The following is a 72,089-nucleotide window of genomic DNA, read 5'->3' as shown; positions in this document are numbered from 1 at the left end:
ATCATATCAGTGTTTCAGTACAATTATATTTGTAAAATTAGTAGTTTGGGTGTTGACTCCAGTCCACACATGTGTCTATATTTTGGCTCTAAAGGAAAATAATACTGTACTGTTCCATCTTTGGTGTGTTGTTTGTAAAAATGTATGTCAAGATGGATGCCTTCTCTACAGCAAATCAAATATACCCATGGGTACAAATAAAGTAACCTGAACCCAGACCTGAACCTCGGGAGGCTACCAGAGCGCCATTTATAAAGGTTTCGTGCCAGGGAAGATTTTTGTAGTACAGAATTCTACAACTGTCTGGAGGGAGGGAAACCTCTGATCGGACTAGTCATTCTTATACATTTCTCAATGGGCTGACTTCTAGCCAGTGAAATAATAGTGAAATTAAACTGTTGCTCATGGACCCCATGATGTCCCCAGATCCTACTTTGAGAACCCCTGGAACAGATAACATAAGGGAAAGGCACTCAGAAGAACCTAAGTACAATGAGATGATACCTATGACTTGGCTGCAAAATGTTTTGCATCAGCTAAATTCTGTAATTATATGGCTAAATTAGCAGGCCAAGAGAACAGGGTCAAAATGTATTAATTAACCCAGTTTTATATAAGATGAAACTGGAGTCACTAAATGACTGCTACTCATTCAGTTGGAATAATAGGCCAAGATCATGACATTACAGACTTTAAATTATAAACTAGCATTACTGTAGCTGACAGACGGTGTAATATAATAATAGTATAACTGTATAATGCAGTAATTGTCTAGCTAAAGTTAAGCAGTGCAAGCATCATGGATAACAAAAATAAATGCACTTTTAACCAAGCAGTATTTTACAGTAGGCTATATGATGCGTGTTTACATAAGGACATAACAATGGCTTCAAAGGTTATTATTTCAACAGACAACAATAATGGCACTTAATAAAGTCAAAGTACAGTAGAGGCTCATGTCTGTCAAAACCTAGCTGCTGCCATTAGCTAACAGCTGTGGGGAGGCCCAAGCCAGCGTTGCCAGCTTTTGAGAGAGAGACAAGCAACCAGGTCTATGAAAACAAGCCCAAGCCCGCCCGTTGGCTATTTGAAAATAGCCAATCTACAAGCTCACAACGCGTAGCAATGCGACGCGTTGTGAGCTTGTAGATCTGCCATTTTCTTGTATGGGGGCACTAGCGTAAAATGTTTTCAGATGGGGGTCCGCAGACAAATACATATTAATTTGGGGGTTCTTACCTTGGAAGTGTTACAGAAACACTGGTTTAAACAACATTAGGAGGCGCAAATTATGCAACTAAACGTTTAGAAACAAGCCCAAATAACCGCAACAACAACCAATATTTACAAGCAACTTTACAGAAAAACAAGCCCAAAGTCGCTTATAATAAGCGGACATGGCAACGCTGGCCCAAGCCTGAATAAACTAAACCCGACCGGCAAAAAAAAAAAATCACAAATTACATAAGGTAAATATTTACTTGACGAACACGTGTCACAAATTTTCAATCATTAAATCATTATTTGGTTTTATTATTATCTATTTATTGTATAAATAGATACATACTAATAACAATAATAATATATATAATATAATAATAAATATAAGAAACGTTCCCAGACCTCCATCGGTTGACTCCCACGTTGGCGGAGCCAGCGAACCACGGGTCCAGGATATAAACACAGCGCACGGTGTCCGCGCCGTTCAGCGCCTCTTGAAGGGCCGGATTATCGTGCAGCCGGAGCCCCTTGCGAAACCAATGCACCGAGTTCACCACCATGATTGATTACTTCTTCAAGCCCATCGTTGGGAGTGACGGTTAGAAAAGAGAGTCGAAATTCAGACAAAACATGCAGTCATTTGAAGCTCGAAAGAAGCTACACGGCGCTCAGCCCTTCAACAAACTTCACTGTTCCACTGTCAACAATTAAACAGCTGTGGGCGTGAGCGGGTCTGCTCCAATGTGACATAACAGGCGTCCTCTGATTGGCTGGAGGGTGAAACGTGTGCGGGAATTACGATGACGGTGACTGCTGATTGGTCGAACGGCACATGTTGGCAGGAGGGAATCACACGTTTCTGGGGCAACATTCTCCCCTGTAGTCATGATGGGTTTGTCATGTGGGTGGAGAATGATTGATGATGGATGCCACTGCTAGTCTGGATCAGGGTCATGCATGGTATTTGGTATTGGTATCCTACTGTAATAATATAATATAATATAATATAATATAATATAATATAATATAATATAATATAATATAATATAATACAAAAATGTTGTAAATATAATACAAAATGTTTACAAATGTTGTAAATATAATACATTAAGAAAATATAATACAATACATATATATTTATTTATATGTGTGTGTGTGTGTGTGTGTGTGTGTGTGTGTGTGTGTGTGTGTGTGTGTGTGTGTGTGTGTGTGTGTGTGTGTGTGTGTGGTCGTACTCATACATACATGCGTTAATGTGTAATAAAGCAGTGGTTCTCAACCTGTGGGTTGGGACCCCCAGGGGGATGATTTTGGGGGGGTCCCCAGATGACAATGAAGTCACAATTCAAGGACCTTTAAGACCTTTTTAATACCTAGGGGGGGAAAAGAAAAGAAAAAAGGCCATTACTGCATCAAAAGTAATCAACAAAGTACTATAATAACTGGTCAAACATTGGCCAAATTGTCAAATGATATAAGAAAGAGGCAAAAAAAAAAAAAATAGCCGATCTACAAGCTCACAACACCTCGCAGCGCAATTCTTATCTGTGGAACCAAATTAGACAAAATGTAATGCCTCAACTCCTATATTTGTGTGCTTATCAGGGTGGGGGGTCCCCAGGTCACATATATTTTATTTTTGGGGGTCACGGCCTGAAAAGGTTAAGAACCACTGTACAATATATTTATATATGAAAAGCATATCTAATCCAATATACAATATATAATCTTTACATAAAACTTGATAATAATGGACCAGTTTGTTAGAGGTCCATCCATACACAGGATGCTGTGATGGATTACACCAGATAAATACTATGTCAAGGTTACGACAGTGACATGACATCCAATGGAAAGGCCAACAGAGCAATAACTCAAGGCTCAACCCCCAACCTGAAAGGGTAGGCCTACACTGCACGCACACACACACACACACAGACAGACAGACAGACAGACAGACAGACAGACAGACACAGACAGACAGACAGACAGACAGACAGACAGACAGACAGACAGACAGACAGACAGACAGACAGACAGACAGACAGACAGACAGACAGACAGACAGACACACACAGACAGACAGACAGACAGACAGACAGACAGACAGACAGACAGACAGACAGACAGACAGACAGACAGACAGACAGACAGACAGACAGACAGACAGACAGACAGACAGACAGACACACACACACACACACACACACACACAGACAGACAGACAGACAGACAGACAGACAGACAGACAGACAGACAGACAGACAGACAGACAGACAGACAGACAGACAGACGCACGCACGCACGCACGCACGCTCGCACGCACGCACGCACGCACGCACGCACGCACGCACACACACACACACACACACACACACACACACACACACACACACACACACACACGCTCACACGCACAGAGAGAGAGAGAGAGAGAGAGAGAGAGAGAGAGAGAGAGAATAGAGTACGTGATTGATTGGCTCATCCATCTCTAAATGACTGATCATTGTGATCAATAACAACAATGTCTGATGAAAAGAGGTCACTTCAGGTCACTACAGAATTAGCTATTTTTTTCTCAATGTTGTGAATTTAGTAGACCTCGGCTCGTCCTTCCTCTAACTAAGGGTTGTGTGATGCACTTAAGTGGCAAGCGCGCAAGAACAAGATGACACCACCATGGAACTCCATATGGGCATAAAATGGACCCAGACAGTCTAGTCTTGGGTGCCCATGTGTTGTTTTTTGTGTGTACTGAAATTTAGCCTCACTTTCAGCCTCCTTTTTTTTTTAGGAAGCATGAATCTATGTTTTAATTTTTAGATGCATTAACCAGATAGTCACCCCCGAAGTTGTCTGTTGTTTCTGATTCTGGTACAAATATGTTTTAGACGTATCGTGCACTGCCCCAGAGTGAACTATACAGTATAGCCAGCAGGCTGTGCTGTTCTCTTATTTAAGATGTTGCTTTTTACCATGTATTCTTTCTGGGTAAATGACTAAATGTAATGGAGTTATAAGAAGTGTAAATAGTGTAAATGTAAATAAAAGGAGGAAGATCAGCAATGTATCTATAGATTTTGGATTCATAGTTCAACTGGTCTATTCTCATGTGAATAGAGATTTTTTTATTTTTCTTTATCTTTTAAAATAAAATATAAGGACACAGGATACCTCAACTGCATGTGATTTTTAGCCTTCATGTGACATTGACATGACAGGGACAGAGAGCAGATGCTGTGTTTTGCCAAATGGAACCTGGTTAAATCTCAGATTGACAGACATAAAAGCTGACCTGCAATATGTGTTTCTACTTGTCTTGCCTTTATTGTCAGTATTCCTTCTGTATTGTAGGCTACAGACAGAAAACTAGAGAAAAGCCTTTATCTACAGAAGATAGTTCGATCAGGCACCATGTAGCAGTTATAACATAATAAAAAGATGTACAAAATATTATAAAGCACACTCACCAGTTAACTACCAACATGGGGGTTGTGTAGCTAGCAGGGCTGCCAGTGGAAATCACAAAAGCTAGACTGTTCTAATCAGTGGTTCTGGCAGAACTAAGCCTCTCTGATGGGATGGAGGATCACAGTTAATGTGCTGGTGGCTGAGATGAGAGTACCTGGCACAGCACTCAGCACTGCCATCAGCTAACTTTAAATCAAATCAATACGTAGGGTAGATTTACTTTAGCATTTAGTCTTTGAAAAGATTTTGGGGTGAGGTTATTGATCTAGTTGGGGAAGTCAACACCAGGTTTAAACATTTCCAAATATTTAATATCATTGAACCAGAACATCTTAGCTCAGTGCTGCTGTGTGACAAAGGAATATGATGAATGGTTTTAGAAATCTATTCAGATTAATTGAGATTTCCCTTTTCCAGCCGGCAGGTCGAGCTATCCGCCAAGGTTCGGCCCAAGACCAGCCTTTTACCATTGGAAAAGGCTTATGTCATGCCGACTATGCAAGCACCCGCCACGTTCCAGCGGCTATAGATTCTGGCCAGGGTCCATCAGAATTACTTGTGTTGTTTACCTCAACGACTTCCCATGTGGGAAACAATACATCTATCACTCACCCAAAGGGTAATTCCCCTTGACCAGGGGAGATATTAGTCTTATGAGCTGCCGGGACTACTCCATTACGTTCACCCCCCCTTTTTTTTCCCCCTCAGGCAGGGCTACTCTTGACCTCCCTCCACTGGGAAACACGGTCTGGCTTACACCGGCTGACACATAAGGGACAGGCTTTCCTTTAGAACGAGGAGTGCCACCTTTCCTGGCATATCCAAACCTGAATACACCGACGTCAGTGACGAGGGCCTGGGCACAGTGCTGTCTCAGGAGGGGGAGAGCGGGGCAAGAGTGGTTGCATACTACAGCTGTTGCCTGAACCGGGCTGAGAGGAACCACTGCGTGACCCGACGAGAGCTGTTGCCGGTATGGACACAAGTTCCTGCTCTGGACCAATCACGCATCACTGACCTGGCTCCTAATTTGAAAGAGCCAGAAGGACAGCTGGCCCGGTGGCTCAAAACACTGCAGAGTTATGATCTCAAGCATCCCATTGAGTTGTCCGTCTCCATGGCAACACCTAGGGGCTGTCCATGTACGGCCAAGCTGTCAGACGTGGTCTGCAGAGTGCAGCTGGGTGGGGGCCATGAGGTGGTCATACATCGGGACCGGCTGTCACCTTTTCAGCCCCTTGCCAGCACAGAGGAGGACCAGGTGGAGGTAGAGAGCCTCTCCGCACCAGATGTCCCTCCCCCCGGGGACACTAGAGCCCTGGAAAACGCAGGTGTCCATGGCCTTGGCACCTCTGGGGATGTGCTGTTCTGAGAGGCTTCCAAGCATGCCTCGGGAGGCGCTTATATATTCGTTGTTATCTCAGCCAGGCCGGAACGGCCGGGGGCAGAGGTTATGTTTTCACCACTGTCTGTCTGTCTGTCTGTCTGTCTGTCTCTCTATCTCTCTGCCGGCCTCTCTGTCTGTCTGTATCCGAAGCTAATCTTGCAAACTTGTTGTGCTATTGTCGTGTTATTGTGTTATAATTTGCCATTGGGAATGTGTTGGAGGGATTCAAGTGTTGTTACTGGATGTGATTTTATGTGATATCCTGTTCTTGGGGAAACCATAAGAGATAGGGGTAGCTGTGTGAGTCAACCCCTCCCCCTTTCTTGTTATGAGTGAGGTTGGTTTGGTGTTTGTGTGCTTGACACTCACAATATAAAGAGTATTCCTATAGAAAGAGTTTGCCAGTGTGCTTCATTTCCATCGGTCATTATAATACTGTGTTCACAGGACCACAGCAGTTTCAGTCCATATCTCATATAGAACATTATTCATCATTAAAACCGCATTTCTCTCTCCCTCTCTCCCTCTCTCCCTCTCTCCCTCTCTCTCTCCCTCTCTCTCTCTCTCTCCCCCCCTCTCTCTCTCTCTCTCTCTCTCTCTCTCTCTCTCTCTCTCTCTCTCTCTCTCTCTCTCTCTCTCTCTCTCTCTCTCTCTCTCTCTCTCTCTCTCTCTCTCTCTCTCTCTCTCTCTCTAAACTTGAATAGATTGTTGTTAGACCCTGCAGGATCTTTTACACTCCAAATCCAATTAACCTGGGTATGGAGTAGTAGATTAAACTGTATTGGTTAATTACCCAGGAGTGTAACTGTGTGTGTGTGTGTGTGTGTGTGTGTGTGTGTGTGTGTGTGTGTGTGTGTGTGTGTGTGTGTGTGTGTGTGTGTGTGTGTGTGTGTGTGTGTTCGTTTGTGCGTGCGCGAGTGCGTGTGTGTGTATAGGGACATAAACATTGCCGCTTTTTTATTTATTTTAAATAGAAGTGGGAACACTTCCTAATAGAGATAAGTTATGGAGTGTGGGTTGCAGCGATGCAAGCTCAGGTACATTTGAAGGTTATATAGTGATGACAAAAACGAAGCCAATGTTTAGAGAGAAAAAGTTTTCTTTGTTTATGTCTTGTGTTTGAAAGGAAGTGAGAGCAGGTTTTGTCTCCTTTCCGGGTAAATTGTACAACACCATTTATCCAATATGAAGTTGTACATGATCAACATCTGTTTCTTAACATAGGGTTGATGGGCGCATCGGCGAGATGCCCTCTCTAGTTTGGACAAAGTTTCAGCTCAATCCAACCTCCTTTGACTTCCAGTATAAGTTTTACTTCCTTGGACCCCATTCAAGTTTTATTTTAGTCCATATATCACAAAGCATGTCCCAAAGGGCTGTACATAAAAACAAGCAATAATAAAACAATAATAAAACAAAGTACTGTACTGCAATGCATTGCATACAGTACATACACACACATGCATACCAATCACACACATAAAAACAATGTAGGCAATTTAAGAAATGGTGTGTTTTTAGTTCATTCTTGAATATGTTGACTGAGCTAAACTCTCGGATGTGGATAGGGAGATGATTCCAGAGACGAGGGGCTTGATTGGAGAAAGCTCTGCCACCTACTGTCGTTTTATACATTTTTGGGATGGTTAATAGACCGGACAGTAAGGATCTAACTGTAGTATACAGTAGGGAGTGACTAGGGGTGATAGGCAGGGTGGTGCTGGTTGTGTAATATTTTGTAGGTTATAAGAGTCAAATCTGGCGTGTATAGGGAGCCTGTGTAGAGAGATGAGTACAGGGGTGATGTGATCAAATGTTCTTGTCCTGGTTAATATCCTGGCAGTGTATAATCTAGGACTACTGTAACACCCCCTTCTCTCTGGACTACCTAAATCGACCACCAACAAATTACAACTCATTCAAAAACACTGCTGCCACTGGCAGGGAAACACAGACACACAGATTCATAGACAGACCCTCTTCACATTTTGCCGCACAACGGTGTCGCTCACCAAAAATAACTGACTTAATTTTTTTTATCAATATCTATATTTTGTTATTGCAGAGCACATACAGTGAATAATATTATGTTATACTATTATTATATTTTAGAGCTATAAAATGCAGATATTGAATTATCCATAATCAATATCTGAACCTCAGAATTATACATCATTCAGGGTTTCTATGTGCACCGTCATTTAATTTGCAATGGATTTCATTTAAACTGCAAGGATAAAACCTTAAACCAGGAATTCAATAGCAGTCGAAAGAGTGATATTTATAGTGAAATCCTCTGATAGATGTGAAGAGGGTCATAGCAGGAACGATGAGGTGTAGAAGTGAGTTTTTGAATTCATACACAGTAAAATCCTCCGTTTTAATTTAGCCATTTGTGTACAAATACAAAAATAAGTACAAATACTTACCCTTACTTGTGAAAGTATATTTGTACACTCTCAAAGTTTAACACTGAGGATTTTACAGTGTACTTAAACCTGATTAATCTTTTCAGATATGTATTATTGACTGAACTGGAACTGAGGCATTTTGTGGATAAAACCTTCCACCTACTTATAGAAGAAGCCTGTCAATGCAAGCTGGACATTGGGAGGGAGAGTGAGGCTTGTTGGGTGCAGTAGTATGTGCCCTGCCCACAGAGTTTTCATATCTGTGCAGTTCAGCAGTTCACCATCGATTCGGTTAAAGTGAGGTTGGCTGGAGTGTGAGGCACAGACTAACAAAAATGTACTATACTGCATATGGTTTAGGGAGGTCTCTAATGTAAAGTTGGAGTTTCACCACTGAAGTGCCTTAGAACAACTTTAAATTCACTAACTTCAGCTTGTCCACTATACAATACAGAGAGCACAGAGAAGAGAAGACAGACAGACAGACAGACAGACAGACAGACAGACAGACAGACAGACAGACAGACAGACAGACAGACAGACAGACAGACAGACAGACAGACAGACAGACAGACAGACAGACAGACAGATAGATAGATAGATAGATAGATAGATAGATAGATAGATAGATAGATAGATAGATAGATAGATAGATAGATAGATAATATTGATACTAATGACTGGTTGGTTGCTTATTTGCAGAGAGCAGCTCACAAAAGGGTAGGCACAAAAACTCACATGAAGGGAAGAATGAATGACATAAAACAACATGGCACATTAATCCCCATAACACAGTCCCCAAAACACATTCCCAGTGCAAATAGCAACACAAATAAGTGACAATAAATCAATAACAGAACCGAATGTGCCACAGCTACTGGGAAATCTCCCCAGCCACTAATGGCCCGGGACGCTACAATATATCTAAAATTAGCAACAGTATATAAATAGCGCAGTCACATAAGTGGCTACAGTGGTGGCCGTAAGTGAACTGGTAGCAGAAAAAATGAACATTCTAAAGTTCAGAACAACAAATGCTGGTGCGGGAAGTGTTTGTACCTCAAGGTGCATCATTTCGTATATCTTTGAAAAGCATACACACACACACACACACACACACACACACACACACACACACACACACACACACACACACACACACACACACACACACACACACACACACACACACACACACACACACACACACACACACACACACTTGGTTAACTTGACCTTGAAGTTGATATGGTCTTTTCAGCAATAAATACCGGTAAGTTCTGTTCCCCACTATGGCTCATAAAACTCAATGGAAATAATGTTACAGTGAAAAGCAATGTTGTAAAATGATACAACAAAACTTTTTACTGAGTGTGGCTGTTATACTTTTCAGTTTGTGTGTGTGTGCGTGCATGCGTGTGTGTGTGCGTGCATGCGTGCGTGCGTGCGTGCATGCATGTGTGTAGGATAAGCTATATAAACATATGAGTGCCATATGCATGCGTATGTGCTTACTGTATGCATATGTGTGCTTGCATCATGCATGCTTGACTGTGCAGGTTAATTGGGACCACTGCCTATATGTTGAATGTTTAATGGTCTGTGAGATGAGTGTGTACCTACATGAAAATTGTCTTTCCATATTCATGTCGCCTCTGTACCTGCCATTCCGTACATGAAGGTAATTTATTATTCACCGAACTAGCACAGAGGGAATATGGCATATTTGGGAGAGTAGAGGAGAGGAGAGGATAGGAGAGATTTGTCTTGGTGCATTTCCTGATACCCATGAGTCAGACAGCCTTGCTGACTTAAACAGACAAGTTCAATTCATTTCTTTCCAACCTTCTTTTGATCCACTGCCTTTGTATCCATTAGTCACACAGTCGGAAATACAATGGACCTGGGCGTTTCTCAACCTCACTCCATCACTAACCTGCCTGATACCCCTGTTTGTTCAAGCTTCTCCCCATCACTTTACTCACTTTACTTCAATCACATTATTCTCTCTGCTCCTCTCTTATCCACCCCTGAACCCCCTAAACCCCCCCCCCCCCCGTCAGGACTGCAGATTCACTCCCCATTTTCCGCCGCAGTCTAAAAATTCAAGCACCAGTCACCCCCTAGCACTCCTCTGTCCTTGTATCACTTTCTATTTAGATAAATATACAGCAGTTATACTATTCAGTTCAGTTATTTTTTGATACTTGTATCCTAAGAAAATATATATAATGAATTCAATTTAAGTCGATTTGCAAAAATGCCCCCAAACAAAAGAGAACAATCAAAGTCCATTTGCAGATTAATTGTCCAAGTCCCTGGTAGCATTATGCTATGTTATACTATGCAGATATACATATGCTGGCTACTGGTTCACATAATGTTATTTATCTAGCTCTCTAATCTAGACATACTGTTTGCATGACTAATAATATTAAAAATACTATTTAGATAGCATGTTATTTAGAAAGAAAATGCTGTTGTTTATCTGGTATCCTTGTTACTTTGTAGCACTGAATAGTTTTCTTTGAACTGTACTTGACCATTTACCTTGTTGTATAGGATTCATGCCATTTACTGTACTATGATCTTGCACTTTGTAAAGCTCTCTGGATAAGAGCACCTGCTAAATGCCAATGGTAAATTGTCTAAATCTTCAAACCACCTACAGTGCGCCACAACTTGTCAACACCTGCAGTCTCTCCATCTTTCCTCCCTCTTTCCCTTTCTCTCACTCTAAAGTCTAAAGACTACCAAATCTACATTTATGTCTGCTCTCTCTCCTTCTGTCCTTGTCTGCCTCTTTCGCTGACTTATAGGCCCCGTGCAGAAGGCTTTGCGGTGGCTTAATTTATGCTCATGTCGTTTAACGGTGACGCCCAAAATAGCAGATCTACAAGCAGATCGGCAATTTTTGGGCGAGCGACAAGTATGAATCAGGCTTTAGAGGAGGTGGCAGAAGCCTTGTTTGTTTGATGATGACCATCACCGTTCTCAAGCTTTCCTCTGGTCCTTCACTGCATTCATCTCTGTTGCCAGATATTGGCTCCATAGCACTCTAAAATCCAATCAGTGTCTAACTCCAGGACCCTGGGTCCCTCATCATCTTCTCTTCTCTTTCTGGCAAAGATTTGGTCTCATTCTTTATTACTGACTGCTGCCTGCTATATCATCCAAAGAGAAAAACATCCCTGGCAAGCAATCTGTATTCCATGAAAACCCGCAGTCACAGAAATCTATCTCTATTTTCCTACTCCCACTTTTTCTCTTCCCTTCTTCTGTCGCTCATCTCTCCTTCCTTTCTTTTTTAACATTTTTCCTACATCTTGTGATTTCTCATACTCTCTGGACGAAAGTGGACACACATATTGTTATTGTTGTTGTTGTTATTATTATTATTATATTTAGTTAATTTCATAACCGAGTTTGTCTGTCTATGTCTCCTAAGCAAACCTCTGTTGAGGCATGACAAGGTGAAGATCTGACACAACTGACACAACTATGGGATTATTATGTAAAGTCTTTGCCCTCTACATTGTAGAGGGCAAAGTCAAGTTTATTCTTGTTGTGATGGAACAGCAAGCAGCTTGGATGAAAACGGAAACAGGCAATGGTGCATGAACTCCTTTGGAGGAACCCATGAGGATGAAGATCTGGGGAGTATATCCAACCTGCATTGTGACCTACAAACAATGAGTGAAAGGCGTAGTTTGTATGCCTCCACTGGCGACAGCTGTGGCCGGAGGCATTATGTTTTCAGGTTGTTGTCCGTGGCGTTGTCATCAGTCATGGGTGCAGCTGCCAAAAAGCTCTTTCTGTCTCGGTCCAAGAGCTTAATGATTGATGAATCAAACACCCACCACCGCCTGTGTGCCAGGTTGTGGCTAGGAGCTCCCAGACTTCACAGTCCTGCCCCCATCACCACTTCCTGATCGCCACAGGACTTTGATCCAAAAAGTAGAACGGACTGATTCCCTTTCTGGAGGATGCCTGTGTGTGACAATGTTTAATGTGTGGAGGCTGATGTGCCTGCAGCCACCACCCAGTCCTTGGCAGAGGGGGGCCACGATCCAATGGCATGTGTCCAGGACAATTGGGAACCACTCTCTGTTGCAGCCTTCATCCGCCTTCACTGCTATGGTGACTTGCTGTCATCCTCCGCCAGTTCTGTTGTTGTCTTGGTTGGATCACACTTCGCCTGGAACTTCTCTCTTGACCTTACCGCCATTGAGGACACAACCAGGAGCAAAGCTGCAGACGGCAACATGAATACCAGTCCTGTAGGAGGATGACATTCCCCATCACTGCCACCATCGCCCAACACCAGCTCAGATGGACTGGCCACGGAACACAGCAGATTCTCCACCACGGCAAGATGGCAATCCGAGAAAAAGACAGCAACACTGTCAACACAATCTGTCCAATTTTAATGTAAATTATTTGCATTTTAGGTTTACGCAATGTTCAGAAGGTGCTATACATGTGGTGACATTGTTGTAGCGATTGACTGACTCATAGTCACATTACAGACTTTTTATAGCCTATGTTGCATGGGTGGTGTTATGAGATTTTTTTTGTATTCTCTAATTGTTTCCACCCAGTTTTAGCAATGAAAGCTGGGAGATTGTTCAGAACCTGTGAATATACCCAGTTAGATTAAACAGAATCAGACATGGTATACTGTGTGTTACATGTTAAATTGCAAAAGAATAAAATAAAAATCACTTAAAGGAGGAGTTCACCCAAAAAATTACTTATTTTCTATCAATTGCACACCCTATGAAGCCTTGAATCCATGGATTATTTTTTGTTTTTGTCGCATTCCTAAGCTAATAATTTGATTCCCGTCTCCTACCGGCTAATGTATCCGGTAGGAGACACAAAGTAGATTATTTGTGTCTCCTACCGGAAATACACACGGTCATCAAATTATTGTCTTAGGAATGCCACAAAAACAAAAATAAATCCATGAAATCAAGGCTTCATGGGGTGTGTAATTGATAGAAAATAAGTAATTTTTTGGGTGAACTCCTCCTTTAATGTTTCACATCAGAGAAAAACAGGATTCAAAACTGCTGTCATAGCTCTCTGAGCGATATGTGTAGAACCACGAGTTCAGAGCATGACATTCCCTGCATGACATGGCGTGTATTGGTACATTTCAAACATTTACATGACTGTGGCTGTATGACTGTGTGCTGTTATGTACTGTCAATACATGTCACCAATTCCCAGAACAGTGATGCCTCTGTAAGACATCATGACTTAACTCATGAATGGTAATTGGTGAATTTATAGCACTAGTGTGAATTACATTAATCAACTCACACACTCACTTACCGACAGCGGAGGAAACCATGCACAGCACCATGCATGTTCAAAAATAGCAGATCTACAAGTTCACACGATGTGACGTGTTGTGAGCTTGTAGATTGGCTATTTTTGAAATTCGGCCAAAGTGGTTAAGTGTCTTGCTCAAGGACGCTGGGGATCCATTCTCTCCTCCTTGCCTTCCCGTCCTCTGTGTGCCCCTCTCCCTACTGCCCCACCACCATGCACTCAGAGTCAAGACACCCTCTCGCATGGCCCCGATCGACACCTGCTTCTTGCAACATTTTTACATAGAAACAATTCATTGGAACCCTTAGCATTTATATATTTGTGAGTATTATGTTCTCAATTTGCACCAGTGGGATGGAATTCACAGCATGTGTTCTCTGTTACTCTTCAATTGTGTGAAGGGAAGTTACTCAACCGATCATGCTGACCTTATCTTTTGTACAGACATAATGCTGATCATACATAGCATTTAGCATGCAATGAACATCAAATCTATTCATTTAGTTGAATTACCTAATGAACAACATGGGGGTGCTCCTTCCATTCCGACATCTCACTACTCCGACTAGTGGCTTCCGCGTGCGGAAAGCCGACATGTAACCGAACAACTGTGCCAATGTGAATGGGAAATGCACATAGCCATTTGAGGTAGAAAACAAAATGTTTTGACTGTCAACATGGAATGAGAATTGCATCGATTTTACAATATGGCATCAGCGTTTAGTGTTTTGCATTCTTTGTGACCACAATGAGAACAGAAGTAGTGTATTGGCCAAGTGCCTTAATGGTGTTGGTTTTGAGGTTAGAATTTCAAGAAATGCATCCAAGTGATTGAGGAAAAACTATAACATACAGGCAGAACAAGTACTATAGATTAAAGATTGTTTGCGAGTTTGGGGATTTCTGTAGGTCATCTGAAGAACTGAAGAACTAAACGTAAAGAATATTGATAAGTTAAAATACATACACTGATAGTGTTATCTAGGTCTGTAATGATAATTGATGCATAGCTACCTATTTAGGTCTGTATTTAGTCCATATGGGAGCAGCCTGTCACAGATAACTAATTATCAAGCCTGCTGTTAATTACAGAGCAACTTGTTAAGGGTAGACTGCAGGTGTGCAGGGGGGTTGGATTGTGTGTGTGTGTGTGTGTGTGTGTGTGTGTGTGTGTGTGTGTGTGTGTGTGTGTGTGTGTGTGTGTGTGTGTGTGTGTGTGTGTGTGTGTGTGTGTGTGTGTGTGTGTGTGTGTGTGTGTGTGTGTCTGCTTGTGTGTATGGGCACCAAGGTGTAAGGGGAAAAGATGGCATACATTTCAAATAAAGAGTAATAGGCTCCTACTTACTTTTAATTTAATGCACAACCTTACTTGTGGCACGAACCTCTTTGGATTTCTTTAATGTTATTATTTCAATTTATTTTAATTCACTTTCCCCATGATAATGAACACCCAAAGATTATAACCAAAAGTCTAATGCTTTTGAATTAGATATTACATTAGGTGTGATCTTGAGTGGAGTGGAGTGGAGGTTTGTCTATGAATTAAAAGTGATTCTTTTGAGTAATTTGAAAGTTTTACTCTTGTTAAATGTAAAAGGCTCTACCCCCACCAGGTTCTCTCTTTGAAGTTCAAAGTTCAAATGATCATAACCACTTGAATCCCAGCATCCATATTCTGGGGAGGAACATTCGCCAAAAATAGCAGATCTACAAGCTCACAATGTGTCCGAAGAGATTTGGTGTAGAAAAAATCAGGCAGAGTACAATTGTAACTCAAGTCTGTTTCACTAAGACTTGAGGGTTTAAGGGTACGGTCACACCGTACCCTATGGCTGCAGCCTGATAAACGTGGGTTCTGCACGTCCGCCTGTTTGTGTCAGAGCAGCCTAAGAAACGGAGTAGCTTGCAAGTTGCAGCGCCTTCTGTCTTGATGCTGCCTGGCCGGTCCGTCTTTGACTCATCCAATTGGACAGACGGGGAAATGCAGCCACTGTCTCGATCATTTATCTGCTTCAAATAGATTTGTGTCTATTGGAGGCGCCCTGGCGCATAGACGCAAGGTGTCCACAACACACGGAAAGCTACGTAAGGGTAACAAACATGCTCCCATTGAAAAGCATTGCAAAAAGACGGCCACATAGGCAGATTCAAAGTCTGGTGTGTCCATACCCTAAGTGGTTAACAGGCCAATCAATGAAATGACAGCCCATAAGAATTGTCTGATCGTTGAATTATCGGTCCAGAGAACTAACAGCGATTGAAATTGGTTTGGAGATGGGCCTACAATACAGTATGCTACAGCACTACAGTCAGTCACAACTTGGAATCACATGAATTCATGCAGTGCTAACGATGTTGCTTATTGATCTTCCTCAGCCTCAGCCTTTATGCAAATACATTGAGACTACAGAGCTGCAGCAGATCCACCATAGCGTATTCAAGTGGCAACTGTAATGTTTCATTCTGCAAAACATCTTTTGCTCAGACAGCTTTTTCTGTGAAAGGAGAAAAGTCGTGGAACTTGCTACCTGATCACTTGACATGTTGCAAACTTCACTTTCAAGAGACTTACTGAATACTCGTTAATGTAGCAACAAACCTGTTCTCATCTACAGTAGGATTCTGTAGCTATGTTTTATTGTATCTTGCTGTATTTAGTATACTTTCTTTCTTACCTCACTGTTTTCTCTTATTTCCCCAAAAGCTCTTCTATGGATAGGTGTTATGTAACTTTCCTGTTCTACCCCACATTTGAACCCATGCAGGTCACCTAGGCAAGTGTAAACATTTTTTACCACTGAGCTAATCGAGCCTGCCTGCTCGCTCAGGGAAGAAATTGAATCTTGAACTTCAGGTCAAAATTCATGTCAAACCAGAAACAGGATCATGTCAAAGGTCGTGTTTGCAAGATATAAATGTCTCAATAGAAGAGCAGGGAGATCAAATACAACCACCCCAATTGTACAAGTTATATTGTGTGATTAATAAATAAATAAAAATCTAACTGTTGCCCTCGTCCCTCCCAGTGAACTGTGGGGTTCCCCAAGGAAGCATACTAGGGCCATTACTGTTCCTTCAATACATTAACGACATGAAAGCAGCCTGTAACTGCAATTTGTTCTTGTTCGCTGACGATTCAGCACTCCTGGTCTCGGGCGAGGACAAAATGCAAGTTGAGGAAGCCCTCAGTTCTGTACTCAGCAAAATCCGTACTTGGCTTTCTGATAACAAACTGTCATCACACCTTGGTAAAACAGAATCCATTCTTTTTAGGTCCAAACTTTCCCTTAGTAATGTTTATGCAAATGATTTCAAGGTCAGAGTTGACGATATAATAATCTCAAGCAAATAAGAGGTTAACTATTTGGGCTGTATTTTCGATAACAAGGTGACAGGTGAAAAAATGGCATCAAAAGTGACCAAGAAAGTCAATCAAAGAACGAGATTTTTTTCAACAAGAGTGCTCTTAAGACTCTAGCTGGAGCCCTCATTCAATGTCATTTTGACTGTGCACTTGCACCTCTTGGTTCTCCAACATCTCAATGTCACTAAAAACTAAGCTTCAGACCTCCCAAAACAAACTGATTCGACTTCTTCTCGGCCTTGAGCCCATGACCCACCTAATTCCAACACACTTTGCTGGTTTAGGATGGCTCAGAGTAGAAGACAGGGTTTAGCCAATAAAAATGGGATTGGTATCTAAGATAGTCAAAGGTAGCCTGACACTCAGCCTGAATTTTCATTTCGTTTCACTCCATTATTCAGTCTGAAAGCCCTCTCAATGCAGCCGATTTCTGAGATGGGGGCGTGGCCAAAGTTTTTTCTTTGGCGATTGGTTCATACTGGATTATCCCGATCCCGATTCGTCGTACAGATTTTCAACCGAGAAACACCCGCCTTCGACAGCGTCACCAGACCCTGAATGCGAGGCAAACGATTCAGGGGGTGGAGCCAGGCTAAGTCAAAGGGGCAGTTCCCTCAATACCCTCATACCTGACCTGACTAACAGTTAAAACAATAAAATAATAAAGGCATCAGCCTGTATGAATAAGGCATCAACTATGTTTTCATGTGAAATATTTTACATGAACGTATATTTTTATTTGTCACGGCCCTGGTGCGTAAAGGCCATAGGCCATTATGCCTAATTCATACCTCTGTCCTATGACTGTGTCCTGCACTGAAAATAGTAGATCTACAGATGTACAAGCTCACAATGAGTCACAATGCGACATGTTGTGACTGTGAGCAGGCTTTATCTTGCACCTTCTGTGAGCAGCTAAGGCTTGCTGTTTCTCATCGCTCTGTTTCAGTCCCCTGTCTGTGTGAGTGACTGTGACTTGTCCCAGTGTGAGTGATCTTTTTATATAGAATCTAGGCCAGAGGCGCTTGGGTGGCGAAGTGGTAAAGTGCCTGCCCACGACTGCAGAGGCTGGGGGTTCGAATCCACCGCGGTGCATTGTCGAGCGCCTATATGTATGAACACAATTGGCCTGTGTGTTCAAAGGAGGGGTGGGGAGACAACAGCAGTCACAAAAATGTATGTGGGGATGAATTAATTGGCATAATGACTAAATTGGGGAGAAAAAGGGGTAAAAAGCAACAACAACAACAACAACAACAACAAAAGAATCTAGGCCATGTGCAACCTTAAGTCCCAGGCTGCAGCTCAATCCTACTGATGGTCTTGCTGTTTTCTCTGCCATGGCTGCACGTCATCAACTGATCTACCTACATCACTTGCAGAGCCTCCCATTCACTTCGGTCCTGCTTCACGCTGTCGCATTTATTTTACAATAATGACCGCCTCACACTACATCAGGGCCATCATTTGGGGGGCATTGTCGCATTGTTGCATTACGACACGTTGTGAGCTTGTAGATTAACAATTTTTTCATTTTTTCCCCCTGAAATGACGCCTCTGCAGTAGCGTTATCTCTTACATAAAGTCTTACTATGAAGCTTTTAAAATTAAACAAAAGTACTTTTTTCATATACTGGTATATTTTTCACAATAACCATTCCACATAAATGTGTTTTCTGGCAACTTGTTTGAACACTATTTGAAGTTGCCAGTGTCTCGCGCCAAAATGTAGGCGCAGTACCGTAAATTAATTAATCTATTTATTTTAAAGTTAATAGATACCGTTTATGATGAGCACCCTGCTCCACTTCCGTGGTTTTATTTCAAATGAATTCTGACAATTGCAGCTCTAACAGACCATAGAGTAGACAGATGCTAAAATGAGAACAGAGCTACCAGAGGTGTTGCCAAAAAGACTAAAATGAATGTTACACAGTATGACTATGACTAGTTATACTATTGTGTTTAATGGTTATCTATCACTTTACTAGTAGAGACAAGGAATTAGTTCTTTTATTTGGTGAATATTGTCCACATGGCAACTACTGAACGCCTGTCCACTCTGGTAGGGGGCCCGTTTATGAGGTTTCTAATTTATTTTCTGATCAAATGTTTTTCCTTGGGTTAGGTCTGTATTTTTTCTCACCCAACTGAGGGCCAAAGGAGAGAGGGCGACATTTTGTTTTCTTTGTTGAATGTAGGTAGACTAGGGTAGGGTCAATTGGCTTTTGCCAGGTTGCATATCCACAGCGGATTTGGAAATGGTCTGTTCGCGCCTTATACAGTCTATGGTTCGCGCACATGTACTGTCATGTGTTTGTAAAATGCCAGATTCAGTTTTGGAGTAGATGGGCTCTTGACCAGATGGCACTGTTTAAAATTCAAAATAGGAACAAGACTTCCCGCAGGTATTGTGGGAAGCTGACACAGGGTCACATTTCCAGGCTCCTGGTGAATCATGACCATAAAAATCTCTGAAAAAAAAGTTTTTATATTTAATTTGATATACTATATTTGATAAATACCCTTTGGTTTTCTTTTTTCTTTTTCCTGACATAATCAAATGTTTTATGGTCATGATTCACCAGGACCCTGATGGCTTGATTCTAGGCTTAAAATAATTGATATAAATATTTTATGGAAATCTCTATACAGTTTAGGCATTTAGCAGTCGCTCTTAATCCAGAGCGATTTACAGTAAGCAAGGACACAAGATAAAACATCATGATACATCATAATACACATAATACATCAAATGCATAAAAATAGTAATCTAATAATAAAATAATACATAAGTAAACCAATAATCTAATAACAACAATTATAGGATGCCAGGCCAACAATGAGCTGGCATCTGTCTACATAACATGCTATCTAAGTAACATTTTAGCCTTTGCATAATCCTGCAAGGTCGTCAAAGCTAGGGCAAGTGCTACGGGCTGAGATGGAGTCGGAAGAGGTGGGTCTTCAGATTACGGCAGAAGATCGGGAGTGAGTCTGCAGTTCTAATTGCAATGGGGAGTTCATTCCATAGTTTAGGAGCCAGAAGGGAGAAGAGTCTGGGACGTGTGGAGCGTTGTCCCGGATGTTTTAGCGAAGGTTCTGACAGCTTCCCTGTGTTAGCTGATCTGAGAGAGCGGGAGGGGTTGTAGGGTTGCATCAGGCTTTGAAGATACGGGGGTGCCATACCTTTGGTTGCTTTGTAGGCCAATGTCAGTGTTTTGTACTCTGTGTGGGCAGTAACGCCAATGGAGGGAGCAGAGATGGATGAATTTTCAATATTTTCAAAAATAGTGAAAATAGCAGATTAGGTTGTCTATTTTCGCTATTCGTCACACAACGAAGTTAAACATCACAGTCACCATGACACTGAAATTCACAGTAAATAGTAGTTACCATCAACCACAACACTAATTGTAACTAAAGTGGGTTGAGGACATCTTGAGTTAAGTGATTGTACATATATAAAGAATATTTGAATAAGGAGGGAGGAGAAGAGACTAGAAAGGGTAAAATGAAAAGAGAAAGGACAGGAGAAGAGATCTGAAGAGCGGACAGGAGGAGAAGCAATAGAGTGTCTCTTTGTGTTAGAGGATTAATAACTAAGAAGAAACACATCTATAGGTTTTGTTCCCGTGAGACACTTAATTAAATGCTTAGCTTAAAATAGAGGAATGAAAAGAGCCTCCACAGAACTGATCACTTTGCTTGTTCTCCCCTCTGTCCTTTAACTCCATTCTCTGTGTGAATCGTTGTCAGCAGGCCAAAACATCCACTTCAGGAAAGCCATCTCCTATCCTCTTTTCTCATCCCCTTTGCTTTCTATTATCCTCATCCACTGGTCTTTTGTCTGTTTCCTTGTCCCCTCTCTTCTCCTCTAATCTCACCCCTTCCATTATTGTCCTCAGACAAAGAAGTAGCCTAGGCTACTGTCGTTCATATCCAGACAGAACTTTCTTATTCTCTTCTCAAACAAAACACCGGAAATTATTAAAAGATTACTCGAAGATGGGAACGCTTCTGAAATTTTTTTTTTGCTTCTGAAACCAATTACCGCCTGTGTCCTGTGTGTGTCATTAGCGTGGAGCATGGCTGTAATCAGCGGCGATTAAACTGCTGTTTAGTATTCTCCTCCTCTCATCTCCTTATGAACACGGGATCACAGAGGACACAATACTCACAACAGCACCAAACCACCTGCTGCCTGCCTCTACCTATTCAAACAAACATAATTACCGAAGCATGTACTTCAGTGCAGTGTGAAATAAACAGATCACTGAGGGTCAGTGGTGTGAATCTATAGGGGTGCAGAGGGCATGACTGCCATCAAGCACACTGATTGGAGGGGTGGGGGCCAACCTTCACCAGGGCCAGGCTTTGCCACTGTCATGAAATTGATAGCATCTTCCTACTGTGTGTGAAAATAGGCCCTATAACCTTGTAACATCCATTATGGTGTCCACTTTTGTTGCTATATATGCTGAAAGGTCAAAATGTAATCTACATAAATCAATTGAAGAAGTATGATGAGAAATGAATGCAGAATGTCCGTGGGGGGTTCAGGTGTTGTAAGCCTCCCTCATAATTAAAACTAGGCCATATAACACCCCCCCGCCCAATAAATTATTATGAGCAGAGGAGCCCATGGACATTATTGTGCCCTGGCCCCTTGTGACAGACTTATGCCCGCTGTGAGTGATATTGCAGGCCCTGAGGAGATGTACCAGTCAAGGGCTGTTTTGCAGTTAATTTGCATTGGGGGATACTTCCTGATGGTCCAAGCCTCCTCCTTTTCTCTACTTCATCTTCTGTGACCTGGAAAGTGATGCCTGCTGTCCCAGTGGTAGAGGAGATAATGGTAGGTGTTTGAAACACCTCCTGAAGTCTCCTTCCGAGGGGATGCACAGTGACGGGTGTATCCTGCAGCAAGCAATTTACAAGTCTGAATGTGTGCCCCAAATACTGTATGGCATTGTGTATTTTTGCGAGATATGTGAATGAACCATCAACAAGGGAGATTCAAAAAGTTACCTCAAGTTAGCTAACTTAATGTGCCTAGGCTCATACTTGGAACAGTTTTCAGCTAGTACTCAGATTTTAAATCTTGTGTTTGATTGTATCACTTCAATAACATTTAGTTAATTTGCCATTTTCTTCTAGATTGCACTAGATTAGTATGGGTGTCTGTGTCCGAACAACTGTATTGTTTTTGTGCTGTTTTTTCTCCATCATGATTGGACGTTGTGTGCGAAACTTGTACAACAGATTTATGACTGCAACCAGCCTGGTGCTATAAAAAAAAAGTCTTGAGTCTGATTTAACTTGCTTGAAACTTGTTACAGACCAATTATTTCCTCCCCACACACATCTCTGTTGTCACTGCTGTTGCATCCTACTGACTCACCTACCAGTGAGGAGCCCCCACCGGGAGGATGCAGAGCAAGGTTCGGCAACCTTTTTGACATGGAATGCCATATTTTTCATTTTCTTGATAGTCAGTGTGCCATATCAACTTTAAATTTAAGTATGACACGATCAACATAAAATATTTGGAACAGATTTTGATTGTCCATAGGCTATACATAACCTTTTCTTCTTTAGAAATATTTTCTTTCACATCAGGATGTATGATCATTAGACTCATTAGAGCAATAACCCACCTATCACCCAGACTCCATCCCCAGTCAGAGTTAGGAGTTTGAATGAATGTAGAATTATGTGCAGCAGGATGTAATTTGTATATAGATGTGAGGGGACTTAATTTAACGGACTATATTCTTTTTGAGTATTTAATTTTAAAAGAAAAAAACCTCTCTCTCACACTTATGCCAGTTTGCCAGTGATCACCCTCCTCCCCTGTGCCAATGTTGGCACTGATGTGCCGTGGCAGACCTGTCACTCTTGGTTCAATAAAACCCTAAAGTCCAGTTTATAGACGACATACACAGAAATTACCTTTTACATGCGCAAGGCATCTTTATTGACAAACAAGGGAGATTCCCTCTATACTACGTGAATAACAGAACAGCAAATTAATGATATTAAAACAATACGACCTGATATATCACGAAGGCAATTCGCTCCACATCTAAGTCTGCATGCAAACAAGCGTTCGGTTGAGCGCCTGGAGAATTCTGAAGTTCTTATCTATTACATTCAGTATATCAACGCTGTGGCTATAAAGTAAAGGTTGACGGCCCAAGGTTCCACAATGGACCATCAAGCCCTCCTTGGGTACGAATTTAGTACCCACAACAACACAAGATTAAAATCTAAACAGTACTTTATAGAAATTATCCACTTGCATAACATATTTCATGTTAAAAAAAATCAGGTCCCATTATTCTCTTTTTGAGTCATGTGAGCCGAGGAAAACCCTTTTCTTTGAAGGGGAAACTCTGAACTAGGCTGGGGCAGTCCCAAACCTACCATCTGGACATGAGCTCTTATTGGGGACAATTACATCATTTGATTCCATATTGCATTGCTAAACTTAGGGTCCCTCAGTGGGGCATTCCCACTGAGTTTTCCTTTACAAGCAACTATTCTAACATGTGTAATATATATATATATAAAAAAGAAAAATCATATCTCTTGTTCTCTGTGTGCATTTTTGGTTTCTTCTCCAATTCCTCTGGTTGAGGTGGTCACTTTTCCGAGCCCGGAGGAGGAGGTTCCGACAGAGCCCAAGACTAGCCCCCCCCCCCAACCCATCCAGCGCCATTAACGAATGTACTTGGCACTGAATGAGCTAAGAGACGGAGGTCCCACTCCCGAGCCCCCGGGTCCGTACCCTCCTGGGGCCTGAGACCGGAGCCCCCCGTATTATACACAGGGGCCCCAACCCCCAAGCGCCAGTCAGATCCGTACCCTCCTTGAGGTCGAAAGTCGGGGCGTAGATATTGTGCAGGGGTGTTCTTCGTCAAGTTCAGCATGGGGGCCCAGGTGGCAATATAATGTTTCTGTGGTGTGTATTGGGATCACTCTGTCACTGCTCTCTTATCACTTGCCATTTGCGAAGGGCAAGACAGACTATTTTAATGTGCCTAAAGCTGCCAGGGAGATCGCTACGATCAGATTATGTCCCCCAACATTACTATCAAAATCAAAATCAAAATTAATATGTAATCTGGGGTCGTTCAGTGGCCTTGGGCAGCATAGATGTACCCCATGAAACAATGGTATGTTCCTGTCTGGCTGAGAGTGATATTGGTACTACTCAAATTAAATGTGTAGTGTCCCTCCTTTATCTAAAAAAAAATTGGGTGGGGGTTTGATGGTGAGTCTTTGCTCTCTGTATGCAATCACTGAAATGTCTCTGTAATGGTCACTCTGCCATAAGTCTAAGCACATTCATTTAACAAAAATGAACGGCAACATTACAACACTTCGGCATGTAACTTTAGTCACTTAACATTATACTATGTAACTCAATATCAATCTGCTATTATACTATACATATGCTATCATTTTATTTCCCTCCTTGACCTGACACCCGGCAGGGCACACAGCATAGGAATGTGCAGAGGCCAGGGTGCCACCCTCCTTTACCCTATTTGACATACACAACAACACATACCATACACAAACTGTAATTGGAAACACAACAAAACAACTTTCCTGTGCTTTATGCACAGGTCAATTGACATTATCCTCGGGCTGTACAAAATTGTACAATTCTCTTCTGCAACCCATGACCTGTTTCAGAGAACACTTAAGTCTTTCGAACCTCCCCACCGGGGCGCAGTCCCAGGCTAGACCCCTTTCCACTTGAGGTCTACACCCAGGTCACCCTGGATAGAGAGTTCAAGTCTCCTGCTTCCCGGCGTCTTCTTTTCAAAGCCCACCGATCACAGGAGCATCACTCGCTTAGTAACTGTAGCACTCCGGCGGTCGCTTTCAGCTTGTGATGGCCTGACTGTACATTGAGCCGAACGCAGCGACCACACCCGCCTCCTGTCGGGGAGCACGCCATGGAATTAATGCTTTTTGCGATCCGACCGGCGGGTGACCCAGTCGATAGCGATCCCTTACCCGTAGGCGTGGTTGGCGCCCCAGGCAGGAAACCGACGGTCTTGTCCTGGCCCCGCTTGGCTACGGGAACCAGAATATTAACCGTTTTCACCCGCCTTGCCTGTAACCGGTGAGTCACGCGCTCCCGTCCGGTTAGGTGTGGACTGTCATCCACGCACCATGTGCTGCCAACCCTAGGAGAGAGCGGCAGTCGGCACACCGACTAGACGGTTCCACAGCTAGGATGTTGATTCATCCTTGACAGAACACGGGGGCCCTTCAGTCTCTCCCCAGCACTATAGTTAGTCTTTAACGTGCTCTGGGAGCCTTGCGACCCCGCTGCCGCCTGTTTTCCACAAGGGATTGGGGAGCCTACCCCCTAACCTCATGGAAGGTTAACGACAGCATACACAACCTTAATCACACCTTGGTCAATCAGTGGTCACATGGTAATTGAAATAAACGTTAGGTCAATGATGAGCAAGGTAATTGGATACATCTAGCACCAAAATCGATGATGTAAATTATGCATTCTTTTGAAGATAGTGTAGGTTTCAGTCAGTCCACCGCAACTGGCAATAAACTGTAAAGCAAATGTCAGCAATGTATGAAATCACTTGACATCCACTCTGCACCCAAAACCCGGCATGTTCTCATAATGTACACCAAACGCACTGACCATTACCATAAGGGGGAGATATTTTGAGCAGCACACACAACCACCTCACTTCGCTGTATGTGAATCAAATCAAGCCAGGGCACAAAAGGAGCCAACACGCGCACAGCCCCGAAGTGTGCACCCTTCTGAGGCCATGGACCGTGCAGCTACCCCCGTGGTCATAAATGTTCTGCTAGGCATCACCCAACGTGCTCGTGAGTCTCTTGACAACCACTTAAGTCTTTCGAACCTCCCCACCGGGGCGCAGTCCCAGGCTAGACCCCTTTCCACTTGAGGTCTACACCCAGGTCACCCTGGATAGAGAGTTCAAGTCTCCTGCTTCCCGGCGTCTTCTTTTCAAAGCCCACCGATCACAGGAGCATCACTCGCTTAGTAACTGTAGCACTCCGGCGGTCGCTTTCAGCTTGTGATGGCCTGACTGTACATTGAGCCGAACGCAGCGACCACACCCGCCTCCTGTCGGGGAGCACGCCATGGAATTAATGCTTATTGCGATCCGACCGGCGGGTGACCCAGTCGATAGCGATCCCTTACCCGTAGGCGTGGTTGGCGCCCCAGGCAGGAAACCGACGGTCTTGTCCTGGCCCCGCTTGGCTACGGGAACCAGAATATTAACCGTTTTCACCCGCCTTGCCTGTAACCGGTGAGTCACGCACTCCCGTCCGGTTAGGTGTGGACTGTCATCCACGCACCATGTGCTGCCAACCCTAGGAGAGAGCGGCAGTCGGCACACCGACTAGACGGAAAACACAGCTAGGATGTTGATTCATCCTTGACAGAACACGGGGGCCCTTCAGTCTCTCCCCAGCACTATATGAGGTCTTTAACGTGCTCTGGGAGCCTTGCGACCCCGCTGCCGCCTGTTAGTGGCAAGGGATTGGGGAGCCTACCCCCTAACCTCACCACTTAACTCAACTGCAACAGAAATCAACTACCTTTCAATTCACGTAACAAATTTAGATAGGCATATATGATATTTTGGTATCTTGTAAGAGCCTAAATGTCCCCAGTAGGTATGATATCTATTGTTTATGTTATAAACTTATCTTGCTATGGTTCACCCTGTCCACCCTGCCACATTGTGATCAATTTATCGCTCCAACAATCCATACTCTCCTAATGCACACTATTCATGTTTCTCTTCGCTTAAATAATTTTATTACTCTGCCATTCATGTAACATAAAAATAATGAACACTTAACCCTGCCCTATTTTAGCTATAGCCAGACAATAATTCTCATTTCAATACAGCCTTTACTTAATTATTTTCACAACTCTGAGGTTCCCTTGTGCACTTCAGTCTCGTTCATCTGTGCCTGTCTTGTTGACACAGCCACTGAATTGGGTGAAACAGCTGAACTGTAAACATCTTGATAAGAAAGGACATCTATTGCACAGTGTCGATATGGAAAAACTAGAGCTGCTCGCCACTAAAATCATCTTAATGTCCTCCCTTAATTTTTCACTACATGTATTGTCTTTATTCAAAAATTAAAATATGTTCACACTTATAACTTAATCAGTCGTTACATGTGCCTTCATAGTTTCAGATTGAGACGTGCATGCCTCTGAAAAGCATGTGGAAATATTTTAAATGACGACGCTATTCATTAACATATCTCACTTAATTTATTATCATTTCACTTATATTGGAGTACTAGCACTCATTAAAAAATTGACTTGATTGATGTTTCCGTTCAGTTAACTAATTTGACATTATTAATTGATGAATTTGAAAAGATATATAGTTTGATTGTGGCATTCTATCTAACACTACACAACAGTTTATCGCGTCAATTTGGTTGTTTTGTCCGCTATTTCAAATATGTTAGTCTGCGATGTCACTACACATAAGATGTAATATTAATTTACTAGTGGGGCACTATTATTATTTGATCTTTTGAAGCTTCAATCTATGCAGAATCAAGGTTCACTATAATGTATTAGTGCACACTTAAGTCTCAAAACGTGTATCACTTAAGTCTTTCGAACCTCCCCACCGGGGCGCAGTCCCAGGCTAGACCCCTTTCCACTTGAGGTCTACACCCAGGTCACCCTGGATAGAGAGTTCAAGTCTCCTGCTTCCCGGCGTCTTCTTTTCAAAGCCCACCGATCACAGGAGCATCACTCGCTTAGTAACTGTAGCACTCCGGCGGTCGCTTTCAGCTTGTGATGGCCTGACTGTACATTGAGCCGAACGCAGCGACCACACCCGCCTCCTGTCGGGGAGCACGCCATGGATTTAATGCTTTTTGCGATCCGACCGGCGGGTGACCCAGTCGATAGCGATCCCTTACCCGTAGGCGTGGTTGGCGCCCCAGGCAGGAAACCGACGGTCTTGTCCTGGCCCCGCTTGGCTACGGGAACCAGAATATTAACCGTTTTCACCCGCCTTGCCTGTAACCGGTGAGTCACGCACTCCCGTCCGGTTAGGTGTGGACTGTCATCCACGCACCATGTGCTGCCAACCATAGGAGAGAGCGGCAGTCGGCACACCGACTAGACGGTTCCACAGCTAGGATGTTGATTCATCCTTGACAGAACACGGGGGCCCTTCAGTCTCTCCCCAGCACTATATACTGTCTTTAACGTGCTCTGGGAGCCTTGCGACCCCGCTGCCGCCTGTTTTAGACAAGGATTGGGGAGCCTACCCCCTAACCTCGTCTAATAAGTATCATGTTTCACACTTCTCTAGTGTCTGTTTTTTGTAAAAAAATAAATAAAAAATTTATTGTGTCCTACCTAGAGCGATAGAAAATGTATTTGTTTACACATGTCGAGGCCCCAACAACAACGATTAGCAGTAAGTCAACCTTGCTTCATATATTCCACTCCTTGCTTAGAAAGTGTGTCCTTCCCCATGGCATAGTAGTTCCAGTGTCTGTAACAGATAAAAGTTTGTAAAAAGTCATGCAAGCTTTCCCAAGGCTTGCTCTCTGGTCGCCATAGGTGTCACCGGAAGTGAGTCTCGTGAACACTGCAGTTTGCAATGTTGGTGCCCCTCTGCATCAGCATGTCGATCAGACTGCATTATATCGTGGTCTTTCACATGTCTCTTTCAGTTTTCATTCAATGCACTTCAAGTGCATGTTTCCAGTTCATAGAACGAAAATGACCGTCCGCCAAACATTGTTGCAGTCCCCGAATGTGAAACAAACCCACTTCTAAAGTCTGAGATAGTAGTTTTTTTTTAAAAGATATATACAATATATATATGTAATGATAGTGTAAAATAATTGCAGATACAGTGTATGTGAGACCATAAGTTAATTTCTCTTTTGATAACAGTGTAAGTGGCACACTCACTATCGTGCACCATGCCTAATATGTATTTCTCATTCTAAATTATCTCCATTGAAGTGTCCTGGCCTTCCATTGCATGCACTGTCACTTGTTTGGTCTATCACAACTAATGTTTGCACTATCTGGACTCCAGAATGCGTCTCACCACCAAGAGAGACTACTGGCCCTGGCACGGAAAGAAATGATGAGGTGTTCATTCAATGCCTAAGTAGGGTATCAATACTTAGAAGCTTTTGGGCTTTCTGTCATTTGCTTACATTCTTAAAATTATTATTATTATTATTATTACACTTATTATATATATATGTATTTATTTTAAACTAAAAACTCTACTATCTTATTACTGGTCAAATTGGCGTAGTTTTATATTTAGTCTTGTTTGTCTAGAATCACTTCTGCTGGCTGGTCCTCCTATGAAAGTAAACACTGACTTTTTGTACACCATAATTAATTTTAGCGAAAATATAATTACACAATATAGTTGCCCCATACCTAAAAATACAGATTAATTTGAATATTTCGTATGCAAGCTACTGTTTTCTTTATATTCTGCAGAATTCTCTGAAGAAACTAATTTATTTGAACGTAATTTCTCTCACTTCACCTCTGACCTCGCTTCTCTTTTTTTTTTTTTTTTTTTTCCTTATTATTATAATTTTTTTTTTAATAACTGACTCCATTTTCCTAATGTACAGGTTAAATCACTTAATTTCAGACTGTTCATAACTTTAACAAAAATAACAGATCTAACTGCTTGTATTAATATAACCTGGATTGGTCACAGTACATTATTTCTGCATTTATTTTATTATTCTACAGAGAATTTAGTTGATCTACACACTTATGTTGGGTCACTAATTTCAACCAGATTTACTTCCACTGTCCATGACTACATTTTAGCTGGGAGCATTCACATGAATTTTTTTCCACTGACAGTGTTGTGGGAATCTTATCAGTGTTTGTGTGCCACTGCTACAGGCAGCTGGTAATGGGTGAAGGTCACAGCACCTTCCTTCCCCCCCATTCTTTCAACTGTCTATTTTAACAGATTTACAGAATAAGCTATTTCTCTCCCTCAATGCATGGCTCAACAGCCTTTTATAATTCATGAACTGTATTTATCTCCTTTTATTTATTTATTCTTAACTCTGAAAGTACTGGTCAACCTGACAACTGCAGTATGTAAATTCTCAGGGGTATAGGCTTCAATATTATTAAAATATTTTAATTCAGCAAAAAAGAACAGTAGTAGGTGTCTTGGATGCACCTTACGTGAATGTGGGGTATATCTGAGTTTCTTTCTCTTTCTCCTCCCCCTGGAAAATATTCCCCTAGTGTCTCAGTCCTCAGGCCTTCACGCCGCTCACTCAGAAGTAAATCACTGTGCCCCACTGAGTCAGACTCAAAATGGTACGCAGCCATGCACTTGTGAATGCACCACAGTAACCAGAATCAGTAGTACTCTACAAGGCCACCCCAAGCAGAACTATATGATTTGTGTTCAACCCAATTACATATATGGACCCAGGAACGGCACCAATCGAGGGGCACATATGAAATATGTTGAACCACGACCCTAATGTATAAAATGGGTGCGCCTGTCATTCATACGCTCACAATTCCTAATGCATTCACCTCTAACACTTACCCCAAAATGGGACACACATACAGCTGCAGCAGTCACACGGTCAGTCACCACTTGTCAGGCGTTCAGTGTAAAAACCAGTTGGGGATGTGTCCGGTGGCGTAACGAACACATACAGAACGGACCAGCAGTCTGTGTGCAGCACACCTCCTGCTTACAGTAGATACAAACATGTACACTTAACAATGACACAATATCACTTTGTTACATACAAGACAAAACAAACAAACAAACAAACGGTCGCAGTGTATATTTTTTTCAAGACTTCACTGTAAGTCTAAACCTTCACTCGGTCGCAGTGTATATTTTTTTCAAGACTTCACTGTAAGTCTAAACCTTCACTCGGTCGCAGTGTATATTTTTTTCAAGACTTCACTGTAAGTCTAAACCTTCACTCGGTCGCAGTGTATATTTTTTTCAAGACTTCACTGTAAGTCTAAACCTTCACTCGGTCGCAGTGTATATTTTTTTCAAGACTTCACTGTAAGTCTAAACCTTCACTCGGTCGCAGTGTATATTTTTTTCAAGACTTCACTGTAAGTCTAAACCTTCACTCGGTCGCAGTGTATATTTTTTTCAAGACTTCACTGTAAGTCTAAACCTTCACTCGGTCGCAGTGTATATTTTTTTCAAGACTTCACTGTAAGTCTAAACCTTCACTCGGTCGCAGTGTATATATTTTTCAAGACTTCACTGTAAGTCTAAACCTTCACTCGGTCGCAGTGTATATTTTTTTCAAGACTTCACTGTAAGTCTAAACCTTCACTCGGTCGCAGTGTATATTTTTTTTAAGACTTCACTGTAAGTCTAAACCTTCACTCGGTCGCAGTGTATATTTTTTTCAAGACTTCACTGTAAGTCTAAACCTTCACTCGGTCGGACGTCGCTACATACAAGACAAAACATACAAGACAAAACATACAAGACACAACATTCAAGACTCTTCTAGGCTAAGCACTGTCTTTTCCCATGAACCCGGCGTAATTTGCGGATTAGAGAGCCGTGTACACACAGCTAACGTAGTGTCTCAGTAAACTATAGGATCATAGAACACAGAGAGACAGTGTAGTGTCTCAATAAACTATAAGATCATAGAATACAGAGAGACAGTTGCTGGGAGAATCAACTCGGTCCACCCAGCCACGCTGACGGAACATCATGGGGTTTAGGAAGTACAGAGCCTAAGTATTAAACACAAAGGTCATTCAATCTGCTGTTCAGTGGTGACTTCACATGCATGCAATCATATTTACACATTATCTTTAACAATTGACCTAAATTTGATATAATACAATTCACATATACCACCGTGTGTACCCTTCCTGGGGCCCCAAGGAATTGTAGCACATAGTGTATGGGCGAATTGTTATTTGGATCTTATGGATCCGACGGTCGTCTGGACTGGACAGGGTCACGGTCGGGGTCACCAGCTGATGTGCCGTGACAGACCTGTCACTCTTGGTTCAATAAAACCCTAAAGTCCAGTTTATAGACGACATACACAGAAATGACCTTTTACATGCGCAAGGCATCTTTATTGACAAACAAGGGAGATTCCCTCTATACTACGTGAATAACAGAACAGCAAATTAATGATATTAAAACAATACGACCTGATATATCACGAAGGCAATTAGCTCCACATCTAAGTCTGCATGCAAACAAGCGTTCGGTTGAGCGCCTGGAGAATTCTGAAGTTCTTATCTATTACATTCAGTATATCAACGCTGTGGCTATCAAGGCCTGTCTTCTGACTGAACTCTATAAAGTAAAGGTTGACGGCCCAAGGTTCCACAATGGACCATCAGCACCCCTCCCTAAGGTTGCCTACCACTGATGTAGAGCCTTCGTCCACTCCTCCCGCCCAACACTCCCTGCTGACAGGCTCCGCCCCCAGCCCGTAGGATTAGGTGCAATGACAAATATCACTTCCCTCCCCCGAACACGGGCCAATTGTGTTCGTGAAGACGGTTGACAAAGCCGGATGCCCCACAGCGGATTCGAACCCACAACCTCCGCTGTGGCGGGCAGGCACTTTACCACTGCATCATCCGAGCGCCTATCCGAGTCCCCAAACACACCCTTTCAGGGGTGTTGCTTGTCTTTCATTATTCTTTTTGCCCTCCTCAGGCTGCTGTCATCCGACTGTAGCGTATTAACTAGTAAGAGACCACATTTCTACTTAACTTTAATAATTTATTGAAACGTAATGAGATGAATGTGAAATGGGATGAGGAACCCAAGGTATGGTGAGACTCAGGGTGGTGGGGGTGTAGTCGGCCCGTGTCTCGTCTCCCGCGTTGAGGAGAGAAGTGGAACTGCCAGAACGTACAAGGACCGTAGTCTCGGGAGCTGACTGCCATCATTGCTCTACTCAGGGAGTGGTCGATTGTCTCTGCTCCGTGACTGTCCCCTGGAGTCCTTGAGAAATACAGACAGAAGGAAGAAGAGCGAGAATCGAGGAGGAAGGAGGAGGTTAGGGTGGAGGAGGACGACAAACTTTTTTTTTGTAATTAAAGTATTTATTCATTTTTCAACAAATAAACATGACATAACATAACAGACTAAAACCAACAACACAACAGTACAAATAAATTAAACAACAACAACATAAAATACATTTAAAAAATATATATAATAAATAAATAATAATAATAATAATAATAATAATAATAATAATAATAAAAAATAAAAAAAGCAGGCAGTCATAACTAACTAAGCTAAGCGGACAACACCCCCCTACACCCTTTTAGTCAGTTGTGATTATACAGTTTGTGATCTGTTTCAACACATGATCAATGCAGCAAACTTGAAATGGCCGATCTACAAGCGCAGTACTCACAACCCTTGTTTGGTCTGTCGTGAAGCAAAAGTGCAAGTCAATGAGAGACCGCAGCTGTATTTATACTGTGGCTCAGAGATGGCACTGGTGCTGTGGCTGTGGTGAGTGGAGGCAGGTTTAGAGGATAGGGGTGATTGTGAATGGGGAGTGGCTAATGAGTGAAGGCAGGTGTAGTATATAGGGAAGCGATTGAGGAGTGGCTGTGTTAAGCAGAGGCAAGGTCTCTACTCCTGAACAGACGTTGAGAGGCAAGGTCCCTACTCCTGAACATAGGTTGAGTCAAGGTCCCTACTCCTGAACATAGATTGAACACAACACAACTACATTAAGGGGGCTCCCCATATTACGCACACCACTTTCCGAAGGACTTGCAGGTCTCAAGAGTGGCTCTTTGGGATGGTTGTGGTGCTATATATAGCACTTCAGCGGTTCTTCAGTGGTTCTTTGGGATGGTTCTTTTGGATAGTTGTGGTGCTACAGTATGTATATAGCACCTCAGCGGTTCTTTAGTGGTTCTTTCGGATGGTTGTGGGACAAAAAAATGGTTTACCATGATTACAAGCCAAAGAACCACTTTGGTGCAATATAGCACCACTTGTTTTTAAAGTGCACTGTTCTTGCTGCTCTATCAATCAATTTGTGATGTACCTGTTCTGCTAAAAGTGCTTCAGAGCCTGCGAAAAGGACACTGTGCACATGTAGAGCCGCATTAACCCTGATTATGCATATAAAAATGTTCAGTGTCGGATTATGGAGAAAAGGTTTCCTCACTCAACCTGAAATGGCATCCTCCCCTCACAGAGTGAACAGGCAAAATGTCCTCAATTAAGAGGACAGGCCATGTGAGGACACTTTGTTAAGGTTAAACAAGCACTCGTGCACACACGCGCACACACACACACACACACACACACACACACACACACACACACACACACACACACACACACACACACACACACACACACACACAGACCTCCCCTGAGTTCTTTGATGACTAGGAGGACTGAAAAAGCAAGGCACACATTGGGAGATTAAATGATTTAGCTATACTGTAGTTGCCTATAATTTTCCCCAGGGAGGATGGCCTACCTGGGGAAATTGAGGTAGGGAGGGGGTGAAATTGGGGTGATGGGGGGGGGGGGGTGAGAGAGAGAGAGAGAGAGAGAGAGAGAGAGGGAGGGAGGGAGCTTTTCCGCTCACAGGGTCTCATTTGCCAACACTAGGCTTCCAGCTGGGTCTGTTCTATACACTCCGCTCTGACTGACGACTGCACGTAACGTTTGCGATCTGACTGGATGTTCAAATCCAAAATGATTCCCTGGTCCTTTTGGATGCAAAACCTATTTGTTTAATGTTCTGATTTCTACCGCGCCGACTAGTTTTCACGTGCATCCTACCGGCGTTGTAGTGAGACGTGTGGTGGTCGGCAGACAGACAGACACAGCAGCCTATCTGTCCTATAATGATGTCTAGACTGCGAACAGATGAGTCCTGCGGTGACAATATCAAGGCTTTGTGGAGCATTCATCTCTCGATCTGTGAGGCATCATCAGGCAGTAGCAGCACCTGACCCGGTCGGCATAAGATTGTGAGGTAGGCCTACAGTGTGTTGTTTTTAATTGTGGCGCGTATCGGTAGGTGAAATCAAGTTCACTTGTCGCCTTTCCCCCTTTAAATGCATTAAATATGAAAATAAAATCTATATTAATATAATAGGTCTATAGCCGATGTATAGGCTATTGGCCATTCAATCAACGCGGAGAGATAGCCGTTATCCCCCAATCCATGCATGCAAAAATAATTTCTTCCAATGAGATTTTCCGAATGGATTTGTTAAAGAAAGAAATAGCTGGAGATTTTGCCTGTGTTTTGGGTAGAGGAGTAGCGAGTTTTTTTTTGTGTGTGTGGGGAAAGTCGAAATGCGTCTATAGGCAACATAGCTATTGTATCATAATTGTAGACTATACATTTATGTCGTTTTCTCACAAGTAGGCTAATTCAAGGGGTTCCCTTAATTCGCTGTAAACAGGACCGTTGTTTTTGTTGCACTGCGGAACGAAATCACACTCGACACAGAGCTGGATGTCGCCTCCATCCTTCCATCCACATCCACCTATGGCTCCTCCATCCCCCATAGATACAGTAGGCTGCTACATCTCTGGTGTTATCATCACCAATGGATGTCGTGTCTTCAAGCCTACAGGTGCTGCCGGTGCTGCTGGTGACATCTGATAATAGCCTAATGCAGGGATACAATAGTGGGTCCAGTCTAATGCTGGCATGGATTGTGGATGCCTATTTAAAAGTTTATATTAGCCCTATTTGAATGTTTATTGAGCAATTGTTCTGTCTCTTTTTTACTAATTAATGCGTGTGCCAATGTTCAATTCTTGAGATAATATTTTCTTCAGTCATATTAGGCATAACCTTTCTTTTTATGTTAACTACTTAGTGGTATGTTTAAAGCATGACGTGCTAAACCTTTATCCGTTTGTACTGATTTGCTCTCATCTGCATAAGTATAGATAGAATAATTGTGATGACCATGGTCACTGTATATGCCCAATGATATGATATGATATGATATGATATATGAGATGCGACTGTTGTTGAAGTACAACTCATCTATCATGACAGCATGATTTATTGTGTACTTATTCATATCATACTCTGTTACTTTCTGTTCCTTTCTATATATATATCTTGACACATTTGCTGGCCCCATAATGTGACCAGATATACTGTACATTCACTATGTGTTAATAAACTTCAGTAGCCTATTGTCATGTGATACTGCCTGGTGTCATCTTGTTCTCTGAGCTGAATCATCACTAACCTAATTAGAGGAAAACTCTATTACCACATTGAGGGTCTATTAAATTCACAACACTTAGAATAGTAGCTCATTCTAATTTAAAACAAATGATTTGACTAGGCTACTTGACTGTGTCACAGATGGGGTAACATGGACTGGACAGCACACTCTTCCAATTCAGACTAAAAGTTTGTCCTTGACCATATTCTAATCTAGACAAATACAGCATGCAAGCCTGTATTAAATAATATGAAATCCCATAGTTTTAACATGTCACACTGGTTAGTTTTATAATCTCTTTTAAGAAAATAAAATACAAAATAAAATAAAATAAATGTTTACCATGTCTAAGTCATCTTTTGGCATCTGCAGGATGTATATTTTCTTACTAAAGCAATAAACACAACATTATTTTATTTGATCCTGCTGTTAGATTGTTCTTTATCAGTAAGAACCTCTAACCTGTCATGAATAGTGCAGAAATGACATTTGATCTATCTCTGCCAGTTACTACCCTTATAACATTTCCTTATTGTTTGCTATTAGTGAAGCTCTTTGTAATGCATTACATTATTTTGAAAAGTTATAGAAATAAAGTTTGATGATCAATTTGATCATTCACTTGTTCTTGTCACTCCATAGACAACAGAAAGTATTGTGACACTTAACAAGTGTTTTTTTGCAGTGAGGTGTTTTTCGCTGTTAGCCCTTACGTACAATTGGCATTTCCTTGGCCTGTATAGATGGGCAACATTCCCAGCACAAGAGAATGAGATCCATGATCAAAGATATAATTAAATCCTTCTTGGCAATAACACACTGCTGTGTAATCAATGAGACAATGATGAGAAACCTCCCTGGTGACATTGTCCATTACATTGCATATTATCCATATTCACATTTCTTATTAGGAAGATGTTTTCTCATCAGTGTTGTTTAACCACTGAGCCACTTAACCACAAAAAAAGTGTACATTATTTCAAAAATTGCCAATCTACAAGCTTCAACACGCCGCATTGTGAAGCATTGGGAGCCTATAGATTTTTTAACAATTGTTGAAATAGTTTATTTTTACCTATAAAGTCATGGCGAAAATTGGGATGCTGTTAAAACGGTTGACCACTTTCAACATGGTGAAATCAAATCAGCTAACAGCATGTTGTAACGCGACACATTGTGAGTTTTTAGAGCGGCTATTTTTGCAGCGTGTTTAACAACATGAAAAATTGTTGTACAGAATTTCAAAGATATGAGGTAGGAATGAGTCCATCTCAAATGTTAACAACGTCTCTACCCCATCCCTCTGTCTCTCCAGACCTCCATATCTGCCCTCTTCCTCTTTGCAGACAGTCTTGTGGCGTCTAGATGAGGCTGTCCGCTCACCATGCAATGTTCCTGGAAGTCCATGGTGCTGTTAGCGCTGGCCTCAATAGCCATCCAGTACACAGCCATTCGTACCTTCTCTGCCAAGCCCTTCAGCTCACTGTGTTCCCAGGGCCCAGGGCCGGATTTGGCCCCTAATGGCCCCGTTGTCAACTGTGGGGTTGGGGCCCTTGGAGGGCCAGGACAAGAGATGCTGGAGGGTTTAGATCAAGGCTGTGAGGAGCCTGTCACACCCTCCTCCTCGTTCTCCACACCACCCTACAATGCAAGCAGGAGGGTCCATGTTCTGATTCTGGCCACTACCAGGAGCGGATCCTCTTTTGTGGGGCAGCTCTTCAACCAGCATCCTGAGGTTTGATTATTGATGGCCTGCTTTCCTTATGAATATTAATAAACATTTGGCATTACTATTGATCACTAAAACAAAATTAATTTGGGTAATAAGTGAATGCGCGCGCGCGCACACACACACGCACACGCACACGCACACACAGTCATTGCACACGCAAGCACGAGTGCACACACACACACACACACACACACACACACACACACACACACACACACACAGTCATTGCACACGCACACGCAAGCACGAGTGCACACACACACACACACACACACACACACACACACACACACACACACACACACACACACACACACACACACACACACACACACACACACACACACACACACACACACACACACACACACACACACACACACACACACATACTGCACACTCGCTGTCTTGAGTTTGACATTTCATTCTGTGGATTTGTTCGTGTTTACTGTGCTTTGTTCTGCACTTTAATCACAGTTTTTAAAATGTGCTCCATGAATCAACTTGACTTGATTTGCTCCTTGATTTGCTCCCTCATTCTGCTTCAGGTCTTCTACCTGTTTGAGCCTCTGTACCATGTCCAGTCGGCCCTGCTCCCTCGCCTGGCCCACAGTCGGAACCCCGCAGAAAGGAGGGTGATGTTGGGAGCGGCCAGGGACTTGCTGAGATCGCTCTACCACTGTCACCTCAACAGCCTGGAGAGTTACATCCGACCGCACCCAGCCAACCACTCCACTGACAAGCTGTTTAGAAGAGGAGCCAGTAAGGAATATATTTCAGTAGCTCTGCTCTCCTCCACTCCCCTCACCCCCCCCCCCCATCCTGGTTCCTCACAGTCATACTTACTTGTAATTATATTATGATAAAAATGTGTATTCTGTACAGTGGGGATAAACTATTTAAATTGTGTTTTGGGGTCTGCTTTCTATCAAAGTGGAATCTAAATTGAAGTTGTGAGAATTCCTAAAAATTGTCTCACTGTGATGCTATTTGCTTTGTATTCATGAACCTTCCATCCGTAGGCAAGGCTTTGTGCTCCCCGCCAGTATGTGAAGCCTCCCTGGGTTCCATGGAGCAGGCCCTTGTGCTGGGGGATGAAGGGGAATGTGCGAAGAGGTGTGGGCCACTCAATGTGTCGATAGCTGCCGAGACATGCAGAGAGAAACGTCATTTAGCCATCAAGACGGTCCGAATCCCTGATGTCAGCGACTTGAGAGCACTAGTGGAGGATCCACGACTCAACCTGAAGGTAGGCAACCAACCTGTTCCTTTTCAGTTCAATAGAAATAGATGTTCTACTGTAGAGATTTACCAAAACATAGAATCTGATGATCTTATTAACCCATTAAGACTGGGAACACATCTGTGTCATTTTAGATTTCTTTGACTATTAAAAAAATTGCAGATATACAAGCTCATAGCGTGGCACCGAGTGCGGCTCTATGAGCTTGTATATCTGCAGAAAACTATTTTTTTAAAGCGAACATTTGTAACTAAAATCTTTGCTTCTGGGGATTCTACAAATATCTTCTAAATACTAACAGTTTAAAAAATATATATTATGTTGCTATAATATCAGTGGTTCTCAAACTTTTTTATGTCAAGGACCCCCAAAATTATATGTATTTGGCGGCAGACCCCCATCTCAAAATATGATGTTCCAGGGACCCCCATAAGCTTTAATCTTTTTTTTTAAATATATACATTCAGATTTGCACACATTTTCACGATTTATCGAAAAATAGCAGATCTACAAGCTTGTAGCGCGGCACTCAGTGAGCCTGTAGATCTGCTATTTTTGAATAGCCAAAGAAATCTGAAATGACACAGATGCTTTCCCGGTCTTTATGGATTAAGTGTGTTACATGAACAATCTGAGTTAAGGGACAGTACAGTATGTATGTCACTGGAGTTATCACGTAAGGCCACTGAAAACGGTATTGACACGAGCATCAGTGATGATGAGTGATGTGAGCCTGCCTGTTAACACCGTTGGTTTAATTAAAAAAGGTACTTGTGTTTCTAGAACAAGCTTAAAAGCCGATTCTACATGTCTCCTAAATCCCAACAGTTTTCTGAAAAACGTATGTTTCTATATCAGTGGTGCTCAATTTTTTCATGTCAAGGACCCCCAAAATTATATGTATTTGGCCGTGGACCCCCATCAAAATATGTTGTTCCAGGGACCCCCAGAAGCAAAGATTTTAGTTAAAAATGTTCGCTTTAAAAAATATATATATTCAAAGATTTGCACACATTTTCACGAATTTTCAAAAATAGCAGATCTACGAGCTCATATGAGCTTGTATATCTGCTATTTTTGAATAGCCCAAAGTGTAAAATAATGCTTTTTAGCTCAAATCAAAAAATTACACAGTTCCAGGTCTTAATGGGTTAATCAAACAAGCGAGAAAAAAACCTACATACTGTGTACACATACTGTACACTACAAGTTTGAAATAAAAATAGGTTACCTTTGTGCATTGCTCCAACTCATTTTGGAAAGCCTGTGTTAAACATGATGATGTAAGCATCTGGGGCTTTCAGTGTGTCAGGGCCTTTAGACTCAAATGTATTGTGGCATCTCTGAACCATCCCCCTCCACACTATAAATCATCTGTTTTGATACATTTTTCTCCTTTGTACATATAGTGTTTTATATTTGTTGATGATATGTATTATTGTGTTATTTGTATGCTATGTTGATGAATTTAATACATAGGACCACAATGGAAACAAGTCCCCAGAATTTTTTTGCGCTACCCTTTTAGCCTAAATGTCTGACTGTACCTCGCGCTGTTTACATTTCTGACTAATAAAGTATTCAATCAATCAAAAAATAACCGTTGTTCACCGTGCCATGCATCGCATTGTTTAGTTGAGAATCAGCGTCTTATGGGAAAATATCAATTTGGCTTAAGGCATACATCTGGCAGACCACAGCAAGAACATCTGACCTCAGCGTACACTCTCAGAAGCAATGGAGACAGCTGATCCTTCTGGTTTGATATGGCCCACACCGCAGACAAGAAACAATTAGCAACTATTGGGACTGCCGACCCTGTGCTCTATTCTGTTGTAATTGTAAGTCACACAATATGAGAGTTCAGCTAAATCGACGAGAGAGAGAGAGAGAGAGAGAGAGAGAGAGAGAGAGAGAGAGAGAGAGAGAGAGAGAGAGAGAGAGAGAGAGAGAGAGAGAGAGAGAGAGAGAGAGAGAGAGAGAGAGAGAGAGAGAGAGAGAGAGAGAGAGAGAGAGAGAGAGAGAGAGAGAGAGAGAGAGAGAGAGAAAACAACAACCAAAAAACAAGAAAAACAGACTTTGATGGTTAAAACAGCTGACTCATCCAATAGACGGAATCAGGTGATATTTCTATCTATCAAGCTGTTGTATTGATTGGTCTCAGTGGTTTGACTGATTCTGTGAGTCATTCGTTCATCCATCCATTTAACATCTGCTCAGTGAGTGAGAGACTGGCTCACTTGTTGATGGATGGCTCGATGGGCCAATCAATGCACTTATAAATTGATATCGATTGAACACGCAGCAACACCAACCACTGCACCTCAGACGCGCATTTGCACACAAACAATACACTTCCCCACACACGGATACACGTAACGACATGCATGCATGCACTCTCACACACACACACACACACACACACACACACACACACACACACACACACACACACACACACACACACACACACACACACACACACACACACACACACACACACACACACACACACACACACACACACACACACACTAGAATAGAAGACTCCCTTTAGTCCTCTGTTTAGTTCTAAATTGATACTAATAGTTAGAGAAGGTCAAGGTTATACATATTGTAGCACTATAGACCAGGCTTAAATTTGTGAGTCAGTGTGAATTTTACTCGGACAGTTGTAGACCTTGAATTGAGTTTATTCTTTGGAATTGGACCTTTTGGGGGATTTGATTCCTTGCATCACAGAAGAGACAAAGCAATTGGTGTGGGTGTTGCCTTCTACTTATCCTGAAATTGAAGGGGAAACGTATTCAAGCAGACAAACTGCTCTTTAACATCAATTGCCAACTTTGTGGGAAACCTGATATCCGAGTGTTTAGGGCATTTACCACAGAGGCTCTAATGCCTGAGTGTGAGTCCCCGGTTTGATGCAGCCGGACGATTTGCTGCATGTCTCTCTCCACTGACTATCACATAAAGACTAGGGGGAGAAAATCATCAATTGCCACCATCACACCTGACATTTATGTTTCTTGTATCTGGATTGTGTTTAAACACCTTGGTTTCACGTGCTTCCCCAGTATAATTACTGACTTCAGATCTTCCTGTGACACACAAAATGCAGATTGCTTCTCATCACATCACTAATATTTAATCACATTGAGCCTGGTGTCCCTATTTTGGGCAAAAATGTCTCCAAAATAGCATAGATGCCTCTATGTTTAACTTATAGTTGTTTTACATCAGTGTGGCAAAAAAATTATCGATGCGTTGCATTGACTTGTTGTGAGCATGTAGATCGACTATTTTCTCAGCGTAACAGACCATTGTATGACAAAGTAAAAATCAGGCTTAAGTGGTTAGACCTTTAGAAAGGCAAAGCCTGCACATTCACCTTTTTCCATTTTGTCATAATAGGTTCTCGATGATTATGGGGATTCAAGGGTACAGGATTAAACTGAATTTTGGAGGATGGAGTTCAATGAGTTCAAAGTAATTTAATCTACCTGATGACCTACATCACCCCTCGCTCTTTATCATTGGGGTGGGGGGCTACAAATTACACGACATTGTAGATAAGATTGTATTAAATACACTTACATTTACAGACTTCAATTTCCAGATGTTGCAGAATTAAGTGAAATAAAATGAACCACCATCCCTGACAACAACATAACAAAAGCAGATTGTGCATATAAAATGAATCTCACCTCATTTCACAAATGCAACACAAATAGAAAGAAAAGAATATAGATACACAGTAAGAATAAAAATAAATAAATAAGTATTCATAGAATAGGGGTGTGCGTGGGTGTTGGATTGGGAGAATATGTGTGCGTCATATCCTAAGCCTATATTCAAAATGATTTAGTGAAGTCAACTTAGATTAAATTTCAATATAGCTGTTCGATAGCTGAGCCCCCCTGAGGACCCTGCAGCATTCATTTTAGATCTGTATATCCCTGATTTTGTTTCATACTGAATTCTGGTAATCGCAGTTCTAACACACCATAGACAGACCAGGGGTGTTGTCAAAATGACTACTAAAATGGATGTTACACAGTGGGACTTTAACTATTTAAATATTTTAACCATCTAACTAATTATTTACCGCCACTTAGTAGCAAGGATGCCATTGCATCCCACCTAATGGGGGGGTAGGTAGCGTGCTCCAATTTAGGGGGTTACCCTCACCCCCACCCTCCTCTAGTTGGTTATGATGACGATGAGGATGATGGTGACGGTTGTCATTCACAGGTGGTCCAGCTAGTCCGGGACCCGCGGGGCATATTGGCATCTCGTATAGAGACATTCAGGGACACCTACAGGCTATGGCGTCTGTGGAGAGCTACAGGGCGTAGACCCTACAACCTGGACCTTGGACAGATCAACACAGTCTGTGAGGACTTCCTCAGCTCTGTGTCTGCTGGCCTGGCCAGACCCGCATGGCTGAGAGGGAGGTACCTGCTGCTCAGGTGAGAAGGGGACAGGGGACAGTATGTAAAGAACATCCAGATGGGATGGCCCAAATAATGCCGTATGATGAAATATCGGGCCTCTGGTCGTCCTAAAAAATGCAACGTTGCTACACTCTGTTACCCATGGGTTTTCCAAGCATCATGGCCAATATTATGCATGGGTTGCTGTGTGTGTTGTTTTTACTTGTGTGGTTATATCATCAGTTTTGTTAAAGTTGAGTTCAATCAGGAAAGACACCAAAAGTCAATTTTTGACTGAAACCTGAAACCGTAGACTACCCAGCAAGCACAATGACGTCATGATGACGTTATGATGACGCCCGGTCATCACCCCGGTGACGTTCAGGACTAGGCCAGATCACAGCCCATATGGGGATGATCTTTACGTCATTTACAGGACGTCATCACCGGGACATCATATGGACATTTGGACAGCAATTTTGGGTGATGAGAAATGTGTTTAGATGACGTCCTGGAAGTGACGTTTTTGTGGTCAGGATTAATTTTGGTTGAAATCAGGTGATATTCTGGGCCAGATCTGACTTGTCTTGGTTTGACTTGATCTAGCCCCAATCGAGACGTCACTGATTGGTCCGGGTCCTGACTGTGCTTGCTGGGTAGGCCTTGACACTGGTGACAGTGGGGGGATCGAGGGGTGAAGCAGCGTTGACTGAAATGACAGCAAGGGGCGTGTGTGACTTAAATACCCTTCAGCCAGCACGAACATTAGCTGACAGGAAAAGCCCGCACGTGAATTCATTGGATAATAAATAAGAAGTGACGGGCCAGTGTGTAAAGGACGTCTGTCCCTCCCTTCCCTGGCCACTGCTCCAATCGTCCTAGAGACTCTTCTCCCTCCTGGCTCGCAAGCTGTGGAATGACTCCCTCCACCCCCTCAGTCACGACTGCAGACTCACTCCCCATATTCCGCCGCAGTCTGAAAACTCACCTCTTCAGACTCTACCTCACCACCAACACTCCTCATTCCTTGTACCTTCTTGTTGCTTATTTTTGGATAGATGCTAGTTATAGGCTACTATGCAGGTGTATGTTGGTTGTTCACATACGTTACATTGTTTAAACTTTAGATAGACATACAGTTGTTTGCTTGACTACAAATGTTAAGAATGTTATTTATTTTGGATAGCATGTATGTTGTTGATGCTATTTTTTTTCTTTTACATTTTTTAGCCTTTATTTCATAGTGATAGTTGAGAGAGACAGGAAATGCAGTGAAAGAGTAAGGGAATGACATACAGCAAATGGTCCAACCATCAAACCAGGGACCAGACACGTACTGTACATGGGCATTTTGTGCCCATGTATGTGCCCTAACCACTTGGCTATCGGGACGCTCCAAACAGAAATATATAAGCACTAGGGGTGTCACAATATAATTGTCCCACGATCTATTGCGATGTATAAAAACATGATATGTATTGTAGACTTATCGTGATATTTTTTTAAAATATTTTTCCGATTTTCTTTTTTTTGCTGGTGGAAGTTACAGGAGTTCCTACTGTGTGGTCTGTGATATAAAATGTGAGCTTATTTCTAAATAAAGCACTTTTAAACCGAAAATGATGGGCAATGTTGATGGTAATTGAAAAAGAAAATAATACAGTAATAATATCGTATCGATATCGCGAGCCCAATATCGCGTATCATATTTAAAAATAATAATTATAGAATAGCAGCAATAGTATGACAGGATAACAAAGTTTGTACGTTGATCCTAGAGCACTTGCGGTCCTTGAAGGTTATGTGTGCCAGGTTTGATATTTACTTAGTCATTTGTTAACTATGGTTCATGCCATTTACTCTGATCTTGCAATTGTAAGTCACTCTGCACAAGAGTGTCTGCTAACTGCCTAAATTGTAAAGAGAGACTGAAGTTGTCTTCCTGCTTGAACTTATGCTAAGAGATTTATTTTGTACTACCTATGTACAGTACACCTACAGACAGACATTACAGTATAGCTGAGAGATGGCTACACGCTGCTTTCTTAAATCGTTTCTTCTCTCGTCCTCTCTTCTTTCCTCAGATATGAGGACTTGGCCAGGTCTCCCCTCCAGAGGACCAGGGAGTTGTTTGACTTCTTAGGTATTTCCGTTGAACATAGTGTGGTGGAATGGATTCTCAACAACACTAGGGGCAGCCGTGACCTATCGTCCCGGCAGAAGTATGGCACGGTTCGGGATTCAGCAGCCAACGCAGAGAGCTGGAGGCAGAAGCTATCCTTTGAGATTGTGGTCTACACACAAACAGTTTGCCAGCCCCTTCTGGACCTACTGGGGTACAAGACCATCTCTCATCCTGGGGAACTGAGGAACCTTTCATACTCCCTGGTTGAAGACAGGACGTTTGAGCCATTTTTGTAGCAGTTGAGGGCATGTCCATCAATGCGTTTTGGGAAACCAGCAGCCGCCCCTCCATTGATCTATTTATAAATTATTTGACTGACTAATTAATCAGCCTGTTGAAACCTCCCCAGCTCTATGGAGAACTGGATGTTTCTGTTGTTTTTTAGACTGACTGACTAACTGATTGATCCATTGATAGCACCATGAAACCACTCCAGGTCTGTTTAGTTGGAAGAGCTGCTGAATATGTGGTGGTGGAGGAGCAGCAGCTGTGTCCATCTTCAAGTTGATCAAAACCATGCTGTCCAGAAGGTATTAGTATTACCAGGGGAGGTCTGATTATTGTCATGTTTTCCCAAACACCTCCACTTTACCATATACTTTTCCTAGAATGCCAGTGACATTAGGTTGATTATAAGCAGTATTTACGTTATTTGTATTGTTGATTCTTTATTGATTCTTTTGCAGGCATTCAATATAAGGGAGTGAAATGTAATTCAAATTTTACAATTTTTTATTATGTTATATAATATTTAAGTTTTAGCTTCATAATTGATATCCTAACAGAAGCACTAACGTTTAATTGCTTGTCAAAAAGAACAACGGATACATTGTACTATGGCGTATAAATCCAGCATTACTTGTCAAGTCATTATTTGCAGCTGCTGACAGTCATATTGTAATCTCTTGTCCCCTCTGGTAATAGTACAGTTTGGATCAACCACTAGTATTGCCACCGTCATGAGGCAATTATCATTTTTAATGCAGGTAACAAATTATATTTACCTGGCAAGACACCTAGGTGAAACTTATGTCTCTGAACTCTGGAGAATGCTACGCTATTGACTGGATTTTCACAGGGACACAGCATCTTAATTTGATGTCTTTGGAACAAGAAGGCTGACCTTTTCATGACCACTAATAGAGAGAAACTACCTTAAATGTCCATATCATAGTGCCGGCACTACAAAAACGTCTATTTTCCGGACAGGGGTGCTTGCTATAAGAGAAATCAAGATAGTAAAAAGGATCCTATGTCATGGGATGACAGCAACTCCCAAGAATACATAAGTTGTCAGTTGCAGAGTATTCTGGGGAGTTTCTCTTATCCCATGATGATATGGGATCCCTATTAGTACCTTGAATGTGGTTTGCCTCTGCTTTGACAGTCATGAAGCTACAAAGAGTTAACCGCTTAAGCCAACATTTTTGAAAATATTCATCTATAATGACATGCCTAAAATAGGGACGCCAGATTGAGTGGTTAAAACCTAGGGCCTGGTTACATGAAACATTGTAGTTTTGTTTATACGCATACAATGTTAATGTTGGTTGAAAGACATAGTTGCAAAACATGTAATAACAAAATAGTTTTACACAATTCTGACAAAATTAAGATGACAATAAAACTTGCTTACGTTTTTTTAATGCAACAACTTGGCAATCCAGTACTGTAAATCACCTTGATTAATATATAAAGTGTGCAGTCCTTCAAAATTGATTGGTTGAATTAATGAATGGATGATTGTATGATTGAATTGTTGGATCATTTAGTGATGGATGTTTGAATAATTGGATGATTGAATGAATGGATGGATGATTTCATGTAATTAGTTCAAATTAGTTCAAATTCATCATGTAATTAATTAGTGGTTTAACTTTTTTTTAAATTGAATGATGGTAGATTACCCAACAGATCTGTGCATCAATATGGAATTGGAGGTTTCCCAAAATGTGACTTAGCTTGAAGGTGGTGATACATGCTCTACTTGTAGATGATTAATATTACCTAAGACTGGTACAAATCTAGGTGAATAACATAGTGAACTCCTTGGATATGGTATAATGTATAATGAAAAAGGACTGTTAATCTCTCTTGCCCGCAAAACGTTGTCTCAAAATGTCTATATTTCACCGCCTTATGATCACGCCTGTCTATTTTCCACCAGTGGAACAAACATGGTCTTACTACTTTGGAATGCAGGACCTGTCTATTTATTGAGTAATTTATTTATTGATCGATTGACTGACTGACTGATTGATTGACTGCCCGATTGGTTGGTCAGTCTGTCAGTGCACAACTATTTTTGATATATTTGTACAGCTGCCTTAATGATTTGTGAGGAGAGATTTTGCACTACACCAGGCCGCGTTGCCTGAAGAGCCAGGGGTGATGTCACTACTGATGTCACCATGACCAGAATACAGCACAAGGAGACACATTCTGAAGATGAGTAAAAGTCTCATTTTTACTCTGTCACACTCTGTCGTGCGATGGAATATGAATTAGGCTTAGCTGTCCGCAAGAATCAAGACACTGTACGAACTTTCTTGGATTTCTCTTACAGGGACAGTTCACAGTCACTCACAGTTATGTAAATGTGCTAGAGGTCTGTACCTACAATACTCTGTCTTTTTTGTGTTGTTTCAGGGGGAGTGTATAGGTATAGATTTTGTAAGTAAATCTTAGTTGTAATGTGAACAGATGTGAATGGCCAATTTCTCTCCCTCTGAAGGGCCATTATATACAGTACAGCAGCAACACTGTGAGGCAATGGAAATGGTTCATCTTGTTGTCATGTATCAATACCAATAGCAGCAGTGTTTCGTGATGTTTTTTTTTCTTTCATTCATTTTATCTCATAACAGCTATATTTGATTTGCAAGTTAAAGTGCCCATTTTCATTGCCTCGAAATGTACCCACATTTTAAACAGCATGAAGCCCATTGTACTATATGGGCAATATTTTCAGGCAAAGGAGTTTGTTTAGTATTGCCTCAAGCAGTGATGGGTAGTGGGCAATGATGACCACAATCAAATCCATGTGGATAAGATAATAGGCTATAGTGAAGATAAAATAAAGAATCAACTGACAAACACAATTGATCATAAATGTATAGGACCTGCAACATTTTATCAGGCTTATTTATTCATATAGCTGAGGTTTTCATAGCATTCCATTAACCCACACACCGTGATTTAGCACTAACCTACACTGAGTGACACAAGCCATAGGCTAACAGTCTAGTTGAATTTGCTGCAATGTAAATTCGGATAAAATGTCATGTTTACATCTGCTTGATTGATTTTTGTCTATTAACATAACAATATCATTGATAGATTGCATAGATTGTTGTCTGTGTATCTTGGCCTTAACTCAGTCCTGAATGATGTCTGTTGATTTGAATAAAGCAAATGTTCATCTGTTTGTACCAAATGATTTGACTTAAGGTTCTGTATGATCTGACATGATGAGATGTACGATAAAAACAACTGTGCAATAAAAAAAAGTGAATGTCGCCGTTTGCATTAACTCTGCATTATTTCATTCTAGCATAAGTATGTAATTTCAATATTACTGGCAATGATTCAATTCAATAAATTGAATAGTATAGTACAACCTACAAAATGGTATACTGTGCTTGTGAATATACCATGCTAGTATATTAATTGATAACAATTCCCTTTACTTTCCAAAGATGATTTTGTCCAGAGTAAGTGCAACAGTGGAAGTGCAAAGTTCTGCTAACAGAATTAAACAGAAAATGACTGCTAAGAAAATGACTGCTGGGGAATTTCTTATATTTTGAATACATCAAGTAGACAAATAAAAAACAGGTATGTGCAGTAAATATGAACAAAACAAAGAACAGAAAAGAGCATAGAAAATGTATTTAATATCTCATTGATTGACAGGAAATAACTTAACCTGATGTCCATTTACTGTAGATAGTTTCTGAACGGGTAGCAAGCAAAACATTTGATATAAAAACATGATGATCAATCTAGTTCATACTGTAATGAATCCACATCAAAACCCTCCCTTCCCTCTAAGCCATTTAGGCCTGGTGCAGGATACAGAGTACAGATTATAGTTAGAGGACCTGTGCACCACAGAAACAGGAATACAAGAGAACATGAGGGATTTTGCTGTCTTGGCACCCTGGCACCCTGGGGAGACAGGAGCCAAGACCAGGTGAACTGATGACCAAGTATGGACTTAACCCTTGATATAACTACTAACAGAGTCTAACACATGCTCTCCACTGCCAGAGACTAAGCACCAACACGACAAATAAACACGTGTGCACATTGACACAGTCCAGCACACATGGTGACATGGCACCATGCTTTCCATATATGGATTCTGTGCGGGTTATGCGAGTACTTATGTACTCGCATAATATATATTATATATATATATATATATATATATATAAAGTAATATATAGAGTAATATATATAAATTTGAGTATGCCTGTCTGCAATTATGTAGTTATCTAATATCTACTGTAGCTTTGTTTTGTTAAAGCCAACACATAGGCCCTTCTGAAAAAGAGTAATTGCCAGTGGCTGATAATGAATAAATTTACTTGTGCTTGTGCGGGCGTGCATGTGCAAGCAAACCAGTGAGAAGTTTGCTGACTTTGCAGCTTGCAAGAAGAAATAATGAAGGTAGAAAAAACGGTTTGTTTATGAATGTGTGTGTGTGTGTCTGTCTGTGTGAGTCTCTGTGTTTGCCTGAGATAACATCCCAAGTCCATTATGCTGACACCTCTTCTGGTGAAAAATCTCTCGTTATCTTTTTTTCTAAGCCATCTACTGTATGAAGCAGAGTACCTCTTGTACTGTGTGGAGTCTCACAGTCTTATTTTGGGATATTTCTTTCAGTCAAAGCATCAAAAAACACCCTCATATTTTGCTGACCACCCCCTTTCATTATGACTCCTTCAAAAGAAAACAACACAAATCAATCCTGTGTGAACAAAATTGCATTTTGCACAAAAATTTCCCCATCTCGAACCCCCCCCCCCCCCCCCACCCCCACCTTTCTCCCTCAATATTACATTTTCAATCCCATCTCCAGCATTTGATATACTGCAGGGGTCGGGGGGAATCCACGCATCTGCTTTTGATATCCCCACCTCTGCTCATAGATTTTTATGGCCAGGATATGTTTTATTCCTCCTCCTGGTCAAAACTTAATTAAATAGATCGTCTAAATGTGTTTGATAATATCACAATTTAATAACAAATATACGTAATATATTATATATGTATTATGTAATATATATTTGCGAGATTAGCTCAGGCCAAATTCACACACACAGACAGAGACCAACCAACCCTCTTATAGACAGCTAGCCTCCTACAGAGTCACGGCGTAAAAGAGACACCACAGCAGGCTGGAAAATACAGTCGTTTTTATTTATTTTTTCATAGAATACAGCATAATCCGCGTTTGCAAAAATAGTTCTATAATAGACAAAATCTAATTGGTTTGAAAAGTCCAGTTTCATTGTAACAGAGTCTCCAAGCACGGGCATAAAACTAGCAGAAGAAAACTGGAAGAGAGAGCGAGAGAGAGAGGACACAGCGATGAAACAATTGAAAGGGAGGAAGAAAGAGAGACAGCAGGGAAGCAGGGTGGGGAAAGGCGTAAAAATCAAGCCGAGGTGGCCTTGTAAAAAAGATCACAGTTCAACAGAGAATAGCTTGTGTTTGGAAAACGAAACAAAAAAAACTTCTGAGGCATGCAGCACGTGTATAGTATACAGTACAATCCTCACAGTCTTCTTCATTTAACTCTGAGTGTAAACATGGCCCCAAACGGAGCCTTCAGGGTCCATGTTTACACTCTCAAGAGTTAAATAAGCACAAAATTCCGGGTTCATTTTTTACACTCCGACTTAAATCAAAACACTGAGGATTTGTACTGTGTATGAAGAGAAGGATGATAAAACTGGAGATTCACAGCAACAGTTGAGACGAAAAAACAAAACAAAAAAACCCAACAACCTTCAAACCAAAGCCGGCACACACCCGCACACACATCGACAAACTAAATAGTTTGGTCTTCATATAAGCACCACTACAAGCGACAGGTTTGTGGACTACATAAGCTGATGATGTAAACACCGGGGGTAGGAATCCCTACTGAGATCCATTTAAAAAAGGAATCTGGTGGTTATTTTGTGCAGCAGCTAGCCATATTTCACAAGGAGCCATATTGTGTTGTAGTCAGCTTGGCAAACCCAGAGTTCCATATTGAATAGCTCCATTTATACATTAGCCTGACACTCAGCCTGAATTTTCATTTCGTTTCACTCCATTATTCAGTCTGAAAGCCCTCTCAACGCAGCGGAGTTCTGAGATGGGGGCGTGGCCAAAGTGGGACTCCACTATGAACCAACGCGATTGGTTCATACTGGATTGTCCCGATCCCGATTCGTCGGTCAGATTTTCAACCGAGGAACACCCGCCTTCGAAAGCGTCACCAGACCCTGAATGCTAGGCAAAGGATTCAGGGGGTGGAGCCAGGCTATTTATACATTGTATTTTAGTCCCATTTTTCTTTCGCAGCCACTTAACACGCCATGGTGGAAAAATAAATTAGGATTTGACTGTCAGCTACCTCATAAATCGATTGTTATGAATCTCAGCATCAGTCACTAGTGAGTCAGTTTATTTTGTCCTGTATGAAGTATTACTCTGGTTTAATAAAAATTCAAAAGGGGCCATCTGTCAGTTAACCTACATATAATTTACAAACTCTACCCCCCCTCCCCCACCACCAATATTGTAACAAATGGCTGGTAAAGTAAAATGAGACTCAATTTATTGTCAGTGTTTCTCTTTAGAGGAGTGCGTTCCATGGATTCAAAAACGGCAATTGTCTGTTTATGATTGATAAAGTCAGTGTTAACTAGAATATCTATGTACTGTATCTATGTAGGCACATAATGTACATTACTGGAGTATATCATGGATATCATCCATACAAAAACTGAACATTAAATATGATCGACTGAAAGATTTGTGGACATTTGATTTGACTGTAGCTTCTGGACTGTGCATCAACCAGGGTGAACAGGCAGGGGTCCTAAAACTCATATTGACAACAGCGGCCGTTGTCAGGACAAAACCTTTCATGTCACAAGCCCAATATACTGTATATCCCCAAATCTATCCTACACACAGAGTAGACCTGGACCCATAAAGGGAATAATGTATTTGCCCAAACCAAGCTAAAAGTGGAAATTACAGATCATTTCCCAAAATAACAGCAAATAAAAGCATTTTTCCCACAATGTTTTTGTTCCCGAGTTGCTGGGTCCCAATGGTTTAGGGCAGAAATGTACACACTTTTGCCACAAATGATAATGTTTCTGTCTTTGTACATTGCCACCATCAATTAGAAATCACTTGGGATATTTTGTTCTTAGTTGCAACTTTCCTCAAACAAACAGCATGGAAACAAGTCAACTCAGTTGTGTAACATGCTGTGCCACGAACCAGCACTGAAACCAGTATGCCAATATGCTGCTGATCGACAGCAGTGGTTCCCAAACCTTTCCATGCCAAGGACCCCCAAATAGCCATAGCCTCCGGCTGCGGCACCCCATGGCAAAAAAAAGAAAAAAAAGTCTACAAGCTCACAAAACGCTATTTTTGAAAACTTCCGATTTTTTTTTTTGCAAATGTTTGACATTTGTTTTTAAGATCTTTCACAATAATAACCCAAAATAGGGTTTCCAGCAATCGCATGAATGTTTATTTATTTATTTTTTCATTTACATTTTCCTTTCCTATTGGCCCCCCTGGTGCCCTATGGTGGCTCCCCCCCGGGGCCACGGCGCGGACGCCACTTTGAAAACCACAGCTCCCAAGAGCACAGCCTAACTTTACATTTCAGGAAATCTAATCAGCCTATAAATGGGCTCCCATCAGAAACCCTCCGTAATTAGATGGACCCAAATGAACTCCCTTGTGATGAACCCACACTCACACTGGTAAGCGCACGCACACCCACACGCACACGCACACACACACACTCTGAGCCATGCATTCAAAAGATGGATAAGCACTCCCACATGCACATACACACGCACACAAACACACACACTGTTTCTCTCACAGACACGCACACGCATGCATGCACGCACACACACACACACACACACACACACACACACACACACACACACACACACATCCATTAGTCTGTCTGTCCATCAAGCGATCAGTCAGCCTTGTCCTTCTTCCTGGGTGTGACTTTACTGGCCACCGCCGAGCCCACCGCCCCAACTCCTCCTGTAACCATGGAAACGCTCCCTTTGACCAATCCCACGCCAGCTGAGGGCACGCTGGTCACCGCTGCAAAGCTTTTACTTCCTACCCAGGCCACGCCTCCCAGGGTGGCCCCGACAACGCCGCGCGTCATGCTGAACAGGCCGCTGCCCGCTCTCCATATAACTCCGCCCTCTGACTTGGGGTGGTCCTTTTCTAGGTCTGAAAGGGGGGAGAGAGAGGAGAGAGAATTACATGTTTTTTGTTCTTGTTTTTAACCCATTGAATCCAGGAAAGCATCCGTGTCAAACATTTTATACTTTGGCTATTCAAAAATTGCAGATATACAAGCTCACTTCATGTCACGCTATGAGCTTGTACAGTAGATCTGCTATTTTTGAAAAATCTTGAACATTTGTGTAAATCTTTTCATATATATATATTTAAAGTGAACATTTTTAACTCAAATCTTTGCTTCTGGGGGTCCCTGGAACAAAATATTTTGAGATGGGGGTCCGTGGCCAAATACATATACTTTCGGGGGTCCTTGACATGAAAAAGTTTGAGAACCACTGATATAACAACATATGTTTTTTTCAGAAAACTGTTAGGATTTAGAGGACATTTGTAGAATCGGCCTCAGGTCTTAATGGGTTAAATGATTTGAAGCTAGAGAGAGATGAGGATGAGAGAGCACATAAAAATGAAGACAATGTGTCTTGAGCTGGATTCTATAGGCATAGAAACTGCCGAGTCACCACATATTGGGCAAATAGAAGAGTGATAGCAGCTTGTATATATAGCTGCTCCCATCAGAACAGGACTTTGCAACCATTGGACACAGATGAAATGGGAGAAAACTCACATTATGACAGAGTCGAAGAAAGGGAGAGAGAGAGAGAGGGTGTGTGTAGGGAGGAGAGGGAGTAAAGGAGAGAAAGAGAGAGAGAAGGAAACCGTAAGGAAGGAAGATAGTGCCCTAATAATACAGTATACTGTAGCCAATACCATTACACTATAATACAAATACTACAGCTGATAGTGGTACTGTACAATCATTTTACTGATATGTTTGGGCTGCTGTCTAGCTTGTGAGACAGTGGTGTGTGTGTGTGTGTGTGTGTGTGTGTGTGTGTGTGTGTGTGTGTGTGTGTGTGTGTGTGTGTGTGTGTGTGTGTGTGTGTGTGTGTGTGTGTGTGTGTGTGTGTGTGTGTTTGTTTTGGAAGGTGTGTGTGTGTAAGCTCCTACATGACCGAGTCCTGGTGCGCTAGCCTTACAGAGCAGCTCATTATCCAGCTACAAGACCCAGAACCGATCCTGCTCGATCAGCTTGTTAAAAACTTCCACCCGATGTCCCAGTAAGTTCCACCTGGAGCTGAGTCACACAACAGACACTACACAGCCAGTCTCAGCAACCTGAGCCCAGTCACCTTGCAGCATTTAAGGAGTTATTAGTGAAGTTAACTCAATGGTAGTGGAGCATTCATTGTTCACTCATGCGTCCTTCGGCTGAATAATGCGTTTACTTAACAAGATAAACAATTGCAGGGCACTCACTAGAGCAGTTCTTCCCAAACTTTTTAGCTCGAGACCCAAAAGAGAAATTTTACGTCTCCCCGGGACCCAAACTAGTGAAAATGGCCGATCAACAAGCTTACAGCTTGTAGATCTGCTATTTTCACTACTTCTCAAAATAAAGGGGTATTTACTTGCGACCCATAAAACATTTTTGGGAAACAGTGCACTAGAGCATGGATTCCGATTGGGCTTTTAGGGTCAGTGCAGTGGTCTACATTTGGTACACAACACACCACCTTCCCTATAAAATAAAGTTTCTTCATCCTAGGGCTGGACATTAGGAGGACATCCTGTTTGTACGTCCCAGATACCAGACAGAAGGACAGACAGAGTGCAAACCTAATAGTCAACTAATTTATCAATTGGATAGTCAAATAAAAGGCAACCACGTGAAGCGGACAAAAGTACAGAAACTTGGCCTGGGGCAGGATCATGGGAAGGACAGAGACTTCTGTAATCATGCTACTTCAGTGGGGTCGGTAGCAGTTGGTACCAACCACTTCAACACATCTGAAGAAGCTTCTACACGGTTAAAATCTCCCTCGTTACCAAAGTAGTGAAATGGCAGGCTTTCCTGCCTTGCAGTCATTTGTTAACATCCGCCCCTCTCTCTACGTGAATCAATACCTCAAAAGATTTTAGACAGAGCTACAGTAGTGGGTCATTTACCTCTCTCTCCCTCTCTCTTTGACACTCACTCACTCTCCTCATTCTGACTCTCTCCGTCTCATCAATTCAATAAATTGGGGGTATTTTGGCTAATGCAGATAGACAAAAACTGGGACAATATGTTCTGGTCGATAGATGTCCTAGCTCTTCCTCTCTTGCTGTCCTTAATGCCACCATTTTCTCATGCTGAATTTTCATGGAGAGAAGGTTGGCCACAAGGCCAACAGAAAACAGGGTTATAGTTCCTGTCCACCACCGCAGAAACATGGGATTTGAATCCTTCCTCTGCACTGCCTCCGGCTAGGCTGGGCGTCCATACAAACACAACTGGTGTTGTGTTTGTAACTGGTTTTACTGGGACGAAAGCCGGGGCGGGGAGGGTGATCTCTGTCACTACACTAGCAACTCCTAGAGGCTGGGCCTGTTCAGTGGGGTGTGGGACTAGGGTGTTGAGTTTTGTGACATCAAGTCTTTTGACTAGACGTCACATGTACTGGAGGAAACACGTGATTGTTTGTCTGTGGACCAACTGTAGGAGTAGCAGTCAGTCAGAAGGGACTAGCATAGAATACACTGGGAATTGGGACATCTAATTTGGTGGAAAAACAAAAAAAAGGAGGGACTCAATGTGTTTCACTGCCTCGTCTTAGTCACCGTCTGATTTCATTGCAAGAGGGAAGACGGGCGAAGTGGCGCGTGACAACTGCAAAGTAAGGCCAACCGTGGCTCACCATCCCTTCTCGATTCAGTGTCAACGCTCTGATAACTGCAGAGGCAGTTTGTGTTGTGGTACACAAATTAAAACAGGGAACAAGAAAGTGAAGAAAGCGACAGTCCTTTCCCTCCATCAGCTCCCGTCTTTGTGTGTGTCAGTGTTAATGAGATGATTCTCAGTGCTTCTGCTGTTGAGAGCCATGGATGTCAGCTGAGCTCACACATCCCCTTCAATCTCTGTGTCTTTGCCTATTCTCTGCAGTGCCTTCTCCCTCAGATCAGTTGAAAGTGGTTGGCACTTCTGTCTCCCGTCTACCCCCCACCCCGCCCGCTCTCTCTCCCCCTTGTCTGTCCTGCAGGGGAGAATTGAATTGAGGAGAGACAGCCGCTCCAACCTCGCTCTCCCGCTCATTCGAGAAGGTCTGTTGGAAGTCACGATCCGTTCTGACTGTTGGCTCAGCAGACCAATTACAGATCATGTCTGTCTCTAGATGTGCAACTCCATCTCTCAATTAGAACCTGTCTGTCTGTCTGTTTATCTATCTATCTATCTATATTACCCACCCTCTCTCTCAATGTCCACATTACCTCCCTCTCTCTGCGGCTCTCAAATGAATTCTGCACTCACTTTCTTTCTCATTAAGTTATTTGACCCTTTTCCACCTCTCCTAGTTCTGACTGGCTTCACTTCTCTATCCCCTGTTCATTTGCTGGTACAGATGGCAAGCTGGCCTCCCGCTGCATCTTGCTGAGTGAGAGCGCACGCTCGCACACGTGCGAGAGAGAGAGAGAGAGGAAGAGGCTGCAAGGAAGCTAGACAGAAAAAGCAAGTAGGAAGGGGGGTGAAAAATAGATGTTCCTGTCAACAACCTGAAAGCTCCTATGGTGAAACCTGACATCCTGGTCTTCTTTATCCCTCAAACACACCATTTCTCTGTCTCTCTCTTCTCCCTGTCTCCCTCTCTCATTTGTGCATCTACAGTACATCTCCCTCTCTCTAACACTTTCTCTCTGTTGTGCCCAATGCCAAGTACACTGTACTGTATTGTTCATTAGTCTGCACAGCCACCGGGATGGCAGTTTAACTTATACTTTGTCGTACACCTTTATTCCAGTAAAAAAGTATAAATTAGGCTTCTAAGGTTCATTAGCCACTTTAACAAACGTCCACCATTTTGGCCTCTCTATTTTGGGCATGTCAATGTCATTATAGGTGACCAAATGTTTAGTTTTTTCATCAAACATTTTCCACATCCACAAGGGCTATTTCTTTCACCAGACAGAGACAGAGACAGAGACAGAGACAGAGACAGAGAGAGAGAGAGAGAGAGAGAGAGAGAGAGAGAGAGAGAGAGAGAGAGAGAACACACAGAGGACAAGAGGTACAGAGATGTACAGACAGACACAAGGACAGAGAAACGGACAGGACCACCCACCCACCTAGAGTAGACTATGTATCCACCAAAGCCAGGAGACTGAGGTTAGTGTCCCGGTGGAGTAGAATGACTCAGTGTGGGATTTATGAGTCTCTCTCTCTCTCTCATTCTCCCGTGTTTTCTTCCTTTCAGTTTATTGTCCGTCTCTTCTCCCTGTCCTCCTTTGTCTTTCATGACGCTCAAGCCAGATTTATCCTTGGATACGCACCGTGTTGCGCAATCAAGTATGAATCAGGCTTTAAGCCTCTTCATTACAACCTATGTTAGATTATCTCTATTTTACCGTCTCCTGTTCTTTCATGTTTGCATGAGGGCTGTCCGAATGTGCCGGTAACTGCAATGTACTGAAACATTGTATCAGGGCCAAAACGGGTTAGAAAATGATATTATATGTCTGTGTGCTATCTGTCTGTCTTTTTGTATTCAACCATTTGCCTAAATTATCTTCTTAGGTATGTTTGGGGGGAGGGGGGGGGGGTTTCTTCAACACAAAGGATGCCAACAAACTGAACAAGCTGGTGAGGAGGTCTACTGTAGCTCAGTAGTTGCAGTTAAACTGGACAATATGGAGGGGAGGATGAGGAGGAAGCTGGATGCTATCCTAGAGAACGCCCTCCCATCGCCTCTGTGATGAGCTGGTGAGGATGAGGAGCACGTTCATCCACAGACTCTTCCCTCCTTGGCACACTACAAAGAGAATTGGCCAGTCTTTTGTACCAGTAGCCACCAGGCTCCGCAACCAAGCTTGACACCCTAATGAGAACTTTGAGACTGGCTGTGTCTATTACTGACTTTTGACTACTGCGCCTGCATGGAGTCAGTAGTCTACAGTCCATGGAGTTGCACATGGACAACTAGGATGTACATTCTCAAACTTTAACGGATGCCTGTTAAGGATAACTGATCGTTGAGTTGACACAACATGCATGTACTGTAAGACTGCACATATATTGATATATTCATTCACAGGCAAATCGTGATGTATAGCGATAGATGTATTTCATTCATTCTCACTGCCGATATGACACCTGAATTTCCCTACAAGTATCAATAAAGGCTTATCTTATCTCATCTTAGATTATGTGATAATGACAGTGAGTGAATGTGTAAACTGACTAATTTGACTATTAGGTAGTATGACTGTCACTCACTAAGTCCTGCAGATGTCTTTATTGATGGCTAGGAACATGCACACTTGAGGGATGCATCCAAATTCATGCACTCTTTTTCACGCACGCACGCACACACGACTCCCTCTTTCCTTGCCCTGTTTGCGCTTAAACCCTAACATTTAACTTCACTAAATGCCTAAACCTAACCCTATAACCTCACAAACACTATGCCTAACCCTAACCTTAACCCTAACCTCACAGAAATAATGCCTAAACCTAACCTCAAAACCCTGTCCGCCTGGGCGAAACACCTGGGAAAGACATCCTCCCGCATTGACAAGCCCATCCATCAGGATTTTCCAGTACATCAGCCTGCTGCTCTGACTGCTCTATTTCTGTCAGCATAATGAAGAGTGTAGCACCCAAGAATACACACACACACACACACACACACACCGGTACGAACGAGCAAGCACTCACAGATACAAAATGTACACGCAGGCTCAACCATCTTCTCTGCCCTATATACACACCCAGTGTTAATTCAACTCAGAAGAGTGTACATATGAGTGTACAAAACAGTGTAGAAATGGAGCCAGATGGACCCTTACAGCTCCATTTGGTTCCATTTGTAGTTCAATAAATGCAATAGGACACACTTTGTTAGAGTTTCGCGTTCGTTTATGTGCTAAAGAGAGTGACGCTGAGAGCCGTTTCATCGTACAATGGAAGTTAATTTGGAGCTATTTTGGGGTTATTAATGTCTAATCAATTGAAAAGTGTCCTATTGCTTTAAGATCAGGATTTTACAGTGTAACTTTAGTCTAAATGCCAAATGGATTTGGCGTCCTCACAGTCTAGGCACAGGAGCGAAACAGAACAAAGCAGAATGGGACAGAGGTCAGCATGTGACAACACAGTAGATCTATTTACCTTCCCTCAAGGCGTGAGAGAGGGCCAGTCATCTGACCGGAAATCTAGTGGCTGAAATGGCAATGGTTTGAATCCCTGTCTAGGCTGGGAAGCAATCTCTTGATCACTACGGTTGTTGAGTAGTATCTCGAGACGTGTTGGCTCTAGGCCTGTCAATTATTACATCAATCACAATTATTTGAGATAATTGTAGTGATTAGGGGTGTGCCGATATATCGTCCCGCGATATATCGCGATACGTTTTCGTGACGATATGTATCGTTTTTTTTTTACAATAATAATAATCAGGCATGCAAACAGCCCCGAGGTGAAAAGGGTGACAACATGTTGTTTTTTTTCGGGTCAGGTGTCACACTATTGCCCTATTTGGATTCAAAACGGCTAGTGGAAGCTGAAAAGCTACAAGTTTGCATGTCTGAATAATGCAAAAACAGAAATATTTGTTTGCATTTGCTTTTTTTCTCCCCCATATATTTTCATAATAAAAAAGTGTGTATCGTATCGAAATCGTATCGAAGTTGTGTGCCCAATATCGTATCGTATCGTTTGGTGAAATTAGTGTATCGGCACACCCCTAGTGATGCGACGCGTTGTGAGCTTGTAGATCGGCTATTTCCACTATTAATGTTTTTTTTTTTTTTAAGTATAAAGTTATTAAATAATTATGTCATTTCTTTGTAGGTTATTTGTCATCTGCCCTGCGCAACTTGAAAGCCTAAAAGCCAAGCAGAATATTCATAATGTTCCAGTGTTCAACGTCAAAAACACAAAACTCGTTTGCAATTATTTGTGTGACAATTAATTGTCATGTAAAATTTCATAATCGTGACAGCCCTAGTTGGCTCACACAGTTTTGAAATGCTTCCAGCGTAAATTAAGGCGAATGTCCTAAGATACAGTATACCTGGTAACAAGGTATACTGATAAGGTATAATGGTAAGGCTTTTTAAATCAGTGTTTATAGAAATGGTAGATGAAATGGCACCACAAAAAAACTGTGCGTTTTAAGGTAAGGTCTGAGTCCTGGATTAATGCTGACATTTTGAGAGGCATTAAAATCAGCAATGCCTCTCAAAATGTCAACATTAATCGCAAAAAATTAAGGACGAGCAACAGGTTTTTAAGGAATTCAAAACTCTTAGCTAATAATGAAGGTACAGGCAGAGTACTATGATTAAAAACACAAAACAGAACAGGTCAACCTCCCCACAGTGTCTGAAACAGCAATAGGTTTAAAACTAAAGCTAAGAACATCAACTTAAACATAGGAGGTACACTTGTAACTGGCACTGCTAGTGTAGCCAATAGCCAATAGTCTAAATCAGTTTTTTAACAGCATAGCAAACAAGTTAGTAGATAAGTTACCCAGTCCGTCAGATACAGTACTTATGGTGAGAGACATGTGCAGAGTGTTTATAGGGAAAAGAGGGTCCAGGCAGATGCTTATTCCTTTTCTGCTGTGTCGGAGGATACCGTTTTTTTAATTTTTTAAACAAGGCTCTTAAGCCTGTAAAGGCAACGGGACAGCATAACATCGCAGCAAAGTTTTTGCAGGATGCAGCAGAGGCCAACTTTTATCATCAACCTGTCACTAAAACAAGGAAATTTCCCAAATGATTTCAAATTGACCAGTCATTCCTTTACACACATTTTAAGTTCAATGTCAAAGGTGATCATGTTTGAGCAAATTAATGAATACCTGTCATCTAACAATCTTCTGTTCAAATTCCAATCAGGTTTCAGAACGTCACACTCCACAGACAGACACCTGTCTGTTGTACTTGACAGATTTGATCAGAAGAGGGATCGACGCTGGTAAATATTGTGGAATGGTTCTATGGACCTTCAGAAGGCGTTCGATACCGTCAATCACAATATTCTTTTGTTCAAGCTAAAGGCCTTGGGTTTTAGCAGTGCCTCTATACAGTGGGCGAGGTAATACTTGGGGGACGACAGCAAGTGGTGGAAGTGAACAGCACCATCTCCTCTCCACTTCAGCCAACTTGCGGAGTCCCCCAAGAGAGTATTTTGGGTCCACTCTTCTTCTTGATTTAGCCTGACAGGCTATCCGGAGAAAGTATGGCCAAAAAAAGTTATCTCTAAGGTCAACCAGAGAGTCAGATTCCTTGGGATAATGCCCACGTTTCTGAGCAGGAATGTGTTGGAGACTTTGTCAGGGGCTCTGGTTCAATGCCATTTTGACTATGCGTGTTCCTCTTGGTACACCAGCACCTCCAAAATTGTAAGAACTAGGCTCCAGACCGCCCAGAACAAATTAGTTAAGATTAATACTCAAGCTTGATCCCAGAACTCGCCTCCTCCCAGCAAACTTTGACAGCCTGAAATGGCTTAAAGTAGATGAGAGAGTGACCCAAATCAAGATGTGCATGGTATTTTGAATAATGTAGCTCCGAAGTACCACAACATAATTTGCACATACATATGAAAGGACCGCAAGCCACTGTTTTTTTTGCGTTATTTCCTTTTGATAATGGTGTGACAATGTATGTATTTCATTATGTTTAATAACAATAAAAGAGGTCAATGTCAAGTTGAACAGTCTTGCTTTGTACAGACTACATATCAATTTGACACTGAAAACTAACGCAAACATGGGTCATATAACCGTAGTCTTATGGCCCAGTGGTCTTCAACTCTAGTCATAGTACTGGTTTTGATTCCAATTGTCTAATCAGGGACAGATTGAGCTTTACCCATCAGGTGATTGCAATTAAAAAAATCTAAAAACAGAACAATAGTTTCGATACCCAGTACTGGAATTGAGAGCCAGTGATATTATTATTATTTAATTGCTACTTTTTGATGACAGTTAAAGGGATATTTCACTTTCAAAAAAACTTTTGGTCATTTTATCATCTACTCAGGCCTTTGTGAGCCCCCCAGACAGTTTTTAAGTTGCTCAATTCAGTATTTAGATATTTGATATTCATTTTATCAGACACGCCCCCTTCCTATACAAACCCATTGTAACTTCAAACTCCATTTTAACCATGTTAGATTCATCAAAAACACCCGTCCTTGGTTCTGGTGACTCACCCTGCCCCCCTAATACGCGAGGGGGCCGTGTTTTTTCAATTACCTTTTTCATTTATTTTAAATATATTCTTTTGAAAATAAAAAAAATTAAATACAATAAAAAAATTAAATAAAATAAATGAAAAAGAATATCGGAAAAACACGGCCCCTCACGCATTAGGAGGGCAGGGTGAGTCACCAGAACCAAGGACGGGTGTTTTCGACGAATCTAACATGGTTAAAATGGAGTTTGAAGTTAAAATGGGTTTGTATAGGAAGGGGGCGTGTCTGATAAAATTAATATCAAATATATAAATACTGAATTGAGCAACTTAAAAACTGTCTGGGGGGCTCACAAAGGCCTGAGTAGATGATAAAATGACCAAAAGTTTTTGTGAAAGTGAAATATCCCTTTAAGACTAAGTGTACGTTTTGTGGCAAGTCGGGACAGCCAGGCACTTTCTGTTCTCTGGCCCATAAATATCACACTCTCAGCTCTGTGACTGACAGCTCATTTCCATAACCCAGATACCAAACCGGACGATAACAACTACATCTGACTGAGGAGAGGTGAGGAGGACAGAAGGCAACACAAGTGTGTGTGTGCGTGCGTGTGTGCGTGCGTGCGTGCGTGCGTGCGTGCGTGCGTGCGTGCGTGCGTGCGTGCGTGCGTGCGTGCACGTGTGTGTGGGTGTGTGTGTGTGTGTGTGTGTGTGTGTACAGTTCAGAAACCTGCCTTCCAATGAGATCATCGATGCGTATTCCTGAAGCTAAGAGACTATAGCCTCTCTCTTCCTGAGAGGTTAACATGCTGAAATAGCAGCCATTGTTCTAGCATAAAAAATAAGTACAAAAAATCAAGTTTGAAATGATCAAACCTGCCTACCGATGATGTAGGCACGTCTCTGAATTGTCCACAGTCCTCCTCTACTCTGAGACACAGAGTGAGTAGACAGACATGGTGCCATCTTATGATGAGCATTAGTGAGGACCAATATGAAGAAGATACGGTAGGTTGAAAATGGGTAACGTGAGGTAGACCTTTAAGAAAGGAGTTAAAAAACAAACATGGAAGGTGTGAGAACCAAGAGAGGAGAGATAAAGCAGCAGGGGCGAAAAGAAAGAAAATGAGTGATAAATGATCGCCAATTTTAACTATTTTTGAAAATATTTTAGACTGCCTATATAGTGACATGCCCAAAATAAGTTAATAATCTCTCATAATCGTTAAGTTAATACAATTATTGATTAATAATCATCGTATCAACTTAGCAATTATCATTATTATAACCGATTAAATCGATTAGTTTGATTAACTGTTGCACCTAATACTCACACAGTTAAAATCAATGTGCATGTTTCAGGAAATGACTTCCCAGGTTTAAAAAGCAGGAGGTGCCCAATGCATGTATACACAGTGAGTCAAATCATCTTATGTAAGAAAAGAAAAGGGAAAGGGTTTGGTTTTAGACAGAGAGAAATCTGTCTAATATCTATCCAATATCTCCCTCTGGTGGACACAAAGCTCCACTGCATGCTGTTCTAAAACTAAAAGTGAATGGGGAACATATCGTTGCTGTAGGGCAGAAACCTCATATGTCCAAAACCGTTCCTTTTTTTATTATCACCTTAAAAACATTTTTAAAATAGTATAAATAGCCGATCTACATGCTCACAACGCCTCGCGATGAGCTTGTAGATCTGCCATTTTCACTACTTTTGTGCGACATTCTTGTATGATGAAGTAGGTCACTGATTTACAAAAAAACATTTGAACCCTGGATATACAAGGTTTCTGCCCGACAGCAACAATATTGAGTTAATGGAGAGTGCCAGTATTCTCCTCAGCAGTGGTAGGGGACAGGAAACTAAAAGGGCTAAATTAATTAAGGACAACATGACCTTTGAGAGCAAAGCCTAATTAATACTTTGCCACATGAAGAAAATTACTAATAACATATTCTGGGTGAGCGACACCATGTTGCATCTAAGGATAAATTAGGCCTAAGCTTGAAGAGAGACCTTGTGGGGAAAATAGTGCATGTCATAGTCATAGTGCATGTCATAGTCAGTGATGATACTGCCTATTCTAAGGAAGCGTTGCCTCTGTGAGTCATCTGTCTGTGATGACTTTGTCTGAACAGAGCTAGACCAAGCTTGGAGTAACTGCTAGTGAAGATCTGCTGGCGGGGATCTGCTGGGGGGGTTCGACGATTTGTTATTGAAAACAAATCGTTGCTGTCGGGCAGAAAACTTGTATCTCCATAATTACATTTTCTATGCTTTGTTCATACATGAACGTTAAATTACTTTGTCATACAGGAGCTGAACATCACGCAAAAGTAGCTAAAATAGCTCGCATCGCGGTGTGAGCTTGTAGATTTTTGAAACATTTCAAAATGTTAAGTTGACGTGGTTATTTCCGTCTGTATGATGTATAAATATTAAACCAATGAAAATTATTAACGAGAGCTTGTGACTAACGACTATAACGATGGATCCACTGGGAACACTTTTTTTTTCCATTTCCTGTAAAGCAACTGTTTTGGACATATAAGGTTTCCATAAGACAGCGACAAAATTCTAAATAATGGAGAATAGGAGAAAATAGGAGGAGTATATTTATAACAATGACGCTGTCCATAAGCACATGGACTGAAATCAGCCACTGTTGTTCGTGTTGTTCCCAAGAGGGATATAGGGTTGCTTGCCACAATGATTTCAGACCAATGGCCCTGACCTCAGCGCGGATAAAGAGGACCTGGTATTATCTTACCTCAAAAACATTACACAACTAGAAAGGTTTTGCTCAGCAGAGCGCAAATGTCTGCCAGGGGTGCAGATAAATTTCAACCAACAGCCATGAAAGAGTGGCACCGCATGTGATTACCAGTTGTATGTCGTCTCTCGGGATGTTTATCACATTATTATTATTATTTTTGTCTTTTGATATAAAACTTGAAACCTAAAAATGGGGAAAAAAATGTTTTACTCACAACCCATAAAAATGGATCCCGACCCATTGTTTGGGGAACCACTGCTCTAAACTGTGCAAAATGGGCTAAAGATTGACTTAATAATAAAGAACAAACAGACGGCAGTGTCCTCTCACATCCGGACTTAAGACAGCTCACACTGAGTTGAATGTGTCCCAACATTAACCACAGAGTCAGACATGAACACTTGCGTTCCTATTCTGGAGCAAACATTCAGCAAAAATAGCCGATCTATAAGCTTACAATGCGTCAAGACTATTAAGTGTAGAGATAATATAGGAAGGGGCCTAGTATAGAACCCTGGGGGACTCCGGTCAACTAAGTATATAGGGTTTAAGTGGTTGAGACTGAGTGATTTATGGGTTTTGTGGTCTGTTGTCACATTTATAAATGTCCTAGTTCCAGTACATCCCATAAGCCAGAGGGACAGGAGAGTTGTCATTTGCTAGCCTGGTGGGACGCTTATCCCATAGCCTGGAGGGACGATTGCTCTGCGGTTATCTAAAGCACACCTATGTCACACCGTCAATCCGACTGATATGCCCATATATGGAGATCTCTGTATCAGTCAGTCCTTGTCCCTTTTATGCCCATATATGGAGATCCCTCAGTATATGCCCATATACATGTATGGGCATGCCCCCTTTTGTGGCCATATATGGAGCTGACTGATTTGTTTGCCCTGATGCCATGATGACACATTGAGGTTAGACAACACACTCCATATATGGGCGTAGCTGCATTGGAAACTCCTTATATGGTTATGGCTGAGTCATGGTGACATGAGCGTGACATCAGAGGTCTGCCGGCCAGTCCTCCCTTAAGCCAATTTTGACTTACTTAAACCCTTTTGCTCTTTGGGGAGCATAGGTCATTTATGAAATGAATTACCTAAGCCAATTTTAATATAGGATAAATAAAAAAACTACAATACAGTTGTAGTCGACCGATTTGAAAAATATTTGAGAATTTAGGTCCTTGAACAGCTGTCAGCGTGCACAAGAAATGCTGATCGCCCAAGTAGCATGCGAGATTAGTTGTGGAGAGTTATAAAGAGACAGATAGACATAATCACACACAGACACACGTAAACACAGGGCCGAACGCATGATCTCCTGGTTGACATTAACACTGAACTCTACAGGAAAAACTGATGCATCATCATTATCAAACCCTGAACATGGATGTGCGAGAAGCAGCTGTGTACCTTCTGGGGGCTCCTCTCGGAGGTATGGGGGGATCTCTCCTTCCTGCACCTCCTCTGGACTGTCGTCATGGTTATTAGAGTCGACAGTAGATAACCCTCCCTCCTCTCCCACCTCCTGCTCTGAATGAGGCACCTAGAAAAGAACAGACTCCTAATTACATCTCTAGGTACACAATTATAGTATATTACGCAAATCAACTCTACACATCTTCAGTCATCAAATTCCCTCCATCCTCTCTCTTTGCACTTTACCTCTATACCTTAAAATAGGCCTCTAGTAACCTTAGCAGCAGCAGCTGCAGTAGTAGTAGTACTATTATTAGGAGTAACATTAAATGGTAAAGGGTGTACATTTATATAGCGTCTCTATGAATCCAACGCAATGTACAATGTGTGTTGCATTCACCCCTTCACACATATGGAGAACACATTCACACACCAGTGGCTGAGACAGCCGTCCCAGACACCAACCTGCTAATCTGGAGCAGATAGGGATTCAGTGCCTTGCTCGAGGACACTTCCACATGTAGTCAGGAGGAGCTGCAGGGATAGAACCAGGAACCTTACGATTCCTAGACAACCGAGCTACGTCCTGATTAAATGTTTTGAATCTTTGATCCATTGCTGCCCAATTAATTCACAAATCATTCATCTGAACCTCAGATTCCCATGCTAACTGGTTCACAAACAGGTTTAATTAAGAGTTTAATTAAGAGAGGTGAATATAAAATAAAAACATAAACCTGTTAGTTGCCCTTTACTGTGACTGTACCCATTTATTTTATATTTACTGGATCATTCCACATTTGAGCCTAAATCTTGTCTTTCGTATGAGACGTTTACCACTTCTCTCATGTACAATGTAATCTTAGAATTCATTTATGTTAGGCCTAATTCTTTATTGTGGCACATTACACCAAACAACTGCTTACTGGTCACTAAATATGTCAGAAAGAATCATTGTCTTTCTGAAATATCTTGTGACCAGTTCGCATAATATTAATATTATCTACCTAAAAGAAAGGCCATGCAAAACAACTAGAAAGTGGCCTAGTTGTTTGCATTGTTTTGGAAAATAACAACATCTTATTTAATTAGTATATATAAAACAGTAAACAGTGTTTGGCTGCTTTGACAGAACTGAGCAAAAAGATCATCACACTGCAGCTATACATAGATATACATACTGTTCCTATTAGTGAGGGAAATAAGTCAGGTACTGAATGTTCAGGTTCCTGTAATTATACTTTTACGAATCACAACCTGAAAAGATGGGGGGGGCAGAGGCAGACAGACAAGTGAGGAACAGTATGTGCGTTTTTAGTTCAGATGATGGCAACAACAGCCTTCAGGATTTCCGTTGAAATACTTAAAAGGCACCAATATCTCCTTTACATTTACACACATAACTATAAGAGGATGAAGGGGAAAAGTTGTTGCTAATGTTATCATGATCATCATCATCATCATCGACAACAATAAAGGCCAATGGCTTTATGTCTGTCTCTACAGCTATCGCTATGACAGTGACAAAAACAAAATCCAGCCCCAACCCCCCTGCTCACCTTCATTGTTTTTGGCTTCTTTTTTTTTTAAACAAGGTGATTCTTCAGTCCCAACAGCCAGGAACTCGGCTCCACTTGTTCCACGATCTCAACAAATAGGTGGATTTCTAAAGCAACAGCTGGATACTGTGGGGGGTGAAAAGCAGTTGTTTGTTTAGTATCGCAGCTCTCTATGTTGCTGTCAAAATATGAACGGAAGTGACGACAGGGATATTTATGTGCTATCGGTTGTAATGTCCTTTTTCAAGCACACGGCGGCAGCACGGCGTCGTGGTGGCTATGGTGCAACCATAGAGGGATCGTCATGCAACCTGGATGCAACCTTTTGTAACTCTATTGGATGTGGTGGAACTGTGGAACCAGTAGTGGAAAGTAACTAAGTACATTTACTCAAGTACTGTACTTAAGTACAATTGTGTAAACTACATCTCAGAGGCAAGTAGCCTATGGCACTTTTACTCCACTGCAATTCTTTGAAAACGTTAGTTATTAGTTACTTTGTAGATTTGGATTATTATTACAAAACATGCATTAACCACTTCATCCCTATTAGCCAATGGTTCACATGTGACAGTCATGTTTCAGGGCTACATCCCTATATACTTTGGCTATTTGAAAATAGAAGATCTACAAGCTCACAACGCATGGCTTTGCGACACGTTGTGAGCTTGTAGATCTGCTATTTTCAAATGATTTTTTAATACATTTTGAACATTTGTGAAATGGGACATTCTGCATAATGAGTACTTTTACTTTTGGTACTGTAAGTATATTTTGATGTCAATACTTTGAATACTGGACTTTTACTTGTAACAGAGTATTCCTACATTGTGGTATTGATACTTTTACTTAAGTAAAAAAATGTGAGTACTTTGTCCACCACTGCCCATGGTGCAACAACCAATCTGGGGAAAGTAATGCTCAACCCTGTTAATTTCAAGGACTCCCATAACTCGAATGGAACCAAAAATGGACCTATAAGGGTTCTTTTGTAATTTAATATCGACAGTGATAAAAGATTATGAACACAAAATTTCAGCAAACACTGATTAGTTAAATTAAATTCATATATATTTCTTTCAGGGTCTATAAGTAGGGAGACTGGGGACAAAAGTAACACTTTTTGTATTTGCCTTCATAATTCACAGACTACTTGAAATATCCTAGTCATCTTTTGCTATAAGAAACATATATATGTGCCCTAATTAATAATACAAATTTTAAGCTTTCACTAATAAGGACAAGACTAGAATATTAATTTGAATGCAATGAGTCACAGTGTTACAATCGCCCCCGTGACAGGGGCAGTTGTAACAGTGGTTGGGGGCAATTGTAACACTGTAAAAATAAATCATATTAACACACTTTATCTCAAAAAGAAGCACATCACTAAGTAATATGTATTTTTTATAATTTTACATTTTTACTTACGAATGTTTTATGTACATAATTACAATTATTTTGTATTTTGATTCGAATTATTTTATTTTTCAATTTAGTTTTTTCAAATATGTCCATTTTTTATTTAAATGTATTTTTACTTTGAAAGATAGTGGCATTTAGTGAAATATGTTAATTTACTAACAAAAAGTATGTAATCCCAGACAAAAAAATCTGCTTGCATTGAAAACACATGTTACAATTGACCCCGGTCACTGTGTTACAATTGCCCCCGATGGGGCAACCATGATAAAATCCCATATTCTAGCTAGAAACACCTATACTAGCAAAGGCTGCTGAGGTTAATTTGTGACCAATAACATAGAGATACAATTCATCCAAGTTTAAATTAGCTGACATCTTATCTTTAGACAGCAGAAGGAAAATACTGTACACTCAAACATTTACATTTACACCTCAAAATCATTTTTTTGTTGAAAACTTCTGCTGAGATTAAATGATCATTCTATCCTTCCATAATCAGAGAGATAACCCTACTGAGCATGTGCACAAGAAGTCTCAACCCTCTAGCTTATTTCTAATTAGAATTATTGAGTGTGTTACTTTTGTCCCCTGTTACTTTTGTCCCCGATCTCCCTAGGCCTAGTAGTCATGGCATTCTTCATGCAACAAGTATCCCCGCACATCTGACATAATTATGCTGGTTTGGTTGATATCTGTAGGCTATCTTATTATTACTAGGCATCCGTGTGAAACGTTTTCATTCAAGCACAAGCCTAATGGTACAGTTGTGACCAAATAAAGTGCAAACACTGAACAGAATAGATGAGTAAGCATACTGAAATGGTGAAATATTTTGGTTCGTCATAAACCAACAGGTTATAATAACCAACATGTTTCACTGTTGGTTGTTTGCACATACTTACTGAGATCTAGTCTATTCTATTTAGTAGCCTAGTCTACTTTTCACTTGATTTGGTCACAATAGACCACATGTGTTATGCCAGGGACCCCCATACAAGATTTGAGTTATTCAAATGTGTCCAATTTTTTCCCCCCGAAT

At 41.7% G+C, this 72,089-nt stretch overlaps 3 protein-coding genes across 4 annotated transcripts in view; 1 reads left to right on the top strand and 2 right to left on the bottom strand.

Annotated features, from left to right (window-relative positions):
• Positions 1-1,921, bottom strand: part of cry2 (cryptochrome circadian regulator 2) — a 21,981-nt gene extending 20,060 nt beyond the window's left edge. Inside the window, exon 1 of one of the 2 annotated variants that reach the window (XM_080437924.1) lies at positions 1,624-1,921. In XM_080437924.1, coding sequence (XP_080294050.1) covers positions 1,624-1,781 — 158 coding nt within the window. In that variant the 5' untranslated portion in view covers positions 1,782-1,921. The remainder of the gene's footprint in view (positions 1-1,623) is intronic. The other variant, XM_080437925.1, reaches the window with a different exon arrangement.
• Positions 1,922-34,927: 33,006 nt separating this feature from the next.
• LOC308091510 (carbohydrate sulfotransferase 1-like) lies at positions 34,928-49,381 on the top strand. Its single transcript, XM_080437168.1, has 6 exons — positions 34,928-35,272; positions 37,810-38,229; positions 38,775-38,988; positions 39,249-39,475; positions 43,724-43,941; positions 45,990-49,381. The coding sequence occupies exons 2-6, from the start codon at positions 37,879-37,881 to the stop codon at positions 46,324-46,326; spliced, it is 1,347 nt and encodes a 448-aa protein (XP_080293294.1). The 5' UTR covers positions 34,928-35,272; positions 37,810-37,878; the 3' UTR covers positions 46,327-49,381.
• A 4,951-nt stretch (positions 49,382-54,332) lies between these two features.
• LOC308092610 (transmembrane protein 263-B) lies at positions 54,333-69,806 on the bottom strand (the record flags this gene model as incomplete). Its single annotated transcript, XM_080438620.1, has 3 exons — positions 69,626-69,806; positions 68,061-68,193; positions 54,333-54,601 (listed from the first exon to the last, which is right to left on the bottom strand). The coding sequence occupies exons 1-3, from the start codon at positions 69,629-69,631 to the stop codon at positions 54,333-54,335; spliced, it is 408 nt and encodes a 135-aa protein (XP_080294746.1). The 5' UTR covers positions 69,632-69,806.
• Between the last annotated feature and the right edge of the window lie 2,283 nt (positions 69,807-72,089).

The sequence above is a fragment of the Gymnoscopelus braueri genome, assembly GCF_963280865.1.
Source record: "Gymnoscopelus braueri genome assembly, chromosome: 9".
Taxonomy (NCBI): domain Eukaryota; kingdom Metazoa; phylum Chordata; class Actinopteri; order Myctophiformes; family Myctophidae; genus Gymnoscopelus; species Gymnoscopelus braueri.
The sequence above is the reverse complement of the archived record's forward strand: the minus strand, read 5'-3'. Positions and strand labels throughout refer to the sequence as shown.

What these genes read in the sequence shown, in the direction of transcription:
- LOC308091510 (XM_080437168.1), top strand. Translation starts at nt 37,879, where the DNA reads ATGCAATGTTCCTGGAAGTCCATGGTGCTGTTAGCGCTGGCCTCAATA. An exon ending in ATCCACGACTCAACCTGAAG is followed by an intron (nt 39,476 to 43,723) that starts GTAGGCAACCAA and finishes TGTCATTCACAG; the next exon opens with GTGGTCCAGCTAGTCCGGGA. An exon ending in GGGAGGTACCTGCTGCTCAG is followed by an intron (nt 43,942 to 45,989) that starts GTGAGAAGGGGA and finishes TTCTTTCCTCAG; the next exon opens with ATATGAGGACTTGGCCAGGT.